Here is a 72089-nt window from a genome sequence, read left to right as displayed (position 1 = left end):
TTACAGCCTAATCTTATCAGACCCTCCATCAGCACATGCATATATACAGAGGGACATGAGGACTTGAATTGGCTGAGTCACCTAAAGAACTTTGGACCTTGGCCACAGTTACATTTCCTCCACTCTTTCCAGGCATGGTCCATACTTAAAAGCTCAGTGCCCAAGCAATTCCACCCCCCGCGTGCAAAAACCCGCTCTTTAAAGTTCAGTTGTAGCAAACATCAATCCGCGGAAAAACTGCATTGATGTTTGCTGCAGATGAGCTTTAAAGAGTAGGTTTTTGCAGGGAACGCTCAGGGCAAGAACGATGCTTGGAAACTGAGCTTTTGAGCATTGACTGGTGCCTGGAAAGAGCAAGGCAAAAGGTCAGTGTGCCTAAGCCCTTACACTGCCATTGGCTCCGCTCTACAATATATCAATTAATAATAATAATAATAATAATAATAATAATAATAATAATAATAATAATAATTTTTATTTATATCCCGCCCTCCCCAGCCAAAGCCAGGCTCAGGGCGGCTAACAACAATAAAACAGTACAACATTCTAAAATCATTTCACTATAAAATTAATTCAAATCAAATTGATGGCAACCATTAGGCTAAAGTTCTGTGAAGATTGCCAAAGCAGGGAGTCAGGCTGTGCCCTGGCCAAAGGCCTGGTGGAACAGCTCTGTCTTGCAGGCCCTGTGGAAAGATGTCAAGTCCCGCAGGGCCCTAGTTTCTTGTGACAGAGCGTTCCACCAGATTGGAGCCACAGCCGAAAAAACCCTGGCTCTGGTTGAGGCCAGCCTAACCTCTCTGTGGCCCGGGACCTCCAAGGTGTTTTTGTTTGAAGACCGTAAGTCCTCTGTGGGACATACCAGGAGAGGCGGTCCCATAGGTACGAGGGTCCTAGGCCGTATAGGGCTTTAAAGGTTAAAACCAGCACCTTAAACCTGATCCTGTACTCCACCGGGAGCCAGTGCAGCTGGTATAGCACTGGGTGAATGTGATCTCGCAGCGAAGACCCCATAAGGAGTCTTGCCACGGCATTCTGCACCCGCTGGAGTTTCTGGGTCAGTCTCAAGGGCAGCCCCACATAGAGCGAGTTACAATAATCCAGTCTGGAGGTGACCGTCGCGTGGATCACAGTGGCTAGGTCAGGGCGAGAGAGGTAAGGAGCCAACTGCTTAGCCAATTGTTGAGATGTGCTGGATTTCCTTTATCTTCCTCTGTGCAATCCTGCTGCATTTTTCAGAGCAATGCATCAGGCTTGCAGTGCTTCTGAAGTGGAGCTGCTCAATGTCAGATGTAGCCCACGGGCCATGTATTGTGTTCTATACTGTCCCTCCCCCTTTGTCAGTCTCAAGCAGGAGATCTAGCGCCCAGAAGGCCATCACACAGAGATGGCAAGATGTGTTTGGTTTGGTGGGTTGCAAGATGTGCAGAGTTCATTTAGTGACTTTCCCTCTGGTGGTTGCTCTAGCTGGAGGGTGAGAAATTCATCATAGTGATGCTAATAATCTTGTCAAATATAGCATCTAGACTGGCTGTAACCTTTTGGTAAACCTGCTTAGCTACCAGCTGTTTCTGCACTTTTAAATCCATCCATTTTAAGACAATCACCATCAGCCACACAGGGCTTATTTTTTCCAGCCACGGGCATCAGCGGGAAAGACAGTGCTGTGCCATAGCTCAGACGGGCCATAGGCAGCTAAGTATATTGGAGTTTTGAGGTCTGGCGCTTTTACATTTATTCAGATTTGTCTTAAGAGACAGATTAAAAATGGCTCCAAGCGCCTCTCCTTTAGAGGATAATCTAGGGACAGTCACTAGCCAGTCTTGTACTATGAACCTATCTGAGAAGGTGGTTTTGGGTTGCCTTGATACAGGTTTGAAGAGTCATAGACACTTACAGTGGGAAGGACCTTGGAGATTACCTTGTCTAAACGCTTCACTCAGTATCAGACTTGTACTTCTGGACGCAGATGCAGAATTCTTGTCTACAGCTGGGATTTTCTGGAAATCTTGATGTTGAGTTTATCCACATGGATTTTGACAAGATTTCTCCTTGATTTCAATAAGAAGCCTGCTGTTGTTTTACCACAAACACTAAAAATATTAACAATTTCCACACATTGTATTCACTGTTATATGTATGCTATTTTATACAGTGCTCTATTGTTCTGGTAAAAAATTCAGTGCCAGCACTCATATCTTGATAAAAGTGCAATGGGCAGCAAAAAAAGAGGCGCTTAAGCATTATACCTGTAGGTACTGTCACACACCAAAAAGCCCGGATTATATGTCTATTGTATGCATATGGTCTCCAGGTTTCCTAAAATAAACAGCAACAATCGTACAACTGAATAAAAATGTGTATGTACTTAGAGTTACAAAACTGTATTGCAGAAGTATAGTACTGCGTAGGGTGTGACTATTTCATACACATTCAAGTACTACCAACTTTACTGTATGCTTGTGAAACATGGACCACTTATAAATACCATCTCCAACTCCTTGAAAGATCCATTAACAGTGTCTCCGAAATTTTTTACACATCACTTGGGAAGACAAGCGAACTATTACCAGTACAGTGGTACCTCAGGTTACATACGCTTCAGGTTACATATGCTTCAGGTTACAGAGTCTGCTAACCCAGAAATAGTACCTCGGAACAAATTAAGTACGTAACCAGAGCTACCACTGTATATTGGAAGAAGCAAAGATTACCAGTGTTGAAGCAATGATTCTTCAACATCAACTTCGTTGGACTGGTCATGTTGTGTGGATGCCTGATTATCATCTTTCAAAGCAACTACTCTTTTCCGAACTTTAAAATGGAAAGCATAATTCTGGTGGTCAACAAAAGAGGTTTAAAGATTCTCTCAAGACAAATCTTTTAAAAACGTAGAGTAAACACCAACAATTGGGAAACACTTGCCTGCGAGCACTCCAATTGGAGAACAGCCTTTACCAAAGGTGTCATGGGCTTTGAAGACACTCAAACTCAGGACGCAAGGGAGAAACGTGTGAAGAGGAAGGCACGCTTGGCAAATTCACACTGTGACCAGCTCCTGTCCGGAAACCAATGTTCCCACTGTTGAAGGACGTGTGGATCCAGAATTGGCCTCCACAGTCACTTACGGACTCATTGTTAAAACCGTGTTTATGGAAGACAATCATACTCAGCTACGAGTGATCACCAAAGAAGAATATACCCTCATATAATATTGTGTATAATTTTGCATATACTGCAGTAAGTTGGGCTTTATTTAAAAACAACAGCAACTGACCATGCTTAAGTGGCTTAAACAAGAGATACAAGACATGGTCCAATGTAGGCAAGCAGTGAGAATAAAGCAGAGAGAAGGAAGAGCATGCATGCCATCTTGAGCTCTTTGAAGGAAAGGTGGAATCCAAGTGTAATAGTAAAATACTACTACTACTAATAATAATAATAATAATAATAATAATAATAATAATAATGAAACAAAATATTTGGTCTGAACCATCATAGATATTTCTTATAACCTGGGAAGGAAGGAGTCCATTAGTGGTGGCTGGTTTCTTACAAGCCTTTTATATGGCCTGGTCATTCCTCTTAAAAGGAAACACTTGCAGTTAATGCTGGAGAAATGTGAGTGGCAGCAGATCAATGAGGAATTCTGAAATTGTGAAAATCAACAGAGAGGAAAGGGACTCTAGGAACAACTCCTGAGTTTCCGAGTAACATCATGTCCAGTGGCTCACTTGTGTTAATGTAGGACTTGCTAATGTGCCTACAGGTGTGCTAAGAGGATATGTCAGAATAAAAGCAGCTCTTTGCTTGAGCCCAGAAAGGAAATTGGTGTTTACTCTTGTCTGGGGGGTTTTAGGCTATAAATCTGATGAGAAAGCTCTAATGTCCTGCAGAATATCTAGCATCTGCAGAATATCTGTCCTGCAGATGCCTATCCAGTTCATCAGTGCACAGACAAAAAAACCATGGCATCTTTAAAAGAAATTGGGTGCAGAGCAGCAATGAGAGTGATTCATACACATTCTGGTGCAGCCAGTGTCCAGATTTGCACAGAAGGAGAATTTCACTGTCTGCATCTCTAGTTGGATGAGGAGCCACACACGCAAATAGACACAGCTACCACCATGGTCTGCCCCACTGTTGGTCCCTTCAGATGAACATCTGAATTCCATGGGGTTTATCATTGCCATTACCTGTGCTATGTGAGGCATTCACTCATTCTTATCTCTGTGGTAAGACCCTGCATCAGTTTTTGCTACCCTATTCCAACCATCAAATGTGTCAGAATAAAAAGGCCTTGGATTTCTTTCATATACTCTAAAAATAGGACCATTAACCCACTTCTTCAAGGAAATCAATCAAGATCTTGCGACTATCGCCAAGAAGGCCATGCTCATCTGAGCAACCATCCCAGAACCTTTGATGGATGGGATGTTGAGCAGAGCCTTATTTGAAGAGTTGAATGTGAAAGTGCACGCAGGAACAGACCCTCTCTGAGACCTGGAGCCCCAGTCTATTTAGCAAGCCATTCCTTGCCTATAGGAGTATCTGGGTCTTTGTAATTTAAAAGGTAGTCATACATTGGGTTACGAACGCTGAGGATTGTGCATTTTCGGGTTGCGGACCACGCCGAACCCGGAAGTACCAGAATGGGTTACTTCCAGGTTTTGGCGCTTGTGCATATGCAGAAGCACCAAATGACATCACACGCATGTGCAGAAGCGCCAAATTGCATCACGCGCATGCACAGACACAGCGCTTCAGGCTGCGAATGCTGCGGGTTGCCAATGTGCCTCTCGCATGGATCACGTTCGCAACCTGAGGTAAGAGACATAGGTAAAGGTAAAGGGACCCCTGACCATTAGGTCCAGTTGCGGCCTACTCTGGGGTTGTGGCACTCATCTCGCTTTATTGGCCGAGGGAGCCGGCGTACAGCTTCTGGGTCATGTGGCCACCATGACTAAGCTTTCTTCTGGCGAACCAGAGCAGCGCACAGAAACGCCGTTTACCTTCCCGCCGGAGCGGTACCTATTTATCTACTTGTGCTTTGATGTGCTTTCAAACTGCTAGGTTAGCATGAGCAGGGACCGAGCAACGGGAGCTCACCCCGTTTCAGGGATTCAAACCACTTACCTTCTGATTGGCAAGTCCTAGGCTCTGTGGTTTAACCCGCAGCGCCACCCGATAGGGGTAAGCTTATTGCAGCCAAACTGTCCAGAAGGTGAGACACCCTGCTCACTAAGGATATTGTGAATCTGTGGTTTCCCACCTTGTCCCAAAATCAGATCTTTGTTGTAACAGATAAGGGTAACAGGTTTGATATGTCACAATGATAACTGCACATACGATGATCAGGCCCGCCTAGAGATGTCTGTGCTTTTGAATGGGGAACAAGATGTGCGATGAGGTCTATTGTTGCAGACAACAGGTGTGTCGTGTGCAGCAGTGATTCAGATCTGTACTGCAAAACAGCATCTCCTCTTTTGTGGGTGAGTGCCCTAAAAACACAATGCCAGCATTCAGGAAGGCAAAAATATATCTGTGGAAATAATAAAGGGAGGGCTTTTGCTAATCCCTGATATTTATTCCCTTAGCAGTGAATAAACTGAACCATCAGACCTGCACACCTCACATTTATGCTGCTGTCAGGGAGCCCCTGGGGGCATAGCTGGGCTGCGCAGGATCAGGCCACCAGACTGTGAATTTAATGGGAGGTTGCTAAATGAGGCTTTTTCTAAAAACAAAAACAAAATAAATGGCATTCTTTTCTTCCTCGGGGAGATCTAGAGGCAGTGGTTTTTGCCTTTGAACATCCTCAAGTCAACCATCAAGAAAAGGTGATGAAGGTTAGGGTGGCTCCCCTGACATTTGGAGCCCTGGCATCAGCCTTTGCAATTATGGGCCACCTTTCTAGCAGATGGTAATTGAAAAGTGCGACCCACATGGGCTCCAGTCAATAATGGCGTCAGCATACAAATGACACTTAGCTTCCCTCACTCACCATCCTCTGTTCTCCCTCTTCACCTTTTATCCTTCTCAGCTTCGCGACTTAATCCACTCTAATGAGGTGAGCTTTATTGCCAAAAGGACAGCAGCTACCATAGCTCTCTATCCCGGCACCACAGGGTTTGCGAGGAAGTCAAAATAAAAGAAGTGACTTTGTAAGTCTTCCAGGAAGGAGGACAATGTAGGCTTTGAAAAGTTACTGCGCAGCCTTTTCAACTGTGGGCTGCTGTTTCTTCCTCCCTCCATCCCTGCCCAGGAATACTTTCAGGCTCGCTAAGATGCAGCCATCATTAAGGCAACATCAAGCCAAGGTGGTCAAGGTATTGACTTCATTGTTGCGCAGGCTTCACCTGGCTTGAAGGCCATTACTGCCAGCCACATGTCACTCTTTACGAACAGTAGGCAACAGCCGATATCAGGAACTGTGTGAATTTCATTTACTCCCCCCACCCAGGTTTCTCTGGTCCCAGTAGACTGCTTAAAGGTAGCCAAATGGCACGATTTCACACACAAACACACAGAGAAAGTATTGCATAAAGTTGAATGCTTTCAAGTAAACAATCAAAAAGGGGAGTGATGGGTATTTTAATCTTTTATTTATTTATTTTGCTTTATTGAGGGTTCCCCCACCCAACCTTTTGGCAGTCACTCTCAGTCAATATAGAAAACCCAATCTATTCACATGTATGGCAGAGTATAGCATGGTAAAGAGAGTCCACTTCACTGCTGTGCTTTTGTCATTATATTTCATTGTTGTTGTTGTTGTTGTTTCTTAAAGTTACTTATGCTTTTCAGGTTTATACCTTTCACTAATTTTACAGTGATTTTAACATTTCAAAACTTGACTTCTTTCCCCCTCTTTCTGTGGTTCCTTATATTCATTTTTAATATCTTCTGTATATCCAAATCAACTTAATTTGCTCATTTATTCATCTACTTTAAATATATACTCTTATAAAACTGCAGGTTATTACAATAATCCTGCCAATGTTCTTATCTGTTTACAATTTATCTGTAAATATTCAATAAACTATTTCCATTCTTTTATAAAAAGTTTGTTATGTTGATTTCTTATTCTTCTGGTAAGTTTTGCCATTTCTGCATATTCCATTAGTTTTTGTATCCATTCTTCCTTTGCTGGGACTTCTTCTCCTTTCCATTTTGCAGCGAGTAGCATTATTGATGCTGTAATAGCATATATGAATAAGTTTCTATACAGTTCAGGTAGTTCTGTACAGTGGACCCTCGAGTTACATACTGCTCTGGATGCGTAACCTTCGGTTTGCGAATGCGGCAAACCCGGAAGTGTATACTTCCAGGCTGTGCTGCATGCGCACGCACAGAAGCACTCTATCGCTCTGTGCACATGTGTTTGCAGAAGCAGCGCCTCCAGTTACGGACTTTTCAGGTTAAATACAGACCCCTGGAACAAATTTAATTCATATCTGGAGGGTCCACAAAAGAAAAGCTTCTGGATTTTTTTTACAAACTTTTTTTTAAACATCCTTTTCAATTCATTATATATCATTTCCCAGTAAGCTTTAACCTTACTACAAGACCACCACACATGATAAAAAGAACCTTTCTTCTATTTACATTTCCAGCACTTATTTGATTTAGATTTATACATCCCCCCCTCCCCGATTTACTCGGTGTTAGATATCATCGATATATCCTTTTCATATCATTTTCTCTTAGACCATAACATGCTGTAAATTTTATATCCATATTCCACTATCATTAGTTTGTCAATATATTTCAAGGCAGGTCTGTGCACAGATTGCAAGTTTGCGTACTCAGCTGCACACAATGTGTGCCACCCTCCCACCCCACCACTGCAATCTTTAGGGTTAAAGATTGCACATTAAAAGACAACAAATGGTGCAATGGGCACATGCAAGCTGCACTTAAATCAGTAGTTGGCAACCTTTTCAGAACCAGGACCTGCTTTCACTCTGGCCTGAAACATGGTTGCTATTTGACCCTCTGCCTTGTTTATTTGCATCATTTATGTTTTTCTCCTCTTCGCCACCTTGCCTATATTTCCTCCTCTCTCCTTCTGCCTTTTCCCTAAACCTCTAGGGCAACCCACCTTAAGTGGAAGCACTACACAGTGGGCTTTTGCAGAGCAATGATTTAGATCTTATGGCAAAGGTGCATCCATGAAGGGAAGGGCTGCAGTTTAGTGGTGGCATGTGTGCAGACGGTTCCAAGTTTAATCCCTGGCATCTCCAGTTGAAAGGGTCAGGGAGCAGGCAGAGAATAAGACCTGCATCAGAGCTGCAGTGTTGCCAATTAATGTGGACCAAATTGGACTCCATGGATAAATAGTCCAACCCAGTGCTTTTTGGGGGTGGATATAAAAATATGCTGCAGATGCCAGCACAAAATGGCTGCCAGCAAACAAAAATACAGTCGTACCTCGGGTTACAGACGCTTTAGCTTACAGATGCTTCAGGTTACAGACTCCACTGACTCAGAAATAGTACCTCGGGTTAAGAACTTTGCTTCAGGATGAGAACAGGATGAGAACAGAAATTGTGTGGCAGTGGTGCAACAGCAGCAGGAGGCCCCATTAGCTAAAGTGGTACCTCGGGTTAAGAATAGCTTCAGGTTAAGAACGGACCTCCAGAACGAATTAAGTTCTTAACCCGAGGTACCACTGTAGGTGGTGGTACTTTGCTGTTTTGGCTATTTTCAAAGCTCAAACAACAACAACAACTTTGCCCCCCCCCCAAAAAAAAGGACAATAAAATGGCAACTATGGGGTTGCGGTGCTCATCTCACTTTCAGGCCGAGGGAGCTGGTGTTTGTCCACAGACAGCTTTCCGGGTCATGTGGCCAGAAGGACTAAACCACTTCTGGCACAATGGGACACCATGACAGAAACCAGAGCACACAGAAACACCGTTTACCTTCCTACCACAGCAGTACCTTTTATCTACTTGCACTGGTGTGCTTTCAAACTGCTAGGTTGGCAGGAGCTGGGACAGAGCAATGGGAGCTCACCCCGTCGTGGGGATTTGAACCACCAAGCTTCTGCTTGGCAAGCCCAAGAGGCTCAGTGGTTTAGACAACAGTGCCACCCGCATCCCATGGCAACTCTATTATGGACACAAAGCACCTGTGCTATATATAGTCTAGGCAAAGGTAAAGGTAAAGGTAAAGGAACCCCAAACTGTTAGGTCCAGTCATGGACAACTCTGGGGTTGCAACGCTCATCTCGCTTTAGTGGCCGAGGGAGCCGGCATACAGCTTCCAGGTCATGTGGCCATCATGACTAAGCCACTTCTGGCGAACCAGAGCAGTGCACGGAAATGCCGTTTACCTTCCCACTGGAGAGGTACCTATTTATCTACTTGCACTTTTTGGTGTGCTTTCAAACTGCTAGGTTGGCAGGAGTTGGGAACGAGCATCAGGAGCTCACCCCGTCGCAGGGATTCAAACCGCTAACCTTTTGATCGGTAAGCCCTAGGCGCTGTGGTTTAGAACACAGCGCCACCCCTGTCCCATCTAGATAAGCACTCTCAAACCTAGTGCTCTCCAGACATTTTGATACTACAACTCCCATCAACTCCAGCCATCATGGAGAGGTCCAGGTTGTTGAAGGCTGGCCTGGATAAAGCTACACAGGCAAGCCCTGGAAAATCCACCCTTTAAAACTTTATTCAGATCTGTGCAGCACTTATTGGAAAGAAAGAAATATTTATTTCAGTGCATCTTCCCAGTGGATCATGCCTGGTAATTCTACTTAGTAGGGTTATGCTGAAACTACTCATTTTAAAAAAATATAAACATTTTTGGCAGTGCCAAAAAATGGCCTCTCCTTTTCAATAATTTATCAGCACTCTTTGAAAAATGTTCGCATGCAGTATAATCCCATGCACGTTTACTAAGAAATAAGTCTCACTATGTTCAGCAGGGCTTTTTCCCAGGAAAATCATGGGCATATTTGATTGCAGCCATATTTGTTTCAATGACTATATCATTTGCTATCTGTGATGTTGTCACAGAGCCATACCTGACTGGCTATGAGGCATTATTACATCATCCTGTTAACTGAGCAGTGATTGGTGGGATGATTCAGGTAGCTAATCCGGGGAGAAGGAATTAGCAACAGCCAGAGGAAATAAGAGTGCTAAATGAGATAAAACGTGAATATTCACTGGACATGTTTTAGGGAGAACCGTCCATCTCACCATCATATATCTAGTTTTGATCTAAAAAAACACACCAAAAAACACTAAAGTAGGAAATACTTGGTACAATTTGTTAGTGTTAGCATTTGTTAGTTGATAATAAATACAGAATTAACCACTTCCATTTTCAAAGTGAAAAGAGCAAGATAAAAGTGAAAGACAATGAGAAGGCTTTCTGGGGGATTACAGAGAGTGATCTTAAGACACTGTATACACAACCAAGAAAAACAGAGAGAATCCTAGCTCTTATACTCCTTGGACCTCCCTTCCTTTTCTTCAGCTCTAATCTGATTTTTGCCAGATCCTTTTGATCTCCCAGAGGCAAGCAAGCAAGGTCCACCACTACAGATGGAGTAAATATGGAGATTAGCCTCTTCTCGTACTGCATTAGCTCCTAATACCTGATTAAGTCCCCCGAATCAGGCAATTGTCTCAGCTTTGGCTATCAGAGAGGCAGAGCACAGAAGGGGGCAGGATGAAGGCCGATTTTGTAATGGATCCTTATTTTATCCCAGTGCTCTAAGAAGATTAGGCCTGGGGGTGTCACATTAGCCATGATCTCTGGGCCTCTGGTTGTCTCTTCAAGTTTTCAAACGCCTCGGCTTCAGCCTTAGAACAAACAGCCCGCTTGGACTCTGCGGCCCCATGTTGTGGCATGAATAATTGCACACAGCAAAGTGTCTCTGAAGCTCACCAAACACTACGCAAATTCACCAGTTTCTGCCGTTGACAAAAAGAGTGACTTGCGGCAAAAAAACACCCAAATCTTTGTGCAATTTAGGATGAAATTGCATTTGTCCGTAGCACTGGACTTGGAACTGTGCACAGATTACACTACCACTACTAACAACTTGTATTGTTCTTGTTATTATTATGCCTGTTTTCACCCCCGCTTTCTTACTCGTATTGTGAGCTACCTTAGGTTGAGAGTAAATGGCCAGCCTTGGCCACCTGATAAACTTTTTCTTTAATGCTTTATTAATATTAAAACAAAGAAACATACAGAAGAATTGACCATAAAGGCAAAAAAGAAAAAAGAAAACTTACTACATTACATCACGATACATTCTTCCTCTTAAGTTTCTATAGACTTCCCATTGCCCCATCAACTTCCCTATCTACCACTTGTTCTGTCTAACGCACTGTATATTTCTGTTTTCTTTTGTTAAATTTCATCAAAATTATGAAATCTCCTAATACTCCATCATACCGCAAAAGTCATTCAAAGGCTGCCACAGGCGGCATGCTATTACAATAATCCTTTAAATATTGTTGATACATATCCCATTTCTTAATAAACCTTTGATTGGTGTGACCTCTCAGTTTTTCTGTTAATTTTGCCATCTCTGCGTATTCTAACATTTTTATTTTGCCACTCCAGCTTTGTTGGTGTTTTCTCTCCTTTAGTTCATATCTATTAATACTCTTGCCACTACGGCCACCTGATAAACTTCATGGCTAAGGAAAGCTTAGGACCCAGATCTTAGTGGATCCACAGCACTACACTGGCCCCTAACCAAAAAAAAAAAGTGCTAATCTTCTATGAAAAACTCGGAAAAATTGCACAGTCCCTGTGATTTTTTTTTTTTTATCCCTCTGCCCTGTCACTGCCCAGAACATATTGAGAGGTTATTTGTGCACAATTCTAGTCAACCTTGCTCAAACTTACCAAAGTCTGGCTTTCACAGCTCCAGGCACTAAACCATCAGTGCCCAGGAATCACCAGGATGGATCATGCAACGAATATAAGTGATAGCTCTCCATACTGAATGTAAGAGAAACCATACCAAATCAGCGGTTTCCTTATAAACCTTATAAACTCACCAAATATTTTTGAGTTTTCACAAAATATTTACCAGATATTTAGTATTGTTATTTGCCATCCAAGGATACTTGCCCACCCAATGAAGTTTTATTTTAGTATTTAATATCTAGTGTTTGGGTGAGCAATGTAATTAATAGGCGGAAATCTGCCATGGGGAGTGACTGGGTGAACTGGCATCAAAACCGCCTATAAAATACAGTGGTACCCCTGGTTACGAACTTAATTTGTTCTGGAGGTCTGTTCTTAACCTAAAACCGTTCTTAACCTGAGGTACCACTTTAGCTAATGAGGCCTCCCGCTGCCGCCAGCGCACGATTTCCGTTCTCATCCTGGAGCAAAGTTCTTAACCCGAGGTACTATTTCTGGGTTAGCGGAGACAGTAACCCGAAGTGTTTGTAACCCGAGGTACCACTGTACAACACTTCAGCTAGACTCCTGTTATAGGAAAAAGGATAGAACTAATGCACAATTATGTGCCCTTAATATAATATAAACCTAGCTATGATGTTTTGCCAGATTTCTTATAATCTGCATACTCATATGTGAATATTTGATCTATTTCTGTTGCTGGTTGGGGAGATGTACCTCTGCCTAACTATCACATCAATCTTTGCGATACTGACATTACAAGTCATTACTTAATTATTTCCAGAACCTGATTGTTCCCCAATGCAGTATGAAATGTTTCGTTATCACATTATAAAGGTAGGGGTGTGTGAGAGAGCGAGAGCGAGAGCGAGCGCGCGATCAAATGTCACCGCTTTTCAGTAACCTAATCCAGTCATTTCTAAAGCTTTTAAAATTAAAAACCCATCATAATACCAATTCATATCTAACTGATCTCCAAGGACCAATTTCTGTGCGGAGCGTCTTGCCAAGAGGCTGAGTACGCCAGTCTAAGGAATTGGCTTGAGCAGTGTGCTATGTGCATCGGTGTAGCAGAAGGCAACATCTTCTTGCTTGCCTACTTCCCAAGAAGCCCTCCCATTCCTTCCCATTGGCTGTGGCTTTGTGTTGGCCCCTGTGCCTACTATGAGGCAAGGGAGCCACAGGAGACTGGAGCAGCCCCTTTCACAAACTGAAGCCTCCATTTGTGTTATAATTCACCCCTTGTGTAACTCTTGCTCTCGCTGGCCTCCCCTTCTCTCAGCTGATTCCCCGCTGAGATTCTAAGTTCTTTGGGACAGAGACTTACATTTTATTCCACTTATGTTCCTCTGAAAAACCCCATATACATTGAAGACACGCTGGTGCCATCCCCATGTCACTGATTAATGCTATCAAGGAGCAAACAACATTCATTTTTGGACTATTTTGCAAAATAAGCAATGTATTTAAAATTAACTGTTTGGTCCTAGAGAAACAAAAAAAGAAAGATCTTTGGATATGCTTCAAAGTAATGTGGCGTAAGCTAGTCAAGCAAGCTAGCATAGGGAAGGGAAAGAAAGAAAAAGAAGAGATAAGATGAATATAAAGATTTTCATTTGTATTTTTACATGATTGATTATAATCAACAAAGCAATCTCATCAGATCAAAGTCTGTTTTAATTCTTACCGTAAACTGGCATTTGTTTAGTGGGTTTCCCCTAGAATACATATAATGACAAAGCAGAAATCTATTTTTCTTCTATAAAAGCCAAGCTGCTTGAATGAATTAATAAGTACTGATAAAACGAAAGCAAACAAACCATCCTCAGCTGACACCCTTTAAGGAATGGGTGTGCTTTGTTTTAAAATAATAAGATATTCTCAGACAGGTGGGGGGGGGAGGGGGACAAATCTCCAAATCATTGATTGAGGCAAAGTGGAATGTTGTCTAGTGCACATCACTTCCTACAGGATTTAGAACAAGTGTGCACTAAAGCATAAACAAACAATGTGAAAAAAGAAGAAGAAGCAAAGCCAAAACAAATAGCAATATCCATCTGCAGTGCAGATAATCTGGTGCCCAAATTCAGCAGGCATCTGCATAGTTATAACCTCCTAAATTGGAAACCGTGAGTTTTATCTGAGTACATCATGCTCCGAGGATACTCACTGAAATTAGTGAAGTTAGTCTTAAGTCCATTGATTTCAATGGATCTCCTCTGAATATGATTTAGTAAGATACAACCCTGTGTGTATAAAAGGGTGCCACATCATCTGTTTCTGATATGGGATCTCTGTATCCAGAGGTGCAGGGCTACATGTACTGTTCATGTCACAGGGATGGGTCAAAATGAAATGTGTAGGACTGCATCTATACCTCCTTCTCTCTTCCTCTCCCTTCAGAAGGGAAACTTGAATTCACATCTCTCAGTGCACCACGAAAGGTAAACCAAAGTAGTAACTATACATTGCAAGTGATCTGTTGTCTCCCATCAAGCTCTTCCCAGTTGTTATCTGGACACTATGACATGATCCTTGTGGAAGTGGATTCTATAAAGTGCGGACTCTTTGCATCGTTCCTTCAACAAGCATTATTCCAATTTTGGAATCATAAAGGATTCAGCAGGATCAAATCATTTTGCCAAAAATTCAACCCTGCTGGATCTTTTGATGGAACTGTGCGGTGTTGAAATGAACAGGACTATCCTAAAAGATAAGTGGTTTGAAGATTAATAATTGACCTATAGTATTCTGTGACCTAAATACAGGGAATTGGGGGTAAGGGATGAGGATAATGCTTTCTTTTGGATTACTGTGAATGCATATGGGGTATGTGTGTGTATATCTACATATATACATGCACATCTTCATGTCTTTTATGTACTAACATTGCCTTGACTTAAATGTTATTTGCACATAAATTAACAAAACAGAGTGAGCAGGACTGACATTATGTTAATAGATCAATATTAGTTATACCAGGGAAGAAATAGCAAAGTTTGAGAGTTGTACAAATGCACAGTAAATCTTTCTTAACACCATTATTATTTGTAAATTGCTTAAATGGATATTAGAATTTAGCAGCTGCCAAGTTAAAGATTAATATTTCCAATAAAACCCTGGTTCTACAAGAGATATTAGAGTATCTTCCACTGGTTCCCCCCCTTCTTTTCTTCATGTGAGAAATAGAACATACATTACTCAACGGAGCAACTAAAACTTGTTTAAAGGAGAGATAAGGTAATTTCAGGGAATAATCTTGTTCACATTTTGACAGCTGCTGCAATTATTTGTCCTGCTATCATCACACTGACATTTTTATGAACTATTCTGTCCAAATTTGTTTTAATGTATGATTTAGTTCATTTGTTCAATGGAGTTGTTTAGAAGATAGAGAGAGAGCCCGAAAGAGAAATTCCTATGCAGAAGCAGACTAATACTAATGGGTATTGAAGTGCCATTAGGCAAAACTGCTCCCATAAGCAGTCCTTGATCTCTGTGAATATTGATTCTTTTAATTAAAAGAGATCACCGGGGTGGGGGGAGTCTAGTGGGTAAAAAATACTTGACAAGGCACCTTATGTAGATCTTTATGGACTGTCAATGAGCAAACGGTTTGAGATGTCAATGATTTCGGGCTGGAGCAATTCCAAATACGTTTCATTTATGGAGTCTTCCAATTGGACCCTTCAGATTTAGAATGTGAAATGTTGCTCTGTTTTTCTTTCCCATTAAATCTGCGTGTGAAATTCAACAAGTTGAGTTGTTTTAGCTGTTGCCCTGTGCACATTTGCTTCAGAGCAAGCCTTTCTGGGTACCTAAATGGGATCTCTGGTTTCCGTATCACTCCTTCTAGTGGTAAAGGTAAAGGTAAAGGGACCCCTGACCATTAGGTCCAGTCGTGGCCGACTCTGGGGTTGCGGCGCTCATCTCGCAGATGAGCCAGCGTACAGCTTCCGGGTCATGTGGCCAGCATGACTAAGCCACTTCTGGCGAACCAGAGCAACACACGGAAACGACGTTTACCTTCCCACCAGAGCGGTACCCATTTATCTACTTGCACTTTGACGTGCTTTCGAACTGCTAGGTTGGCAGGAGCAGGGATCGAGGAACAGGAGCTCACCCCGTTGTGGGGATTCGAACCACCGACCTTATGATCGGCAAGTCCTAGGCTCTGTGGTTTAACCCACAGCGCCACCCGCGTCCCCAAATTTGGTACCCAAATGGTACCAAAAATAAGGGCCGGTAGAAAACAAGAGGGAGATGATGGTATCAGCCCAATGAGGACTGAGCGTCCTCATTGCCCACAGAAGCCGCAGACTGTTGAGTGTTAATTGGAAAAGGAAAATGGAAGGGGTAGGACGAATTGGCTTGCGTGACCCCTAAAGAGCTGGTAGTATTTTTGAAGAAGGTGTGGCTGTCTGGACCATTCCTGTTTAGGGACTTGGGGGGGGGGATATACCGTACTACAACTTTTATATACTGCCACATTTCCCACCGTTCTTGTTGACTTTCCTTGCCCTGACCATTAGAGCTGATCCATTATATGTCCTGAATTCTTTCTCTGGGTAAACATACATAGAATTGGGATGTTTGGTTTGTTGGCATTTCTTGATTATTTTGGCAGACATCAAATATGAGCTTGTAAGCTGTCAGCTGTCAAACAGTATTATATACTAACTTCTATTGAATATCACCACTCCAATACTGCCAGGTACTGAATACAGTTGCACACCAATAATCAAATATGACATAAATGCCAGTTATCAAATATTGCCAAGTATCCCTTGTCATATCTCAAATATTGGAATAAAAGATGATAGGATATCAAACATCCTGTCAGATACTATGTGTCATTGCATGTCAGCTATACAGTGCTGCCACCCTCTAAAACCTTTGCTTGTTAGCTGTTAAATTTTGTCAAATACTGTTACATGTCAATTATCAATTAAACATGTCATATATTGAAATAAAATTTGGTGAGATGTCAAGCACATATCTTGAATATTCAGTGTATATTAAAGTAATATTCATCACCAGAATTTTAGAGAGAGTTTTAAGGATAAATTTGGGGAGCAAATGAATTTCAGCTTAAATTTGGGCTTGTGAGTAGTTTTGTGGCGGGGAGGGGTAATGCCAGAGATTGTAGAATTAAATGCTTAGTGGATGTTATGGCTCCAGCTTTAACAATAAAGCACGGTGATGACTTTTCGTGTAAAGGATAATGTTCAAAGCTGACAATTTAATGCTAAAAAGCAATTTACACTCTTGAATCTGTTTAAATTTTGCCATAAAAGGAAAAATACAACATGATGCATGATTTTCTCTCTCTTTCTTGAGAAACATGGTTGTCTTTCCCCAGAAAATTTTCTGTTTTTTTGGTTTTTTTAAGTCAATTAGTCAATAGATCCCAATAGCACATTCAATATTAGGGATACTTGGCAGGTTCAGAGTCTTTAGCTTTGTGTGCTAAATACCAGCAAATTAAAGGTACCCCTGCCCGTACGGGCCAGTCGTGTCCGACTGGGGTTGTGCGCTCATCTCGCTCTAGAGGCCGTGAGCCGGCGCAGTCCGAAGACACTTCCAGGTCACGTGGCCAGCATGACGAAGCTGCAACTGGCGAGCCAGCACCAGCGCAGCACACGGAAACGCCGTTTACCTTCCCGCTATAAAGCGGTACCTATTTATCTACTTGCACCCGGGGGTGCTTTCGAACTGCTAGGTGGGCAGGAGCTGGGACCGAATGACGGGAGCTCACCCCGCCGCGGGGATTCAAACCGCCAACCATACGATCAGCAAGTCCTAGGCACTGAGGTTTTACCCACAGCGCCACCCACGTCCCAGCAAATTAGCCACCCCTAAATTAGATCACTCACTAAAGCATCCGAAAAGTTTCCAAGGGCACAAAATGAAAAAATTCCAGTGCAAATTGCCCTGTGCAAATGTACTAATGCAAACAGCAGTAAGTGTGTTTTCTTGTATTCCCGCCCCCATGATCCCCCACCCTGAAAACCCACATCACTTGTCAGTTCATATATAGATCACTCCCATTTATCTTATTCTGAATGTCCATTTATAAAAGGTGAGTAGTCACTGCATGGACCTCGCCACTGTCTCAGTCCTGACACTCTACTACAACCACTTAAGCAGCACTGCTGCCACGTGACCTGCTACTGCTCTGAATTCTACTTAGGAGTGCATTCTGTGAAGGTTCAGCAACATAACTGGGTCACTTCAAACTGCTCCTTGCCAAGGACTCTGTGGAATCTAAGGGAGTTCTGTGACTGGTTATGAGATACATGAGCATTCTAGCATGTATTGTGCAACCTTCAGGGGCTCCTGTGGTTTTAATGGCATGATGCTGTTATTGCCTCACCCCAAGACAAGCACAGCACCATCTAAAATGAGAAACTGAGAGAAGACAAAATTTGCAGCATTGTCCGTCCTGGTGTAGTGGTTAAGAGTGGTGGACTCATAATCTGGTGAACCGGGTTCGCGTCCCCGCTCCTCCACATGCAGCTTCTAGGTGACCTTGGGCTAGTCACACTTCTCTGAAGTCTCTCAGCCCCACTCACCTCACAGAGTGTTTGTTGTGGGGGGAGGAAGGGAAAAGGAGAATGTTAGCCACTTTGAGACTCCTTCGGGTAGTGATAAAGAGGGATATCAAATCCAAACTACTACTACTACTACTACTATTCTTCTTCTTCTTCTTCTTCTTCTTCTTCTTCTTCTTCTTCTTCTTCTTCTTCTTCTTCCTCCTCCTCTTCTTCTTCTTCTTCCTCTTCTTCTTCTTCTTCTTCTGGTTGTGGAGCTTGTCAGAAGTTGTTTCAGGATTAGAGCCTATATAGGGTGAGGAAGGTACTGGCAGAGTACAAAATATTTAAGCATTTGGGGTTGTGAAGGATATAGCTGCTCCACCACTAATTGAACATAATTAATGGGGGACACCTGGCTTGAGAGCAGTACATGTGAAAATGATCTAGGAGTCTTGGTTGACCACAAACTTGACATGAACCAACAGTGTGACGCGGCAGCTAAAAAAGCCAATGCAATTCTGGGCTGCATCAATAGGAGTATAGCATCTAGATCAAGGGAAGTAATAGTGCCACAGTATTCTGCTCTGGTTAGACCTCACCTGGAGTACTGTGTCCAGTTCTGGGCACCACAATTCAAGAAGGACACTGAAAAACTGGAACGTGTCCAGAGGAGGGCAACCAAAATGGTCAAAGGCCTGGAAACGATGCTTTATGAGGAACGGCTAAGGGAGCTGGGCATGTTTAGCCTGGAGAAGAGGAGGTTAAGGGGTGATATGATAGCCATGTTCAAATATATAAAAGGATGTCACATAGAGGAGGGAGAAAGGTTGTTTTCTGCTGCTCCAGAGAAGCAGACACGGAACAATGGATCCAAACTACAAGAAAGAAGATTCCACCTAAACATTAGGAAGAACTTCCTGACAGTAAGAGCTGTTCGACAGTGGAATTTGCTGCCAAGGAGTGTGGTGGAGTCTCCTACTTTGGAGGTCTTTAAGCAGAGGCTTGACAACCATATGTCAGGAGTGCTCTGATGGTGTTTCCTGCTTGGCAGGGGGTTGGACTCGATGGCCCTTGTGGTCTCTTCCAACTCTATGATTCTATGATTCTATGATTCTATGATCCTTTCAATTGCATAACTGCTCTGGGGCCAGTTCCCAGTGCCAGGATGCCCTCAGTTAAGAAAAGAGATTACAAGGCTAGAAATTTTGGGAGCGTTCAGTTCCCCTTACCCACACAGGCTTTTGTTTAGAGAGCAGACCAGTTCACCACCCACTTCATAAATTAGGCAGATAAATGTGGGTGCTTCAGTCAGCTTCAGACCATACCACTTTTGCATAAGTTCATCCGTAGATGCATTTCATACATGTATCTTTTTTATTTAAAAACCCATACGAAACTTGCATTTGAATATGAATTTGTGAATGCATTTTCTCTCAAAACTCCTATTTTAAAAGGCATTTCATCTATTAAAAATATGTATTTTTATACTTGTTTTTAATCTAAGAACCACAATGCAGCACTTGAGAAAATGTAAGATCCAAAGGATGACTGTTCTAATCCACACATTAGTCCAGGTGGTGGTGAGGTGAGCTTGTATCAGAATTGCCAAAGAACGAATTCCTCAGTCATCGTCAGAATAAGCAATTATGGCTACCCCCTGAGAACATGTGACTTGCCAGAATGCACCCACTGAGCTTCACAGCTAATTAAAAATTTGCATTGAGGATCCTCCAGTCTGCTGCCAAAAAATGAAAAAAAATTAGGGCTCATGGAAGTGAAAAGTGAAGCCAACTGTATTCAGTGGGGTTTACTTCCAAGTAAGTATTCAACTTTACTTCAAGAGATCTTCTTAAAAGAAGGCTGTGATGCAATGCCATCCAGTGAAGTCAATGGTCATTTGACTACTGAGTAAGAGAGAATATAAATTTCATCTATTGTTTCCACAATGCTATTGAGGCTTTGTCCTCCAGGCTTGGGAGATCGGTTTCAAAGATCAAGCCCTAATCTCCAGTAGGGCACTGCACTGCATTGCTTGATTACACCAAGGAATCACTCTCCTACTTAACTTATCACAGCTTTGGTAAGCCCCATTGTTTGGGAAATCCAGTACTTTTGAAGCCTCGACTTAGGTGGCAAGCGATCAGCTAATATTTGTTGGTGTTTGGGAAGCGCTGGGGATACAGCTCAGTAGAGAAGCAGCGTCGGGACATTAGCATATTGATTAACGAGCCTGAAATGAAAAGCATGGAAAGAATGTGAAAGGAGCCAATTGGATAGGTGAGAGCAAACACTAGGCGCTGCCGCCCCGTGGGGGGAAGAAAGCATCCCATAGGAATTTTTTATTTCCAAATCGTTGTATGTGTGGCAGGGAAATCCTTCCTGGTCCTATCCCTCCATTCATAATTATAACCTATAAAAAGGTGTGTGGAGCAAGCACGTCCGTGTTCGGCCTTTAGGCACCATTAAAAACAAAAAAAGAGGCTTCAATATTAATTAATTGCAATACATATAACATTTCAACAGGCAGGAATCGTGACCATTTATCCATGTCGTACAGCCAAACTATTGAAAACCAATACAATATGGTGAGAATAATGAACATATATTTACAGCAATTTGCTCCCCTAAACTACTTGTTTTGGTCTATGTGTGGCTGAATACATATGAATACAGCCTTAGACTAGATCAGATTCTGCTCCAATATTATCTACTACTATGCTCAGTGGTAGCTTTCCAAGGTATCAGGGAGGAATCTTTCCCAGAAACCATTACCTGAGATTGCAGACACCAGGGACTGAAATTGAGTAGATCCCAGAGGGGGCGCTACCACCCCCTGGAGAGCGATGTTATTGCCTAGGGAGGTGCTATGGGGCAAGGGGGTAGCAGGGAGCTGCTGCAGGTGTAAATGACTGCCAGACTTTGAAAAGCTGACCTTGCTGGTTCAAGTTCACAAGTTTTACTGAATTAATTAACTAAATAGTTTTAACTGGATTTTGTTTACATGTAACTATTATTATTATTAGAGGGACGCGGGTGGCGCTGTGGGTTAAATCACAGAGCCTAGGACAGGGGTCTGCAACCTGCGGCTCCGGAGCCACATGTGGCTCTTTTACACCTTTGCTGCGGCTCCGGGGCGGATACTAGCAAGGGGAGGAGGCGCATTGTGCGCCCCGACACTCCCCACTGTGGCGGGCGCTGTACTGGCTGTGATGTCGCTTGGGGGCGGTGCGTGCATTAGTCACGCACCGTCCCAACGTCACCTTCCCGCCCGCTGTCAGATCAGAGGGCAGCGGCGCGCATGCTTTAAATGTCACAATGGTTTTGCGGCTCCCAGGTTTTTTTTTCCGTTCGGAAACGGGTCCAAGTGGCTCTTTTTGTCTTAAAGGTTGCAGACCCCTGGCCTAGGACTTGCCAATCAGAAGGTCGGCGGTTTGAACCCCCGCGTCGGGGTGAGCTCCCGTTGCTCGGTCCCTGCTCCTGCCAACCTAACAGTTTGAAAGCTCCTCAAAGTGCAAGTAGATAAATAGGTATCGCTCCGGCGGGAAGGTAAACAGTGTTTCCATGCGCTACTCTAGTTCGCCAGAAGCGGCTTAGTCATGCTGGCCACATGACCCGGAAACTGTACGCCGGCTCCCTCAGCCAATAAAGCGAGATGAACACCGCAACCCCAGAGTCATCTGCGACTGGACCTAACGGTCAGGGGTACCTTTACCTTCATAACTTTTGTAAATTTTGAATTTTATTGTGCTTATCATGTTCCTCGGTGGGTTGTGAAAACTGCGGCTCTGAACAGTCCTTTTTAGAGGATAGGGGGCAATAGGGAGGAGTTTTTGGAACCAAGCAGGGGGCAGCCCAAAAAGATTTGGGAACCGCTGAGGCAAAGCATGTGCTTTTATCACTGGGTATGACTTCTTTAATTTGAATGAATGAATGAAATTTGTATACTGTCCTTCATCTGAAGATATCAGGATGGTTCACAGCATAAAATACAGAATATAACCACAAACTACATAATAAAAACAAGAACAAAACAAAACAATAACCCCTCCCACACATTTAAAAGAACATGAATTGATAATCAGCCAATGGCCTGGTTTTACCTGCTGCCTAAATATGTATAATGAAGGCACCAAATAACCTTCCTGGGGACAGCATTCCACAAATGAGGAGCCACAGCAGAAGAGGTCTGTTCTTGTGTTGCCACCCTCTGGTGGAGGAGGCAGCCAAGCAAGGGCTTCAGGTGATGATCTCAGGTCTGAGTAGGTTCATTTGGGAATGAGTGATCCTTGAGATATTGGAGCCCTGAGCCATTCAAGGCTTTATAGGTCAAAACTAGCACTTTGAGTTGGGCCTAGAAACTGATTGCAGAACACCCAAGTCTCCCTGATTCCCAGAGACTGTGCCCTTACATAAGCCATTCCGGTTTCCGATATGATCCTGGAATGTCCCGCTTTTCCTCAGGACGTCCCTATTTTCATCAGAGAAATGTTGGAGGGTATGGAGTTATGTGACCCCTGAGCCAAGGAGATAAGTAACTATACAACCTTTGAAAGACATCTGAAGGTAGCCATGTATAGGGAGGTTTTTAATGTTTTATTATGTTTTTATATACTGTGGTACCTCAGGTTACATACGCTTCAGGTTACATACGCTTCAGGTTACAGACTCCGCTAACCCAGAAATAGTGCTTCAGGTTAAGAACTTTGCTTCAGGATGAGAACAGAAATTGTGCTCCGGTGGCGCGGCAGCAGCGGGAGGCCCCATTAGCTAAAGTGGTGCTTCAGGTTAAGAACAGTTTCAGGTTAAGAACAGACCTCCAGAACGAATTAAGTACTTAACCCGAGGTACCACTGTATGTTGGAAGCCATCCACAGTTGCTGGGCGACCCAGTCAGATGGGCAGAATATAAATAATAAAATCATTATTATTATGGAATAGGACATCCTTATTGTCATCAGAGAAATGTTAGAGGGTATGCTCTTCAGCATTCTCCAAAAGCTGTATAATGAGGTTTCCAGACGCACCTCTGTGGGGAGGCCGTTCTTTGCCTGCACAAGGGCACTTTGAATACACCTTGTGGAGGAACACTTCACAAAGAGCGGGGACAGATTATGGCTGGAATCCCAAATGTACCTAAAACGGAAGAAAGTCCCCATTTATGTTGATGGGACTCGTATCTGAGAAATGTGTTTGGGCTGTAGGCATTTGAGTCTCTGAAGGCTACACTGCAAACACCAATAATTATGACAAAGACAATCCTTCGCCGTAATGAGCTCTCATTACTACCCTGACTGGAACCCATCACAGAAGGAGAGGGAAGGAAAACAGAGCTGCTCTTTGAATCCAGGTGTACCCTTCAGGGCAGGATTGAGACATGATGGCAAAGGCATGGAGGGGGGATAAGGCAGAGGGGGCCAGGCAGAGCTTTCCCTGATGTTTGCTTGGGCTATGCTTAGGTATGTCATTCCAGTATTACTTAAGCGTGTTAGGTATATATCAAATATTAGCAGCAAGGGAGGAGGGAATCCTCATAACGCCTTGACAGTGTCCTTTTAAGTTTCTCCAGGAAAAAAAGAAAACCACCTTCAAGAACTGCAAACCTGTCAAGGAATGGCTGACTGACTGCCTAAAAAGTTTTATGCACTGTCCATTTGCCGTTGCTAATCTCACCCTAGGCTGGATTAATTAAACGTATCTCAAAGAGAAGGGATCTAACTAGGGGAATCGAATGGCAGAAGTATCTGTGTCTAAGCCTGAGCGTGAAGTGGGTGGAAGCAAATGATAAAGGACGCAAGGTTGCTGTGAGGAAGAGAAACTCGGGTTCCGCCTCCTCTCCTCTGTAATGTGAAGTGATGGAGACTTCTCTAAGGTGGCCACGTGTCCTACTTTATAGAGAACAGTTCCCTGTTTGAAGGTGTTCACTAGTGGAGGGCTGACAGCATCTTAAAAAGCAGAGACATCACTTTGCCAACAAAGGTCCGTATAGTTAAAGCTGTGGTTTTCCCAGTAGTGATGTATGGAAGTGAGAGCTGGACCATAAAGAAGGCTGATCGCCGAGGAATTGATGCTTTTGAATTATGGTGCTGGAGGAGACTCTTGAGAGTCCCATGGACTGCAAGAAGATCAAACCTCTCCATTTTGAAGGAAATCAGCCCTGAGTGCTCACTGGAAGGGCAGATCCTGAAGCTGAGACTCCAATACTTTGGCCACCTAATGGGAAGAGAATTCTCACTGGAAAAGACCCAGATGTTGGGAAACATGGAGCTCGATCCATAGGATCGATAGATGGATAGCTCGATCCATGGACTGCAAGAAGATCAAACCTATTCATTCTTAAGGAAATCAACCCTGAGTGCTCACTGGAAGGACTAATTCTGAAGCTGAGGCTCCAGTGCTTTGGCCACCTCATGAGAAGAGAATTCTCCCTGGAAAAGACCCTGATGTTGGGAAAGATGTTGGAAAAGACCCTGATGTTGGCACAAGGAGAAGGGGACGGCAGAGGACGAGATGGTTGGACAGTGTTCTCAAAGCTACCAGCATGAGTTTGACCAATCTGCGGGAGGCAGTGGAAGACAGGAGTGCCTGGCGTGCTCTGGTCCATGGGGTCATGAAGAGTCGGACACGACTAAATAACTAAACAACAACAACACGATCCAGATAGAGATGCGGGTGGCGCTGTGGTCTAAACCACTGAGCCTTTCGGGCTTGCTGATCAGAAGGTCAGCAATTTGAATCTGTATGACGGGGGTGAGCTCCCATTTCTCTGTCCCAGCTCCTGTCAACCTAGCAGTTCGAAAGCACGCCAGTGCAAGTAGATAAATAGGTACTGCTGCAATGGGAAAGTAAATGGTGTTTCCGTGTGCTCTGGTTTCCATCACAGTGTTCCATTGCACCAGAAGCGGTTTAGTCATGCTGGCCACATGACCCGGGAAAGCTGTCTGTGGACAAACGCCTGCTCCCTCAGCCTGAAAGCAAGATGAGCTCCACAACCCCATGGTCGCCTTTGACTGGACTTAACCATCCAGTCAGTACTGTCAACTGTGTGCTCTTTCACGTCACTTGCTACCTGAATCTTTTTAGTGCAGATCCTGCACATTGATTCTGGGACCTTTTGCATCATGCACCATTGTTCTATAAAGACTAAGCTCTCTAAGGAAATCAGCCCTGATCTGATTCCCTTTTCCTCCTGTTTGCTTTTCTTCGCTACTCCTTTATTTTTTTTATCCCTCTGTGGAATTTAGACATCTCCTGCAAGGTTGCTTCCTTACCTCTACTTGGTTAAGATTGTCTCTGGTTCCCCTGAGCATTGCTCAAGTAAAAGGCTCTAAATAAATGTGAACACAAGAATGCCTGTCCTTACAGGCGATCTTTCTGCATATGGCGTCATCATGCATGTATTTCATTGCTGGACAAATTAGTTCTCCCTGACAAATTAATACCCCCAAACATCATAAAGCTTTATGACTAGTTCATTGTTTAGTTAATTCTGTCACTTGCTAGCCATACGGTGCATTTTAAAAGGGAGAAAAAAACACCCTTATACAAACTGTCATCTTTCTGAAGCATGGGAAATTATACAACCCTAATTTCCGCACATTACTTGGCAATTACACTAAGTAATAATAATAATCTTACGAACCAAAGGATTATCAAAAGCTATAACAGCCCCATATGCTCACCTGAGTGTATGTTAGAACTTAGCAAAAAATGGTGGTAGGGTCAGATATTGCCCTTGCATTAAGCGCAGGCTATGGCCTCAAGCAGCCAATACTGGGTATTGTGAAAGGGCAGAAAATTATTGGTTGTTTAATTTACTATTGTTTTTATGCTGCTGAGGTAGAGTTGGGGGAGAAGTGCTTGTGTGATGTGTACCATCATAATTTGAGTGGTCTTGCATGGGGTGAATTGCAGAAAGCATGGTTTCACCATATGACATTTGGCCAACACGAATAATGCATGCAATGTATGGAAATACCTGGGGAACCACGGGTACAGATGACCATTCTACCACACTTCAGTATGGGGAAGTTCTCCTTACTCCTTGGCCGATAGATACAAACAACCAAGCTATTCCAGAGAATTCACTCTGAGGTATTTTAGTCATCTGTATGGTTTTTGGCATTCCTGTTTAAACAAGCCTACCGAGATCCTTAGAAAGTTGAGGTGATTTTAATCTGTTTTAGTATGTTAACTTTTACGTTTTAAAGTAGGGTTGTGATTTTTATCTTGATTTCTATCTTTTGTAAACTGCTTTGCGGTTTGTTTGCTTTTCGCAATCAAGTGGTGTATAACTTTTATGAAATAAATAATACATAAAATACTACATCTGGGTTGTCGTGTCCTGCTGCCTTGAATGCCTGATCAGAGCCAACCTTCTCTGTGTCACTTATTGTGTTGTGTTGTGTTGTTGTGTTGTTGTATTATTCTACTATTCTCCCATCATTCCTCCCAAGGGTCTTATGGTGCCATACATAGTTCTCTCCTCCTGACTCCAGTTTTTCTCCTCACATCAACCCTGTGAAGTAGTTTAAACTGGGAGTAAGTAGTGACTGGCCCAAGATGAGCTCAAATGCATTGGTGGAGATTTGATGCTGGGTTACTCTAGACAGAATCTGACAATCTAGCAGGACAGTACAGATAAACAGCTAAGCAAAATGGATGAATTGTGTCAGGGATATATGCCATGAAGAAATCAAGGGGATGGGGGGAGAATCCCATTGGTAACTCTATGAAGGGTACGTTGTATCATATGTGGTGGGAATGTAAGGTTATTAAAAGGCTTCTGGGAAATGATTTATAATGAACTGAAGAAAATGTTTAAAATAACTTATGTTAAAAAAACTCAGAAGCTTTCTTACTAGGATTGATAGGCACTGAATTCCCCAAAGAACAGAAGAAAATATTTATTTATGCTACAACAGCCACCCGAAAATTGTTAGCCCAAAGATGGAAGGAAGAAAAGACACTGAGGAAAGAAGAATGGCAAATCAAACTAATGGACTTTGCAGAGATGGCAAAATTAACAGCAAAGCTCAGAGACTATGACAACGAGAAATTTAAAAAAGAGTGGGAATCGTTTATTGTTTATTCGCCAAAATACTTGTAAACAAGTTGATACATTGGCAGGATTTTAAGTAAACACTTGCAACTAGCAGAAAATTAGATAAAATGAAGGGAAATAATAACTGGAAATGTATAAGTATGGAAATGCAGCAGAACTTTGTTTATATAAGGAACCAGAAGAGGGTATGGAGGAAAGTCTAGAGATTCAAAGAATCTCAAAGAGAAGGTTTGTGAAAATCTAGATCTGGTAGAACGGTGAGTTAACTTTTGTTTTTAATTGTGAAAATGTAACTGTGGAAAATTAATAAAATTTTATTTATAAAAATAAACAGGGTGGGCAGCAAAAGATGTACACACAAAGGAAGACCATGTCATGCATTGTGTCATAGGCCTGAGGGGAGTGTTGAAACATATACCCACCCCACAGATATGAAGAAACTTTTCTGGGGTGCGAACCAGGTCATAGTGAATTAACTATGAAAATAATATTTGGAATAGAGCGTTGAATCCATTTCTACCATGCCTAGAAGCGTGTTGTTGTTTTTTGAATTATGGGGTGAAGAAATAGTTGCGTAGCTGTAACAATGCAGAGCAGTGCCCTAGCAATACTCTCAAGTTTGACTGGGCTTTACCAGTCTCTGTGTTTGAACCAAACAAGAACACAATACAACTCGTACAACTGGTCTCTGCATAATATATGCCCATACCCAAACCACTGGTGAGCAAGCAGAGAAAATAAGAATGGGGAGAAGGGGAAACCCAGCATAAAGGATGATAATTTCAGCATTCAAAGCACAAGAGAATTGCCTTGGCTGTGATAACCACAGAAAAGTGAAGAAACAGAATCTCAAAGCAATGTACTATATAGCCAGAGGTGTCAGCAGTAATATCATTTGACTCAAGCTTGACAATTTTAGTGAAGTGGCCAGTTTTCTCTCTAAACTTCCACCTTCCTACATTTTTTTTGATGCACTGCTTATTCTGTTTTATTACATCGACCGCCAGTGCGTCTGTATGTGTCTCCTTCTCTTTAGTTACTTTTATGGTTATGATCGGAGTGTAATGCATTTTTTCCTCAATGTTCTCCACGTAATGATCCCTGTCTCCCACTGAGTCCCACAGTGTAAATGAGATGTGACAATGCTGCAGTGCGGTAGTGTTTAAATTGAAACGTCCTAAGGAAAAGCCACACGCTCCAGGCCATTGATGTTACAATGCAGTGGCTCAGAGAGTTATGTGAACGACTTACATTGTTTACTACTCAGAGATAAAGCTAATCTTCAAGTGAGTGAAAAAGTAGGAGTGAATGACTGGCTTTAAAAAGAAAATTAACCACAATAGGAAGGAAATTTCAGGTTTTACACACTGGAAGGCAATCAGTGTGTTTGTGTGCGTGCATGCACATATACACAAACACACACAGGGCGAAAATGGTCTTATAAGAGTTGTGACTCATTACATAGTTTGGGAAAGCGAAAGATTATCTGCAGAACTTGCTATTCTAAAAGAAAAAATATCTATCTATCCATCTGTCTATCACAGGGGTAGGCAAACTAAGGCCCGGGGGCTGGATGCGGCCCAATCACCTTCTAAATCCTGCCCGCGGACGGTCTGGGAATCAGCATGTTTTTACATGAGTAGAATGTATCCTTTTATTTAAAATGCATCTCTGGGTTATTTGTGGGGCCTGCCTGGTGTTTTTATATGAGTAGAATGTGTGCTTTTATTTAAAATGCATCTCTGGGTTATTTGTGGGGCATAGGAATTCGTTCTTCTTCTTTTTTCAAAATATAGTCCAGCCCACCACATGGTCTGAGAGATGGTGGACTGACCCATGGCTGACAAAGGTTGCTGACCCCTGGTCTATCATCTATCTATCATCTATCATCTATCTGTCTATCTATCTATCATCTATCATCTATCTATCATCTATCATCTATCTATCTATCTATCATCTATCATCTATCATCTATCATCTATCATCTATCATCTATCATCTATCTATATCTATATCTATATCTATATCTATATCTATATCTATATCTATCTATCATCTATCATCTATCTATCTATCTATCTATCTATCATCTATCTCTATCTATCTATCTATCTATCTATCTATCTATCTATAATCTATCATCTATATCTATCTATTTATCATCTCTCTCTCTCTCTCTCTCTCTCTCTCTCTATCTCTATCTCCATCTCTATCTCTCTATCATCTATCAGCCTCTCTGTATATCACTCCATCTAATAGAGAACTCAGGTATTGATGCCATGATTGTTGTCAGAATGGCACCACTGGAAATAAGATGAAAGTATCAGTATTAACACCAAAATTTGCAAAAAGCGTGTTAAAAAAACAATCATCACTATAATGGACACACCTTCCCAAAAAAGCAATAATGATTCTAGTCCACTGCAACTAAGCAATGTAGAGGCGTGGAATATAGAGCGACAGTAGGCAGGAAAAGAAAAAAAATAAAGGGGGAATTGTAATGGAGTGGCCTTCTTAGAAGGATAGCTGGCAGGAACCCTGAATAGAATTACTCAGTGTGCTTTTTTCTAGGGGGATGCAGGGATATGCATACCCCAAAACATTTTGTGAATCTAAGTTTGGCCTCACTGAGGGGCAGTATTTCAATATGAGTAGGAAAAAATAAAAAAATGTTTAGGGGTACAGTGGTACCTCGGGTTAAGAACTTCATTCATTCTGGAGGTCTGTTCTTAACCTGAGATACCACTTTAGCTAATGGGGCCTCATGTTGCTGGCCGTGCCGCCGCTGTGCAATTTCTGTTCTCATCCTGAAGCAAAGTTCTTAACCCGAGGTACTATTTTTGGGTTAGCAGAGTTTGTAACCTGAAGCGTCTGTAACCCGAGGTATCACTGTACCCCTAAACATTTTTTAAAGAAAAAAAGCACTAGAATTACTCATTTTAGGAAAGAGGATGGGCTGGAACATTTTTTCGCAGGTCCCACTTATCATTACATTTTAGCAACAAGCTTGCCATTTTGAGTGGCTCAGGCAGAGGGAAGGGCCACCCCAGCAGTTGTTTTTTAGCACTGACACATCGCAGATTGAAAACGATTTACTTAATAAATCACTGAGAGAATGAAGATCCAAGTTGCCCACTATTCACATTGTCCCATAAGGAAACTGCAATTTGAAATATATATGTTATCCACATTACGGGCCAAGACTATTTCATTTATTCATTAAATTGCGTGGGTAGATTGAGGGGGGAAGGGTTGTGTTTTATTCCCTGTCTCTATCTCTAATGTACTTTTTATTTGAGGGGCTATTTTAATGCAGGATTTGTGTGTGTGTGTTTGTTCATCCTTTGAAATTCACAATTGCCCAATTTTTGCATTACAATATTCACAAGAAGGCATGCCTTGGGAGAAAGTGTGCATTGAAAATGAACATGCTTGTGAAAATATTCACAAATTCTTGCAGAAATGTGGAAATTGGAAAGATTTAAGATTGGAAAAATGAAAATAAGCTGAGAGAACTGGAGCCAACAAATTCTTCCATCCATAGTATAGACAATACTGAGCTGGATTAGTTAGTCGGTTGCAAAATATTTCTATTCCACCATTTCTATGTATAAGGCAGTGCCAGATTTAGGTATGATGAGGCCCTAAGCTACTGAAGGTAATGGGGCCCTTTATATGTCCAGCTGTCCTTCGTCAACAACAAATTGTCACTGTTTTTGTGTTGAATATATGCTATATGGTAATTTATGGACCTAATAGGTCCATACACAACACAAAACACTGTTGCTGTATGTAGACTTTATTTTATTTGTTTTTTATCTTATATTTTGGAAATGTACATCCAGGTTTTTTCCTTTACATTTTTTTGGAGGGCCCCCAAGAGAGTGGGGCCCTAAGCTAAAGCTTGTTTAGCCTACTGTATATGTAAATCCAGTACTGTTATCAGGGACAGTGTGCAACTGTGAAACATGGTTCAAAACAGTACAGAACGATCATTAAGATGTCCAGGCAGCTTCCTGTGTTTCTGTGGGAACAGGACATCCTATGACTAAAGGTAAAGGCAAAGGGACCCCTGACCATTAGATCAAGTTGTGGCCGACTCTGGGGTTGCGGCGCTCATCTCGCTTTACTGGCCGAGGGAGCCGGCATATAGTTTCCGGGTCATGTGGCCAGCATGACTAAGCTGCTTCTGGTGAACCAGAGCAGCGCCGACCTTCTGATTGGCAACCCCTAGGCTCTGTGGTTTAGAGCACAGCGCCACCCGCGTCCCTATCCTATGACTAGCTTCCAATATATCCCCTAAAAAGCTACTTCAGAAGGTTGGGGAGATGGCCTGGAATTGTATATAATGTGATGGCCGTGGGGGCTGCGGCCAGAGAAAATGAAAACGGGAGCCCACCCACCTCATGAGCAAGTGTTCATATAAGGTAACAGGTAAAGGGGACCCCTGACCATTAGGTTCAGTCGTGGCCGACTCTGGGATTGCAGCGGTCATCTAGCTTTATTGGCTGAGGGAGCTTCCGGATCATGTGGCCAGCATGACTAAGCTGCTTCTGGTGAACCAGAGCAGCACACGGAAATGCTGTTTACCTTCCCACCAGAGTGGTACCTATTTATCTACTTGCACTTTGACGTGCTTTCGAACTGCTAGGTTGGCAAGAGCAGGGACCCAGCAACGGGCGCTCACCCTGTCATGGGGATTTGAACCGCCGACCTTCTGGTCAGCAAGTCCTAGGCTCTGTGGTTTAACCCACAGCTCCACCCGCGTCCCTAAGTGTTCATATAAGTGCATACATATCCATTCCAGATTTTCTGCACCATTGCGGATTTTGCCTTCCTCTTCATACGGTTCTGTATAGTTTTGTTGTTGTTTTTGCTCCGACACAAAGAGTTATAAACGCTGCATTAATAAATAAATAAAAACCCTGTTGGGCAGGCGAAAGTTTTCTATTAAAAGTTAACATGTTTTAAAAGAACGAATCTCTCCGTTGCGTCGGGCCATCAGTCATTTTGCCCCTTTTATCCAGCAAACCCTTGTGGGATTGGCTTTGGTGGTAGTTCATAATGATGCACTTCATAGGAGAACAGCTGGCGGTGCTCACCTGTTTTCTCGCCCAACCAGCGACTGGGAGAAATTCTTCAATTTAGCAAACAAACTTAAGCCGTTATTAGAAATGACAGGGGAACCTGATGAAATTGTACTTTCAATTGGAAAACAAAATTGCAATCAGGCCGACATGATTTCCTCGTGGCCGGACCACGCTAATGCCGAGCGGCGAAACACGGGCAAATGTATTTAAAAGTCATAATGGAGTATTACCCATGCAGCCTTCTCCTTTTACTGGCCCTTATTAATATAAAAAAACTTCAATTTGCATGTAAATGTGGTCAACTTTCATATCATCAAAATACATGAGGCCCGGGAAAGTAATGAATTGAAGTTTGATGCAGCAATTACTGACGTTTATAAAGAATTTTAAAGAGGTCATTCTAGCCTGGGCTGAGAAAATGAGGAAATCAACAGGGAATAGCGTCGATATAGCAACAGTGGGGGTGGAAGTCAGTCCCAGGTGTTGCAAGGCCAGAGGATGATTAATAGAGAAGGAGTAAGAAGGCACTCACCCAGAAGAACTGGGCTGGACCTGAGGCTCAATAACAGAGCTTTCATGAAAAGGTTCTTGCTGGGTTCCCTCTCAAAATGCCTCGGAAATGTGATCCGGGGGGAATAAAAGGAGCAAGTGTTTATGAGCGAGAGCTGCGCTGAAGGTTTAATTGGGCTCCACATCCTTTCAGCTCCCTTCAGTACTTGATATGCAGTTTAACCTTTCTCCCCCTCCCCAATCCTCTCTCTCCACTGCAGCCCCCCCCCAACCTCTCAAAGTCAGTACCCGAGTGCGGCTGGGATTTTAATAAGGCACAGTGTCCTGATGGCAGCTTGTTGGCAAAACATTGACTTGGTTGCTAAATTGAGTTAAGCCGCTGCATCGGGGCGCCGTAATGGTAATTTGTAACTACTATCCGCCCTCTTCCATGCCACGCACACACAAAACCAGTCACAGGGCTTATATCTATATAATACTCGTACGGTTAAGCATCAGACGCCCGCAAAGCTAGGTGGTCACTTGGTGATGCAAAGTCTCCGTCGCCTCCTCATTCCAGCCAATTTTCTCTAGATAGATAGGCAAGATATAGATTGACAGATATATAGATATGTAGTCATAGCAACTGTTGAGCTTTAGAATGTTCAAAGTGCTTCACATAAACGTTCTTGCAAATCTGTGCAACAATTCTGTAAGGTAGGGCACCGTTACTAACTCCATATTATGGGCAAAGAGGGGCACTGAGTTCAGGAGATACTCAAATCCTGAGTTCATGACAGAATCAAGATTTAAACAATAGATTATCCAATTGAGAAAGTCAGCATGTGGCATCCTTGAGCACTTTATAGAGATCATTTTAATTTTCTGCCAAAGTGTTGCTCCAGATGGGGGTGTAGGAGAAATTTCCAAAGCAAAGGAGAACTGCTTGCAAAACTATGTATATTTGTCAAAATTGCATACAAAAATGCAAATATTGGGGATTAAATTGCTAGCAAATCTTCATAATAATTTATTTTATTTTAAAAAATAAGTAAAATGATAAATAAATCTGGAGAACTGAACTTTAGCTTCAAAAAAAAAAGAGAGAGAGAGAAATTAAGAGAAACCAAAACCAACTTCGGGGAAAAAGGTGTGAGGGCTCTGACAGGGTGCTAGAGTCCCATCCCACCCCCCAAAGTTGGCCAAGCACTTGCCAGGGTTTAGAAAGGAAGTAGGAGGGCTCTAGGACCCTGCCAGAGCCCTCACAATTTCTTCCCAAAGCCCAGCACCTCTGATCTGGCTTTGGAAAGAGGGTGTCAAACTTTGGCCTCACATAGGAGTAAAAAATAAAGATCAGTAGGTAAAGCATAAGTCTGGTACTGAATAACATCTGCCATTTAAACTTATATTGAGTGTGTATGCTTTTGCTTGGTTGCAAGATCTGAGGAGTGGGGGACAGCATGGAGAAAGAGAAAGAGAAAAAGAAAGAAATGCAGAAACAAGTGTTAGTGCTTTTTTCAGGACATGAAAAAATGTCTGCACATGCATGAGCCACAAAGGCAGCTGGCTTTGAGCAGCTGGTCTGCTAAGGGCTTTCTGCACATGTGCAGAACCTCATTTAACATTCTGTGCTGGAGAACATCTGCAGAAATGACCGCTCCCCACATCCAATGGGGGGCACCCTTTGTGTGATCGCACACGGCCCCCTGCATCCCAGTGCGGCTCCTGGTAGTTCAGGTTGGCTTCATCCTCCCCAGGCTGGATACCTGAAGGTCTCTGCCTACCTCAGCCAATCGCCCAATCCCGCCTGGGGAGGCATTGCCAGGGGATTGGCCAGGTAAGGGGAGGGACCACCCTGCCCACACAACAGAAGGTGAATCTTACCTGTGAAGCATCAGTTGGCTCCAGAGCTTCTCCCACCCTGCCCTCCGTCAGTTAAGTCTTCTTTTGGAGGTTAACTTCTTTTCCACAGGTACGCAGGTGCTGCTACGTAAGGGTCACTGTTGAAGGACCAGAAAGGAATTTTCCTGCATTGACAGGTTTTGCCTTCCCCATAGCAAAACGTCACAACATTGGCAGTTTCAGGCCTTGGGCGGAATTCTTTAGTCTATCTTCCTAAAGGGGGTGACCCATGCCCCCCTTGTGGCGGTGATCTCAGGGTTCCCCATTAAAGGGGTCTTGAGGGGAGGCATCGGTCATACTCCGAGAGGTTGTCATTGCTTTCCCCACCAACAGCTGGCTCTCTGCTTGAACATATATTCTCCAGAGCCAGCCCAATCCCCACATATTATGGATAACCCTGATGTCTCCTAGATCCCCAGCTGGGGACTAGGAAGGATAAATGCCCAATGCCTGAGCCAAGATCTCCCTACATTAATAAAGTTGTGGCCAATTTTAATCCCATAGCACGTTGTCCTGAGTCATTATTCCGCTCAGGGGTCGCCTGGGGTTGGGGGGACTCCGCCTGTCCACGCAAATGGTACTTGCTTCATAGCACAACCAAGCCTTACAAGGTGGGCAAGCTCACATGAATACTCCCTTAGAGTGTCCTTCTTGACTCCTATTCAGAATATGCTGAACAACATTAAAGCTGTATCATTTCCCAATCCATGACTCGTTTTCCAGGGGCAAATACTTGACTTCCCTCTTCCAAGCCCAGGGAATGACTTAATTCCAATATGAGATTGTTAACATCTTAAAATAATAAGTAACAAGGATCTGTTTCAAAGATTCATTTTCCTTTTTTCATTAAGAGCGCAAACCTTAAAGAGCTAGATTCCTTAAAACTGCTCATTCTACTCAATGATCACTGAGGTCAATCAATGTGAAAGATCAAAATTGGAGTAAATAACGGAACAGAAATCAATTCATCTGAAGAGCTAGCTAGATTAATTTGGGAGGTGATTGGGTATCCTTAATTCTTTCTGCTCCTGTTTCTTGCTTTGTTGCGGTGGGTGGTTTCTAAAACTAATTTTCTATTACTCCATTTCAAGTAAGTCTCTAGCTTAGTTAAATATTTTCAGTTACCTTAATTAAAACAAACGGATAAGCAATTGCACAGATAATTCAGCAAATTAAATCAGAAGCACGTAGAACAGTTTGGCTCAGTGGTAGCAAGTGAACAACTAGTTAGCATTCGAAAATGTTGACAGAATGTTGTTGTTGTCAGATTCCTTTATCATGGGTGTGTTTTTATGATTCAGAAAATTGTGTACCCCCTCACAGCAAGATCATGGGCAAATTGAAAGCTGAGCATCTCTGCATCTTCTGTTTCATTTCTAGCCCTACAGTTTATTTCTTCCCCTCAAGGGATGGCAAGCTAAATCAATGCTTATATTTCTCCAGCCTGTGAGACCCAGTCTAAGCATTTGCAACTTTCACTAATCGGAATGGTAAGTGATAAAAGGGCAGCTTTTCTTATGAGAGAAAAGTCTGAGTAGGGTAAGTCAAGGTTCTTTCTGTGATTCTGATATTTGGCTGTGGCAGGAATTTTTCCCATGTCTGAAGAATTTTTTCCTGTGTCTGATGAACAAAACATAATTTTCACAAATCCATAAAGAAGCACCCATCGAAATAAGAAGTGGGAATAAAGGGGATTCCACATCATTTTTTCTGGTATGATGCTGAAATTTTATTCATTTTTATTTCTTTAACAAAATTTAGATACCGCTTGATTGAAAAGAAAAATGCCTCTAAGTGGTTTACAAGAAAATGCAGCAACCCTGTACACGTAAATAGTGCAAGCCTATAAATGGGGCAATCCTGAATATGTCTACTCCTTGAGTTAAAGGTAAAGAGACCCCTGACCATTAGGTCCAGTCGTGACCGAGTCTGGGGTTGCGACGCTCATCTCGCTTTATTGGCCAAGGGAGCTTCCGGGTCATGTGGCCAGCATGACTAAGCTGCTTCTGGCGAACCAGAGCAGTGCATGGAAATGCCGTTTACCTTCTCGCCGGAGTGGTACCTATTTATCTACTTGCACTTTGACGTGCTTTTGAACTGCTAGGTTGGCAGGAGCAGGGACCGAGCCACAGGAGCTCACCCCGTTGCAGGGATTCAAACTGCTGACCTTCTGATCGGCAAGTCCTAGGCTCTGTGGTTTAACCCACAGCACCACCTGCATCCCTCCTTGAGTTAAAAGTATACTATTATAATTATTTTATATTTATTGGGTCATATCCAAATGGTGTTCCGCCATCTGACCCAGCAGAGACTTCATAAACAGAAAGGAGATTGAGGCAATCTTCCACAATTCCTCCTTCCCCTGTAAGCCCCTGCTTCCCCAATCTCCTTTGGAGGGATGAGGAAGCCTTTGGAACTGTCTAATAAGTACTGGGAGGGGGCTGCAAGGAGGAGGCATCATCAAACATCACCCTGATCCCTCCTCTGCCAGTGGAAGGATCCACATGACCAGAAAGCCTTCCAGCAGTGGACAGACAGCAGTTGCATACAATGCATCCCTTATGTCAGCCTAAGACTTTGAAGGTGGCTAACAGCATTGTAAAACAGTAAACACAAAAACATTGCAAAGCAGGAAGCTAAATAATAAAATATTGAAGCTGTCTTACAAGTAAGGGGAAGAGTCACAGCTGAGCGATGCTTCATCTGCATTGCATGCAGGATGTCCTAAATTCAATCCCTGGATCTCCAGATGGAACTAGGAGAAGCTCCTGTCTGGATCCCTGGAGAGAGGCTGCTGATATGTGTTTCTTTCAGGAGCTGGAGCTGGAGCTGGAATCAGGCGTTGGTCAGCAATAAAACAAGACAGCACCTGATGTCAGTGAACTTGGCGGTTTATTCAAAGCACCAAAACAGCTCAGTCCTAGTGGTCACAGCAGTCTTTCCCAGTAGAACTTGCCCCAGTGAGGCAACTGTGGAGGCTGAAGGTCCTCATCTTTCCACCACTCTTCTAAGTCTCCTCCCCATGGTCATTCCCCAGCAGCCTAAGGCTCTGTTGTCTTGTCTCTCTTTGCTCCATCCTCTTCATTTCTCTGCATGTTCTGGGAGACCAGTGGGGAAGGAAGCTGCTCGCAGCAGGAGGGGCAGACTCCCGGGATTCTTCAGCAGTTTGCTTCATCTTTGTCTCCTGGTCCTCCTCCTCTCCTGCCTCTGAGTCTGCTCTGCCCTCTGACATCTTCTTCTTGCTCACTAAACCCTGTTACCTCTTCAGCTTCTGACACCTCCTCCTCCCAGCCTTCTCCTTCTCCCTCTGACCACTCACCATCGTCCCACCACCAGCCCCCTGGCTCTGAGCCTTCTTCCCCTGCGGGTTTCCTTGGGAGTTCTCCAACTAATGCCTCCCACCACTTCTCCTCATCCAGCTAGTCCATGACACTGAGCAATACTGAGTGAGATAGACAAATGGGCTGGCTTAATATTTAGTCCCCATCCAGCGGGAAAAGAACAGCATCAACTACATTAAAATCTAGAAAATATATATATATGTATTTAGCGGTCATCTAAATGAAGCAGGTGATGAATCCCAGGGACAAGAAGTTCCAAAGACTCACAACTGAGAAGAACAGTAATTTAACCAAAATATAGGGGGAGTTCAATATATACCTTGGCACCTGCAGTGTGTGGAATACTTCGCCATGCATTACTAGTCATGTGCATGCAGGTAAAGACAAACTACATCCACAGTACATACCGAGAGAGAAGGGTGGGGTGGAGAGGGGAGGTGATGTAGCTTCTAGAGATCTTGAGGAGGGAGCAGAACCCTGGAGAATCAGAGACAACTTTAGGGACCCCATGCTAACATCATTCTAAAAAGGCTCTCCCCAAACATCAACAGGGTCATAGGCAGTGGACCTTTGGCCTGATCCAGCAGGGCTATTCTTTCAGTGCCTTTGGTAGTCCTGACATTCATAATGCGTTTTTGCTGGCTTTGGGGCCACTTATGGGATTATATGATGCATTAGCATAAGTATGTTCAACAGGTGTAAATTTTAAACTTTTAAAACTGGCCGAACTTGACTGCTAATAAATCCAGGGAGAGCTAATATATTTCACTCAACAGAGGCAAAATGGTTTATTTTGGCTTTCTCTGTGAGAGCAACACCTGGCTAAGAGTTTTCAATAAGATTTATACTTGGCACTAGACCCGGTTCAGACAGTCCGAAGGCTCCATGCAATCATCTGCGAGAATGTCCTGGGTCACTGGCAGGCTCACAAACCAGCAGGGATTTTCTGCTTCAGGCACCAAAATATCTAAAGCTGGTCCTGCGCTTAAGTATGGGTGAAAATGTGCATCTTGAATTGTGTGCAGGAGATGAAAAAAAATCAAACCACTCTGAGTAGGATCATAATGCAGTGAACTTTGAACAGGCAGAATAAGGTAGACAGGTAGCTAAAGCCTTGTCTGCCATTTTTCTTCTTTTAGGATTAAACATTTGGCTTTTTCCACACAAGTGAAGAATTATGGATGAACTGTAATTATGAATAAGACTCATTCTTGGGGGAATTAAAAATAACCGAACACAAAACTACACAAAGGACAGATTACCTTTCTAGTTTCCAAGGCATTTTGCTTTCTTAAAAAGATGATTGCAGCATGTTTTAACATATCTGTTCACAGTCATCAAACGTACGCCAAAAGCTTCTGTATACCAAATTTTCAGCTCCCCAACACATAATTAAAGGGTTTCCCCCATTAATTACTTGCTTTGTATTTCAAACTAGGTGCATGCGTATAAACAAATGTTCCAAAGCCTGTGAAGCAATATATTAGCGGGGCACACCTCAAATAATAAATTCTTTCATGCTCCGAATACCTGTTTCCAAAATTATCTGCTGTGTTTAGTTGTATAACTCCCAAACATTTCAGTGAGTGTGTACAGGAAAACTTACTAGAACTCAGGGTTACCCATTGGAATTTATTGGCAGTAGCCAGGACCAACCAGTGTGTCACAAACTGCATTTTAACATATCCAATTAACCACCTTGAGATGTGATGACCACTGGCTTAGGATAGACCTGTTGACTGATACCTTGGTTTAAGAACAGTCCAGTTTAAGAACGATTTAGTTTACAAACTCCGCAAAACTGGAAATAGTGTCTTGGTTTGAGAACTTTGCCTCGGTCTAAGAATGAAATCTGAACGGTGGAAGGGCAGCGGCGGCAGGAGGCCTCATTAGGGAAAGCACACCTCAGTTTAGGAATGGTTTTGGTTTAAGAACTGACTTCCAGAATGGATTAGGTTTGTAAACTGAGGTACCACTGTACATGCCTCTCAATGTTGTTGTTGTTTAGTTGTGTCCGACTCTTCATGACCCCATGGACCAGAGCACTCCAGGCACTCCTGTCTTCCACTGCCTCCCCCAGCTTGGTCACACTCATGTTAGTAGCTTCAAGAACACTGTCCAACCATCTTGTCCTACATCGTCCCCTTGTCCTTGTGCCCTCCAACTTTCACAACATCAGGGTATTTTCCAGGGAGTCTTCTCTTCTCAGGAGGTGGCTAAAGTATTGGAGCCTCAGCTTCACGATCTGTCCTTCCAGTGAGCACTCAGGGCTGATTTCCTTAAGAATGGATGCGTTTGATCTTCTTGCAGTCCATGGGACTCTCAAGAGTTTCCTCCAGCACCACAATTCAAAAGCATCAATTCTTCGGCGATTAGCCTTCTTTATGGTCCAGCTCTCACTTCCATGCATCACTACTGGGAAAACCATAGCTTTAATTATACGGACCTTTGTCGGCAAGGTGATGCCTCTGCTTCTTAAGATGCTGTCTAGGTTTGTCATTGCTTTTCTCCCAATATGCCTCTCAATAGCTGACAACAAAGATAATGTCACGGAATATCCATGTCTAGAGCCAGGGCAGTGCACTGGTTAGAGTGCCAGACTAGGAGCCAGGAGACCAGGGTTAAATCCCAATCTAGCCATGAAGCTTTGACCTTGGGTCACTCACTGCTCCTCTGCCTAATCTACCTCACAGCATTGTTTGGGGGATTAAATGAGGAAGGGGAGAACAAATGTACACCACCTTGAGTTTCTTGGAGAAAAGGTAGGGTATCAATGCAACAAAGAAATGATAAATGATCGAGGCAGTGTGCTTCTGAATACCCTTGCTAAGATGTGGTTGGTACACAGAGCATCTTTTGCCTTCATGCCCTGCTTGTGGACTTCCTGAAGGCATCAGACTGAGAACTTCTGATGCTGGTAGAGGCAACACAGAGACAGCAGAGCAAAGGGATATCCAATCTGTCATGAAGCTACACAGATTTAAGTACATACAGTGGTACCTCAGGTTTCATACGCTTCAGGTTACATACGCTTCAGGTTACAGACTCCGCTAACCCAGAAATAATGCTTCAGGTCAAGAACTTTGCTTCAGGATGAGAACAGAAATCGGGCTCTGGTGGCGCGGCAGCAGCGGGAAACCCCATTAGCTAAAGTAGTGCTTCAGGTTAAGAACAGTTTCAGGTTAAGTATGGACCTCCAGAACGAATTAAGTACTTAACCCGAGGTACCACTGTATAACTATGTTGCTGAGGGCACTGGAAATGTGCAAATTAATGTTTTCACAAAGGGCTACCAAATATCGTTCCTAAGCACGATCACAAAGAGTTGTTTCAGATCAGTTGCAGAATAAATGTATCTGGGATTCCATCCTCAGACATACACAATAAGTAGCTGAACAGGTCAATTTCAAGGGCTGCTGTGCTCAGGCTATCCTATTGCACTCCCAACCATTTGCCACTCTGCTCACAGCATCAAAACAAAGGCAAAATTGGTGTCCCTGGACTAGGGTCTGACCGGCAGCTCCGCTGGCCACCCACGATTCACCCGTCTTTGAATAGGCCCGTGCTGCCTCTTCAGCGGCGCACTTCATTGCTGCAAAAGATGATCCATGGGATCAGGTTGCCAGACATATTAATGACAAATGTTGGACATGGCTAACTTAAAAGAAGAGAGTCTCCTCTCAGAGCTTAACCTTAACCAGTCTTGACATCAGTCAATTCTTTTTCTTCCCCCTTTTTGAAAAAAGCAAGATGTAGCTGACCTTGCAGGTCTGTATCAGTTCATCGCTGTTGGCATCTACATTTTACAGCTCTTGACAACTTGCAGGTCTCACAAGGCCACTTTTTAACATTTCGTCCACCTTCTAGAAACTGACTAGTGCTACCCGGTCACACAGGTACTGAAAGACATTGCTAGGCATGCATGCCAGCCACACCACGTGGTGCTCTTTGGCATCCAGCTTTCACATTTGCTCCAAATATGCGTTTGATTCTTTGCGCAGGCAGCTGGGAGTCCAAAAGACCATTCCAAAAGTGATAAAGGATTGGTACGGCTTCGTAAGAGGCATTATCATGCTGGCTATGTTCTATGTCCCATGGAATTGGGGTTTTTTTGTTTTTTGACAATAATATTTATTACTTTTCAATAGACATAACAAAAAAGAAAATATGCAACAACACAATAGAGAAGTGAAAAAGAAGAAAAAAGAATAACAAACTTAAAATACCTAGACAGAAGAAAGGAAACTCAATTAATTAAATAAAATCTATTTTCATAAACATTTTAGTTGACTTCCTCCAATCTCCTCCACCTGAATTTCCTCTTAATTTGAATGTAGCAGTTTCCAATATCATTATTTCATAAAACAATATTACAGTCGTATTCCAATTTCTTTACCTTTCTTATAGTACATTTTCTTATTTATATATTTAAGTCTAATTTAATCCTAGGCCTGATTGGTTCTTTCAAGTGGTTACATATCTTTAATATTAGAATATTTGTTCAAATAGTCTTTAAATTTCTTCCAGTCTTCTTGGTAATCCTCTTCTTTCTGGCCGCGGATTCTCCCGGTGAGGTCCGCCAGCTCCATAAATTCCATCATCTTCATCTGCCATTCTTCTACCGTTGGTAATTCTTGTGTTTTCCATTTTCCGGCTAGTAAAATCCTAGCAGCTGTTGTGGCATACAAAAATACTTTCACGTCTTTTTGGGGGCAGTTCAGTACCTACTATCCCAAGGAGAAAGGCCTCTGGTTTCTTAATAAATGTATATTTCATCATTTTTTTAATTCATTATAATTTTCCCCCCAGAAGTCCTTCACGTTGGAACAATAGAATTGTAGAGTTGGAAGAGTAGTTCAACCATCTCAACTAAAGCAGATGGGCATCCAACCTCTGCTTAAAAATCTCCAAGGAAGGAGAGTCTTCCACCTTCCAAGCAAGTCCATTCCACTGTCAAACAGCTCTTACCATCAGAATGTTCCTCCTGATGCTTAATAATAATAATAATAATAATAATAACAATAATAAATTTTATTCATACCCCGCCCTCCCCAGCCAAGACCGGGCTCAGGGTGGCTAACACCAAAATAAAAACAATTGATTGAAATACAACTTAAAAAAACAAGATTAAAATACAACATTAAAACATTAAAATGCAGCCTCATTTCAGTGGAAACTTAACACCAACGCTAACTATCCAGACTGGTCCTATATGGGCCAGATAAAAGCCAGGGAAGTCCCCAAATAGGAGTTGGGTATGTTTACTGGGAACCTCTTTTCTTATAACTTGAAGCCATTGCTTTGGGTCCTCCCCTCTGGGACGGGAGAATACAAGCTTGCTCCATCTTCCATGTGACAGTGCTTTGGATATTTGAAAGTGGCTGTTGTATATCCTCTCAGTCTTTTCTGTTCTGGGCTAAACATACCCAACTCCCTCAACTATTTCTTATAAGTCTTATTTGCCCGATAATAAATGCTGGAAATGTAAAGAAACTGAAGGTACTTTTTACCACCTTTGGTGGACGTGCCCGAAGATTAAGGCTTTCTGGGAAATGATATATAATGAAATGAAAAAGGTACTTAAATGTACTTTCCCCAAGAAACCAGAGGCCTTTCTCTTGGGCATTGTCGGCCAATTGGTGTTAAAGAAAGATAGAACTTTTTTATGTATGCTACTACAGCAGCAAGAATTCTCATCGCAAAGTATTGGAAGACACAAGATCTACCCACTCTGGAAGAATGGCAGACGAAGGTGATAGACTATATGGGACTGGCTGAAATGACTGGCAGAATCCGAGACCAAGGGAAAGAGACGGCGGAAGAAGATTGGAAGAAATTCAAAATTTATCTTAAGAAATATTGTAAATTCAATGAGTGCTAAAATGTTGAGGGTATAGAAAAAAGGGGATTACAGCTGTAAAAAGTTAAGTAAAAGAAAAGAACAAGGGGAAATTAGATAAACTTAAGGGGGAGGATTTGCTGAAACTAATTTGGAAATTGGGATGCAGAAAGGGGAGGTATGGGGAAGTCGGTGAAGTAAGGTTTAAGAAATAAGGATTTGAAATTATACATGTTTGTTTATGTGTTTGTCTGTTTGTATTGTGTATTGTTTGTGTTTATATAAATTGTGGAAAACCAATAAAAAAATTATTAAAAAAACCTATTTCTTATAAGTCTTGGTTCCCAGACACTTACAAACACTCATCATTGTTATTTTTAGTTATATGCATGCAACACCTGCAACACAAATTTCTCTGGGTAGCTTATAAAAAAATAAGTGGAAAGTAACTGAAGGAAAATATAAACATTACATTTTTAAAAGGGGGGGCACATAAGTACACCATCAGAACTTGCTCCACTCCCTTAATTTTTTTTTAAAAATAAACAACAGAAACCTGGGTTACTTCAGTTATTTAAACAGCCTGGGTGAACAGAAAAGTCTTTATGTAGCACTAGGAAGACCACAGAGAAGATGCTAGGTGAGGCTCCTGAGAAGACTTATCTGTAATCTGAATGCCACAAACAGGTTTTGCAGGTACTGAAGCACCATGAAAGTCTTCAAACGTCTGGGCACAGATGGTTGGCCACAACAAAACCCATATCCTAAATCACGTCACACTGACAAAATCTATCTGTGGCTCCAGTGAGTACTTTGTTAAAAAGCTAAAACAGTCAAAAGAGCATCTGAGGATCATGGGTTCAAGCACTGCAGGGAGTTGGACTAAATGACCCTCATGGTGCCTTCCAGCTCTATAATTCTATGATTCTATGAATTCTAGCCAAATGCGATGAGTTGGTGACCAACCAACAGAGTTTGAATACAAAACTGATTGAATGACCTCAGGGTTCTCCCATGCAAGTACTAACCAGGCCTGATCCTGCTTAGCTTCCGAGACCAGACGAGATCAGGCGTGTTCAAGGTAGTATGGCCGTAGACTAAGCCTACGACACCCGGTATTCCCAGGCGGTCTCCCTCAGACAGGATTGATGGAAGTCAAAAATCTGAATAAGATGTAAAAGTATGTTTAATTACTGTTGAAAATGATATGTTAAAAAAATGACCTCAGGGTTCACACCCATGGAGGTAGTGTTCTCCAATGCTTTTTTCTTGGGGGACGCATACCCCTAAACTTTTTGTGAATCTAAGTTTGGCCTCATTGAGGGGCAGTATTTCAATATGAGCAGGAAAATGAGAGTACCTCTAAACATTTTTTAAAAGAAAAAAAAGCACTGGTGTTCTCTCTTTCTTCCCTCAGCCTTTCATTCACTCTGTCCTCCTGCCCCTAGAGGCCCCTCCCTTCCATTAAACATTTTCCTAGTCCTTGGACAGCCATCCATGATTCTTTCTTCTCCATATTCCCTAATGGGTTCTTGGTTTGCCGCTATGGTTCTTCACTGTTTCAAACAAAGAAGAAGAAAATAATTACCTTTCTGGATCAGATCAAGGCTAATCAAGGTTCCCTATTACCCTCGCTCCCCATGGCGGCCAACCAGATGTCTCTTGGAGCTTCTGAACTCTTGCTGCTGTTGTGAATTGCTCACTTTCTGCTCTACATTGAGTTCTTCTCAGTGGAGGTGATGGACCGGGACACACACCTCAGAAACAAGGAGAAAAGGAGATCTCAGCAAGAGGGCAGCGAAAGAGGAGCAGTGGAAGAGTTGGAAACAATTCTCAAGCTTTCTTAAACTTGTTTGGTTCTACAGCATATGTGACTGGATGGGCAAATATCTGTCTAGACAGCAGATTAGAGTTTAATTAGGTTTCTGTTCATTTCTACAACACAAGCAGAAGAGTGTATTTAGAGGCTTTTGCCATCTTCAATGCAGGCTTATTTGTGTCTTGTTCATTTACAGCATGTGCTTCTTTTCTTACCACACCCAGAACCTGATTTCTGTATTTAGAGAAGTAATTTGCCGATGACTTTTGTTTGTGAGTTTGCTTCCCTTTATTTGCATGGCGCCTTGATTTTTAAAGGAGGGAGTGCTGAGCTGTTTCATTATGTGAGCTAAAGAGGGTCAAAGCTTCAACTTATGAAGCCCTCTGCAAAGCTAACAAGACTGAGCTAGCCATGTTGTTGGTTGAACCTGGTGGGGCCCAAGCAATTCATTTGCGAATGATCTGTCGGTGTTCTCTGTCCTTTCTTCCTGCTCTCCGTTCTTTCTAACTGCCCCCCTCCAATTCCTTTGTCAAGAAGTTGAACGTTAAACTCATCTTTTGTGGGCAAGGTAGCCACTGACATACTCCAAGCTGTTGAACATGTCCCGAGGAGCAAGATAAGACCACTTTGCAGGACATAACAGTGCTCTGAGCTGAGCAAACTATAGTAAGGAAGAACTTGTACAATGGTACCTCAGGTTACAGATGCTTCAGGTTACAGACGCTTCAGGTTACAGACTCTGCTAACCCAGAAACAGTACCTCTGGTTAAGAAGTTTGCTTCAGGATGAGAACAGAAATCGTGTGGCAGCAGTGGGAGGCCCCATTAGCTAAAGTGGTGCTTCAAGTTAAGAACAGTTTCAGGTTAAGAACAAACCTCTGGAACAAATTACAGTGGTACCTCGGGTTAAGTACTTAATTCGTTCTGGAGGTCCGTTCTTAACCTGAAACTGTTCTTAACCTAAAGCACCACTTTAGCTAATGGGGCCTCCTGCTGCCGCTGTGCCGCAGGAGCACGATTTCTGTTCTTATCCTGAAGCAAAGTTCTTAACCTGAAGCACTATTTCTGGGTTAGAGGAGTCTGTAACCTGAAGCGTATGTAACCTGAGGCACCACTGTAAGTACATAACCAGAGGTACCACTGTATATCTAGAGGCTTACACTACAGAATCAATGCTTGTTTATTCCAGTCTTCCACATACAACCATTTTGTGTCACATGACCCGGAAAAACTGTCTGCGGACAAACATCAGCTCCCTCGGCCTCTAAAGCGAGATGAGCGCCACAACCCCAGAGTCGTTCGCAACTGGACGTAACTGTCAGGGGTCCTTTACCTTTACCTTTTTCATCATGGCAAGTCTTTATATAGTCAGAAGCTAACCAACTGCTACCAATCTGCATAATTTTCCACCAGCTGTTAGCTGAGCTGCTGTGATGTCATGGAATGATGAGGGACATTTTAACCGCTGAGGACAACAATTAGAGGATCTGTGTGACCAGAAAACAAGAAAACCTCACAGCAGGCTTAGACAATGTAGTGGTAAGAGAATAAGCCGTGGACCCTAGTTTAAATCTAGTCAGTGTAGTGCAGGTCTTGGGAGACTAGGGTTCAAATTCCTGTTCTGTTGAGCACAGGCACTGAACCCAAACAAGAAAAGATCCTATCCTTACCCTGTGTATTATCATTAGAGACAGGTGGACTGTCCTGTTGGCTTGGAAATATATCTCAACAATAGAAGCTGGCAGTAACACTATGTCATTGTCTACAGTTCTTTAACAATAAGGGTCTTGACATCTTTTGCTTTTGGCTGGATACACCTGAAGAGAGAGAAAGAATGTTGCCCCAATACTCTGATTTTAAACTACCACCAGTAGTTTCCCATGTCTGCATGTCTCCCTCCACAACAGGGGTGGAGAAGCTGTAGCCATCCAGAAGTTCTGCAACCACAAGTCCCATCACTCTGTCCTGTACCATTACCAATGCTGTCTGGGACATTTAGAGGGTGACATGTTCCCCACCTCTTATTTCCACATGCATGGTCAATAAAGAACTTTCATATCTCAACGTAGCACGTTCATGTCTCCTTATAGCACTTATAGCTTTATGGAAGTGAGCCGATGGCAACTTACAAGTGTCAGGAGCAATGCCTCAACACTTTTTACATGTGCTGGATCAGAAAGATTTTGGGCATTTCATGGCAGGACAGAGTTTCAAACACAGATGTGGTCTCTCAGTCCAATCTGGGGCTGCCTGAACTTCCTTCAGCCCAATCCCAGGTTTACCCAAATCAGTCTGATTCAGTTTGGGGTCAGAGATTTGAGCAGAGCCAGTGTACAACCTTAGTATTTTTAAACTGCTTTCTGGCTGGACCTCACAAAGTGCTTTAAATTAAATTATTCCAACCATAGGCGTCATTTTTTAAAAAAATGTTTACATGTGTGAACCAGCATGTCCTGTTGGATTCAATAGATTTAGCAATTTTTTAAAAGTATGATAGAAGAATAGAGAATAAGAAAAAGCATAAAATAAATGTATGGTGGGAGAGGGGGAGCATTCACAGACAAACCTTCTTCGTTGCTCCTGTCTCTCATTCTTTGATTTAGTACCACAGAAGTTCAGCCATTGATGCGACAACTCTTCTTTTGATTAGCTGAGCCAGCAATGCACTGCACTGTCATTCTGCCTATAGAGAATTAAATTTGAGCTCACGAGAACAGGTTTGTTTTGTTCTAAATTAGTTTTTGTTTTGTCTCCTATACACATACTCACCTCGTTGCTGTGCTGATGACATCAAGTGGAATTATGGTGGAATTCAAAGGTGTTTCACTGCCTCTGACAGTAGCAGTGGTGGCGGTTGCTTAATTTTTAATCTGATGAGCTGTGCTACTAATGTAATGTGCTTGTACGTCTTCGAGTGTTTGTGTATCATTGCAAAAAAAATACTGCAGAACCCTGAAGGTGGAAAAAGAGAAATAGATCAAAAGCAGAACCAGAAATCACGATGAACACGCCTTCATCTAATGAACCTTCTTTACGAAACAATTGAACCTGTGGTTGTGTTTCTGCAACCACAACCAACTCTGACCAGTTGGAACCAAGCCAGATAATCATCAAAATGACCAGAAGAGAAGAGAAATATCAAGAAGAGTGGAAGAAACTTAAAGACTATTTGAATAAATACTGTAACATTAAAAATTAGAAATTACTTGAAAGTACTAAATAGGTCTAGGATGAAATTAAGAGTTAGTAAAATAATTGAGATTTAGAACCTTAAGAAAAGTTAAGAAATTTTATTTTAATTGGAATATTGTGTTTTAATATTGATATTAGAAAACTGCTACATTTAAATACAAGGAAATTCAGATGGGAGGGCTCAGAGGAAGTCAAAACCATGTTTATGACATTAGAAGTTTAAATAACCAATTAATTTGTATTGTCTGGGTGTTTGTTGACATGTATTTTTCTTTTCCTATTTTCTTTTTTGCTTATATTTGTGATTTTTTGTTGTTGTAGTATGTGCTATATTTCTAAGAAACTTAATTGTTGTTGTTGTTGTTGTTTAGTCGTTTAGTCATGTCTGACTCTTCGTGACTCCATGGACCAGAGCATGCCAGTCACTTCTGTCTTCCCCTGCCTCCCGCAGTTTGGTCAAACTCATGCTGGTAGCTTCGAGAACACTATCCAACCATCTTGTCCTCTGTCATCCCCTTCTCCTTGTGCCCTCCATCTTTCCCAACATCAGGGTCTTTTCCAGGGAGTCTTCTCTTCTCAGGAGGTGGCCAAAGTACTGGAGTCTCAGCTTCAGGATCTGTCCTTCCAGTGAGCACTCAGGGCTGATTTCCTTCAGAATGGAGAGGTTTGATCTTCTTGCAGTCCATGGGACTCTCAAGAGTCTCCTCCAGCACCATAATTCAAAAGCATCCATTCTTCAGCGATCAGCCTTCTTTATGGTCCAGCTCTCACTTCCATACATCACTCCTGGGAAAACCATAGCTTTAACTATACAAACCTTTGTTGGCAAGGTGATGTCTCTGCTTTTTAAGATGCTGTCTAGGTTTGTCATTGCTTTTCTCCCCAAAATAAAAACTATTAAAAAAAAGATAATCATCAAAATGATAATCTCTTCTGACAGTGAAAACCAAATTGTAATGTTATTAATCCTAGGTGACTGTGAAAGGGCATGTATATGTTGGAATTAAGTGCTAACTCACGAAATTCTAACTCATGTCTGGACAGAGGAACTTCATCATGAAGAAGATTATACATACCATATCTCTTTGCATGAAGATAATGGATTCTCTGAATTCACTTGGCTCATAGCTATTTTATGATGGACTGAGAGAAAAGGGCATCATCCCCCAGGTGAAGAAGCAGGATTGGTCTGTAGAAGATACAAGATAAAATCCTGTCCATTCACACTCCCATTTCTGTACTGACAAAAACAATAACATTGTTCACTTATACAGGTTACGGTATCAGAGACCAGTCTCCCCCAGATGGCGTACCTGAATCCATTTGTTTGGGTCCTATCCTCCAGAGCAGGAGAAAGCAATCTTGTTCCATCTTCCATGTGACAGTCCTTAAGATACAACAGGGGCTGTTGTAGTAACCGTGGGGGTAGAATTCCATGTTACAGAGCTGGTTCTTGGGAAATGAAAAGTGGGAATAAAAATTATATCTTCTATCAGATAGTCAGCAGGATTGAATGGATATACTTTTAATGATGCACATATGCATTGGCTATGATAATATCATCTGTTCTTCAGAACAGTAAAAATATGGGAGAATAATCTCAGAATGTGTTAATTAGCTTCCGTTGCGTGTTTTATTTTTCCTGTTCCCGCCAACTATTTTTGTAATTTGGAAAAATTGAATAACAATATTTTTCAGAAAAGAATTAGAATATGTTGTTTGGGTGGAGATTTATAGGGATCTAAGTTTTCCCCCTTCTATGTTGCTATCAACAATTGGACTCTTTTCTTTTTTCCCATATAATCTACTCGGTGGAGTCAACAAAATATTGTAAATCTGTCCTGTCTTGCAGCATGGGAATGGTAATGGAGCAACTTCACTCTCCTCCCCCACCCCAATTAAGTACAAATACAACTGCAATGAAAGGACTACCCTGATGCTTGTTATCTTGATCTGGCCAATAATGCAGTCATGGGTCTTCTCACACGTTGATTTTTTCAACGTTGTTACCTGCTTTTGGGGGAAGAGCAGTAGGTTATAGATCGACATCAGTAGATACAGTGGTACCTCAGGTTAAGAACTTAATTCGTTCAGGAGGTCCGTTCTTAACCTGAAACTGTTCTTAACCTGAGGTGCCACTTTAGCTAATGGGGCCTCCTGCTGCCGCCGCGCAGCCGGAGCACGATTTCTGTTCTCCTCCTGAAGCAAAGTTCTTAACCCGAGGTACTATTTCTGGGTTAGCTGAGTCTGTAACCTGAAGCGTATGTAACCTGAGGTACCACTGTAATCTGTAGAATTAAGTGAAATGGAACCAGAAGTGAGGCTCTTTGAATCCAAAGGTGTATCTACACTTCAGACACCTTTAACCAGAGTCAATATTTGCTCACGCTCCCCAGGAATCCCTGATAACTGTCATCTGTGCAACAGATCTCCAGATCTCAGTGCTCATACTAAACTACAGTTCCCAAACCCCTTTGGAAAAAGCTATATCTGAACTAGTATATTTTTGTAGTAATATTTACTCTTTGAGGCATTCCCATATGACGTCAGTTGAAGTATTACTGTCTGGAAATGTTCCCCTACTAGGTCCATCAGTCTCTGTGTTTACATTATTACTTATATCCACACTACAAACACGTTTTAGAAAGCCTGTAGAATACGAAATAGAAGCTTAAGTTTTCAAGTTGAGATTGAATTTTTAAATTTTATTTTAAGCAGCAAAATAATATATTTTCTCTCTCTTTGAGAATATAATTGCTATTCATTTCTTTAAGCAGAACTCTACCTTCAATTTATGAAACCTGGATGTTAACATTTAAGGCTACCAATGAGGTAAGCTGGCTTTTCTTGTCAAGTTCAGAGCGCACACACATCAATTTTACTCCTTTTCAAGTAAAATGTGTGCCACACTATGCAGAATGATATATTAGCACAGTATGTTTAATTGGTAAGAAATGATAAGTGGAACACTGGCCCTGTAGGGATCGTCCAAATCATACTAGAATCAAAAGGGGTGAGAGATGACTGCATCTGGAGCATTCTGGGCCCTCCTGACAAAGAACCAACTCTAATGTGCCAAGGGATTCAAAATGGGGATTTATTCTGCAGAACCCATGCGCTTTCTGCCATAAAGCACCAAAACAGCTTCCATGTACTGGAGGGGCACTGGCTTCATCTTTTCCACAACACAGCTCTACCTTTGTTGTTGTTTAGTCATTTAGTCGTGTCCGACTCTTCGTGACCCCATGGACCAGAGCATGCCAGGCACTCCTGTCTTCCACTGCCTCCCGCAGTTTGGTCAAACTCATGCTGGTAGCTTCGAGAACACTATCCAACCATCTCGTCCTCTGTCATCCCCTTCTCCTTGTGCCCTCCATCTTTCCCAACATCAGGGTCTTTTCCAGGGAGTCTTTTCTTCTCATGAGGTGGCCAAAGTATTGGAGCCTCAGCTTCAGGATCTGTCCTTCCAGTGAGCACTCAGGGCTGATTTCCTTCAGAATGGATAGGTTTGATCTGATTTAACCTGAAGCACCACTTTAGCTAATGGGACCTTCTGCTGCTGCTGCGCCGCCGGAGCACAATTTCTGTTCTCATCCTGAAGCAAAGTTCTTAACTTGAGGTACTATTTCTGGGTTAGTGGAGTCTGTAACCTGAAGCGTATGTAACCCGAGGTACCACTGTATTTGACATTTGATGTTAGCCACCCTGAGCCCGGTCTTGGCCGGGGAGGGCGGGGTATAAATAAAAATTTACTTACTTACTTACTATTTGATGTTTGTAGTTTCCAAAATATTCAGGATTCTTTGCATTCCACAAGGAAAGTGTTGTTGTTTTTTATAAACTGCATTGGAAATTTCCATATTTTGAATATGCTGCAAGAATAATTGTCCCTGTCTAGGTATGGACTAGATATGCTTCCCACAAGCATATCTCTTAGAAATGCTCATGTAAACAGGTGGGAAATGCTCCTGGTCTTGCAAACCTGAGAAAGAACAAAATCCCTGCCAGCAGGCCATGGACTTCCCACAAATCTAGCTTGCAGAAGCTCCAAGCATAGACAGGCAAGAAGAAAATTTATGTGTGATCAGCTGTTTGGGAGGGGGAGCTGAATTCTGTCCCCCTCTCTCCTCCCTTCCAAACAGCTATTTGGCATAACTGATGTTTTCTAAAAGTACTCCTCATGTGCAGTCCTGGCAGTTGCACAACTGTGTTACTGGATTAGGACTAATGTACTTTGGTATAATTACAGCATACCCACGTGTGTGTTTACCCCTTGTGTTCCATGATGCTTACTCCCAGATAAAGTCTGCATAGGAGTTCAGCTGTAGTCCATTTTTATATTTAATAAAGAACTTTATTTTTCAATTAAATCCATGTGGTTTTTGTAGCCTCCAAGGCTTTTTCTGATATGTCCCTTTCGAACCTTTGTTGCCCATATAAAAATCTCCCTACAATATTTACTGCTGTTTCTAGGAGTGCTTTGGCATCAGGTGTGCTGAACTGAAAATACTGTAATAGATTGGGCTGACATTATACGATTTAAGGTCCCAGTACTTCAGCAGAATTGCTGCCCAACTTTCCATATTCAGAAAATATATCTACATTTTACCTTCTGGGTTTATTGTATCCATTTTAGTACTTTAACCTTTGTCATTTGACTCCATTAAACTCCATGGATCCTTCAGCTGTTTCTGAGGGAAGAGATTTCTTACCTAGGACGCTGAACATTTTATAGTGTTCTGTAATTGTAGCATTTTATTTAAGGGCATTATAAGCAACACATAAGTCTGCCATAACTGAGGCTTTTTCAGCTGTTTGAATTAATGCAAATTCTGTTACCATTATATTTTATAAACAGGGCATAAAAGAGTGTTCCAAGTGAAACAGAAGCGGAGAACTCTGCGATCATGCAATTTTCCTCAGATTTATTGCCTGTGAGTCTCTGTGTAAATCCTAGCAATTTCACAAATTGGAAATGGCTCCACCACATTGTCTTCTGTATTTATAAAGGGGTTCATAATTACCAACATTCTTTTTCAGAGCCCTTTAGATATAGGCAGCTCTTATTTATTACATGCTTGCTTTTTAAAATACATTTTGCACTGAATATGTATCAGTTTGCCTTAGTCAATGTTAAGATTCATTTTGCCATGTGTCAGTGTGATTATCCAGCAGATAAACAGTATTGTGAATAAAAGCCTTTATATACTCCCCGTTCCTCTCAAATTGAGCTCATTGAAGCTGGTCTTCAGGAACAGGAAAAGAGGGGGAAATCAAAACATCACATGGTTGGATAGCCTGTTTAAGAGGTTTTGCTGAGATGGAAACTAAGGGTGCATTGAATATTTGTGCGTTTCATTATGGGGAGCAGCAGAACATTTGGGGGTATTTCCAAAGTTCCCCCTCCTTGCTCATCTTGTTCACTGTCTGGATTTCCTTCTGATCTGCAACATCTTTGCCCAATAGACTACTATGTAGTGGCATTTATATATTTTTCTTTCTAAGGAGTTGATCCCAACCAGTCAAGGATCTCATAGCAAATCTGGTGATGTCAAGATAACCCACTCTGGCCTGTCTCTCACACAAGTTCCTCTCTTCATTTATGTATCTTCATTTATCCAAAATTTATCTTCAAAACATATGTATAAAGTTAATAGAGTACTATAAAAAAATTAACAGTCATAAAGAAAGCAAAGGAGGAAGGAAATTAAAAGAAAAGACAGGTTTCCGCTTTTCTACCTGCCAACTATTTGTATATCAATTATTCAAAATATTTAACCTTTACACTCCAAAAATATCCAGCTTTCCCCCATTCTGCTAGATGGTAATCTCAGATTTTCTTCCCGGGCACCCAGAATTCACAAACACATTCTTTATCATGGTCCAAAGACCCACAAAAACAATTTCAAGAGCAAAGAACAACAGAAATATGGAAAAGTCGTTTACTAGGCAGTCACTCAGAATTCATCTTTTCTCACTCAGGAAGTCCAATTCATTTATGTATTGTTATCTTCAAGTGTCCAAAATAACCTTTTTCCAGTTCCTTGTGGCAAAACTCCTGACACATTTTGATGGAAGTAAGAAACAGTGTTTCTGCAAATTATTAAACTACCAGAGGAACTTCCCAGGGCTGATTTTCATTCACGATAAATATTTCTTATACTTAAGGTGAAATTCAGTTGATCACCAGTACAGATGGCAAAAATGTATAAAACCGGGTCAAATATATGTTGGAAATGTAAAGGAAAAGAAGGAACTTTTTATCATATGTGGTGGGAATGTAGAGAAATTTTTAAAAAATGGGAAATGATATACAATGAATTGAAAAAAATGTTTAAAATGACATTTGTAAAAAAAAACCTGAAGCATTTTTGTTAGGGATTGTAGGACAAGAGCTGCCAAGAAAAACAAAGAATGTATTTCCGTATGTTACAACAGTGGCGAGAGTCTTGATAGCACAAGGATGGAAGAATGAGGAAATCCCAACAAAAGAACAGTGGCAAGAAAAATGGATGAGTTATGCAGAGTTGGCTAAATTGGCATATAAATTGTGGGACAAGGACAACTATGGCTTTAAGGAAGAATGGGAGCTTTTTACAAATTATCTAAAAAGACAACAAAATGAACTGGACTCCTTGGCAGGGATTGAATAAACATACACAAATTTACTGGTTGATAACATGTTAGATAGATAATGTAAGGATATGTAAAATGTTATAACATGCAGAGAATAATATGTGCTGAGAAATCAGAGAGAGGAGCTGAGGGAAGTCTTTGGTGGGGGAGGGGAGGGATGGATGGAAGAGAGGGGGGAAAGGGGAAAAATAATGTATGGTTATATTGTTCGTTAATTTGTTGAAATTGCTAAAATTGCTAAAAAATTGCTAATTTTTTTAAAAAACAAAAAACTGGAAGATCTCAAAAAATAATATTCAGTTGATCAAATTCAGCATTTGTCCTGGAAATTTGTCTTCTCCCCATCTGCCACTGCTACCTTATTCTTCAGCGATCTCCCAGATTCAGCATAACATATTGGTATTCCTCAATAAGGAAGCAGGATTGAAAACATTAATCCTTATCTCTGGATCTGCTGCAGGTGTTGTGCAGGGAGAGTCCCAGAGAGGCAGGAAGAGGTTCTTAAATAGGGAGAAATAAAGACTCACTTGACTTGCAAAAATAAAAAAAGGAGTATATAGGCACCAGCCTGTCACTCAAGGAAAACTACAAGACATGGGGAACTAGGCTGGCAGGATGTGTTTTAAATAAGCAGCTAAGTTCTGTGCTTTTAGGGCATTGAAATCTCTTCAGAGTTTCCGTGAAAGTAAGAAACAGTTTGACTGACTTTAGCTGAAGTCTTGGTGTTGCTTGCTTGGAATAGCAATGAAACATGTCAAAGGCCAGTCATTCCTAGAGCTCGAGCTACTATGCTATTCTTGCACACAGATTTCCAAGCTGCACTTTGAAACCTATATGGAAGCCAGCAACCTTGATCCATTTGAGGAGCCATTGTTGTACAGACCCTGGAGGCTGAAGGGAAGATCATTACACATATTGCTCGTCTGCTGACTTAAGCAGAATGAAATTATCTGGTCTTTCAAGGCAACAAGAGCTCCATTTTGTAGTCAAGGCCTGAGGCACCGTGATCCACAAACCTCCTTTCTCTAAACCCGAGTTATTATCAATGCCAATAGTAAATGCATAGCAACGCCACCTTTTTAAAATGCTCTAATAACAATTAATAATTATAATAATAATTCTAAAAATATGGATGTCACAGGATATTAGTAGTGAGCACTTGACAAGCAGGTGGTCTATGAGGAGATAAAAAAGAGAGAGATCAGTTTAGCTAAATTTGAAGGTGGTCTCATATATAAATAGAACATTGAAGCTGGAATATAACACTCTGAACCTGCCTAGCTGGATATATTACAGCATTAAGATTTTATTATGTTTAGGAGGAGGGAGGCATGCAATGTCTACTGTTTTGCCAGGAGGAGAAACTTCATTGCTTCATGCTTGGTTTGGTACTGAGGAAAGGGTCGTCTTTGCAAACTTTTTTTTTCCTTGTTGGGAACAATAATCTCTGAGGGCCTTGGTGGTGGTAGTGGCTGCTCTTGTTATTTATTGAATTTCTTACCTGTCCTTCACCATCAGTTCCCAAGGCAGCTTACAATATAAAAATGTAAAAACATCACTATACCTTTAAAGCACATTCAAGATGCATTTTCATTCTCTAAGAATTCTGAGAATTGTAGTTTGTTAATGGTTGCTGAGAATTCTAACTCTACGAGGGGTAAACTACAGTACCCAGAATTCTTTGAGGGAAAGAATGTGCTTTAAATGTATTTTAAAGGTATTGTGTGTATGCAGCCTTAGTTAGTTAGAACGTGTGCAGAGGAGGGCTATCAAGATGATCAAGGGTCCACAAACCAAGCAGCCTTGTGAGGAACGGTTGAAGGAGCTGGGTATGTTTCGCCTGGAAAAGAGGAGACTGAGAGGAGATATGATGGATATCTTCAAATATCTCAAGGGCTGCCATGTGGAAGATGGAGCAAGGTTGTTTTCTCCTGCTATAGAAGTAGGACTCAGACCAATGGATTCAAGAAAGGAGATTCCAAATATTATTATTATTATTATTATTATTATTATTATTATTATTATTATTATTATTATTATATTTATACCCCGCCCTCCCCGGCCAGAGCTGGGCCAGTAAAATTATAAAAAAACATAATAGAAAAAAATAAACAAACCCAATTTAAAATACAGGTTAAAATACAATTTAAAATGCAGCCTCATTTTAAAAGTAGCCCATAGATCAAAACCATAAGGGGAGAGAAACATAAGGGTCAGACTGAGTCCAAACCAAAGGCCAGGCGGAACAGCTCTGTCTTGCAGGCCCTGCAGAAAGATTTCAAGTCCCGCAGGGCCCTATTCTCTTGTGACAGAGCGTTCCACCAAGTCGGGGCCAGTACTGAAAAGGCCCTGGCCCTAGTTGAGACCAATCTAACCACCTTGTGACTTGGGACCTCCAAAGTGTTGTCATTTGTGGACCTTAAGGTCTTCTGCGGGGCATACCAGTAGAGGCGGTCCCATAGAACTTTCTGACAGTAAGGCCTATTTGACAGTGGAACGCACTCCCTTGGGAGGTTGTGGGCTCTCTTTCCTTAGAGGTTTTTACGCAGAGGTTAGATGGTCATCTGCCATGGATGCTTTCATTGAGATTCATGCATTGCAAATGACACTTCATGTTGCACCAGATTTGGCTCACTGGCAGTCAATCTTGAACACAGTTTGGAATAGGAGTCATATATGTCGGCATAGCTTCATCCACATTTTTTTTTTTTTTAGATTGCTCAGTTACATGCTTATTTCTCATTTTTACAAATGAACCATTGTGGCCGATTCGTGAGAATCACCAAACTTTAAAAACTGCAGGTGACAATCTGAGAGCTGTAGGCATAATCACGCTCAACTACAGAGTTATTGAGCAGGATAGCAATGTAGGGAAGACATATTTTCTGCCAAAGCACCATGCCAAGCTATGAAAAGCTTCTGTTAAGACTTTAGTGTGCTTTGAGCTTCTACTCCAGAACACTGACTCTTCAAAATCTATTGTGAGCTAACTTCTTGGTACTGGGAACGTAATGACAGAGCAATGCTACTGAAGTGAAGCACTATGTTTACGAAGGTAATCAATAGCATGATTAACTTGGTAAAGTAGAAGGCTGATCAATCTTATTATTGATCAGTTTAACAAATGCATTAGAGTGTCTGTGTAGTATGGCTACATGTGTCAATGGCAGGCTACATGCGCATTGAACTAGTCAAATTGTCTTGCTATAGATGCACATAGTATTGAACAGAACAAGAGCCAAAGGCATCAGAAATTTGTTCGTTTACTTGTTTATTTGTTTGTTTTGTTTAAACATTTCCATTATGTCACTCACTGTCAATTTTCAAGGTGATTTCGAATACTGGAAGTAAAAGTTGGCTCAGCATTCCTTCAGTTTATCTGTTCACGCAGCAATTACCACATATGCGGGTGGCGCTGTGAGTTAAACCACAGAGCCCAGGACTTGCTGATCAGAAGGTTGGCGGTTCAAATCCCCGTGACAGGGTGAGCTCCCATTGCTCGGTCCCTGCTCCTGCCAACCTAGCAGTTCAAAAGCACATCAAAGTGCAAGTAGATAAATAGGTACCACTCCGACAGGAAGGTAAACAGCGTTTCCGTGTGCTGCTCTGGTTTGCCACATGATGCTGGCCACATGACCTGGAAGCTGTACGCCGGCTCCCTCGGCCAATAAAGCAAGATGAGCACCGCAACCCCAGAGTCGGCCAGGACTGGACCTAATGGTCAGGGGTCCCTTTACCCTTTACCTTTATTGCACAGCAAGCAAAAATTTGCAGATCAACTAGTCTCTTGAGTGGATGTTGTTGTTGTTGTTGTTGTTGTTGATGATGATGATGATGATGATATGTTATTGAACTACATCATACTCAAAGGAGAACCACTGAAATCATGGGCCTAGGATAGTCATGACCAACTTAAGTCCATGGTCCCAATGGTCTGCTCTGTTAGAGTTTTCACAAGCAAAATCCCTGATCTGGACCATGTGCAGAGTAGAAATGAATTTGCTCTCAACCACAATGAGTTTCAAAGCTGTACTGGAAACAGTCTTAAACTAGTTACAAATAAGCAGTGGCAAAAATACAAAGTAACACATTGCTCTTAAACAAACTAGCATTGTAGTCCCGTCTTCTTTTTAGGCTTTAATACAGTTCAATAAACTTTCATTTCTCTGGTCGCAGAGCAAAAGATCTTAAGCAATTTGCTTGTTCATGATCACAGAGATTGGCCACTACATTCACTACTGCTTCTGCTGGTTCCATTGCTGACGAAGACAATGAGTTCTCAGGTTTCATCTTCCTGCTATGAGAAATTTCTGCTTGGCTTTCCAGTGATGAGTCAGCAACTACCCTAAAGACTTAAGCAGAAACATCCAACATTTTCTGCTGCATTTGCTAGAGTGAAACCTCCTGCCAAATGCAAACTTTCCTACTTTGCAAATGCTAAGTTTTCCATAAGTTTTTTCAAACTTTAATCCATATAAACATGACATTTTATGTATATTAAACTAATAACTTTAACACACTCTGAGTATTACTTAATTGGATAACATTTATGATAATGATGATTCACTTCCTCTCTATTGCCAACACATTAAGTAAAAAATGGTGTGACATTATTTTCAGGGAACATGCTGTTAGGAACACAATATTAAATAATCACTGAAGATTTTAAAGGAATGTACACATCTATTTACTCTGTTTTGAATATATTCTTAAATAAGAATTCAGGGTGATCTACAAAAACTCAGTGAAACATTAAAAATACAAAGCCATTCCATTTAAAATTGCATATTATCAATCCATCACTAAGGTACAGCATTGAAAAACATCACATTGATACTGAACACCCCTATCTGTTCCAAAGGCCTGGGTAAAGAAACTGCCTTCAAAAGATGCTGAAATATCAACACTGAGGAGGACAACAACAGGGGAAGGGAACCACAGGTGTGGTGCCACCACTAAGGAGGCCCTTTTCCTCAGCAGTGTACAAAAGGTTGTGCCCATTGGCAAAATCTTAAAGCCTGGGCTAGCAGATATCAGAAAATATACTTCTTCAAATATTTGAGACCAAGTCATTCTAGTCTTTATTTCTCCATGTCAAAACATTGAGTTTTGCTCAGAAACGGTGATAATAATCATAGTAATAATAATTTTTTATTTATACCCCGCCCATCTGGGCGGCTTTCAACAAAATATTAAAATACAGTAACGCATCAAACATTGAAAGCATCCCTAGACAGGGCTGCCTTCAGATGTCTTCTAAACGTCTGGTAGTTGTTGTTCTTTTTGACATCTGGTGGGAAGGCATTCCACAGGGCGGGTGCCACTACTGAGAAGGCCCTCTGCCTGGTTCCCTGTAACTTGGCTTCTCATGGGGAGGGAACCCCAGAAGGCCCTCGGTGCTGGACATCAGTGTCCGGGCTGGATGATGGGGGTGGACACGCTCCTTCAGGTATACTGGACTGAGACTGTTTAGGACTTTAAAGATCAGCACCACACTTTGAATTGTGCTCAGAAACATACTGGAAGCCAAGTAGGTCTTTCAAGACTGGTGTTATGTGGTCTCGGCGGCCGCCCCCAGTCACCAGTCTGGATTAGTTGTAGTTTCCGAGTCACCTTCAAAGGTAGCCCCAAATAGAGCACATTTCAGTAGTCCAAGCGAGAGATAACCAGAGCGTGCACCACTCTGGTGAGGCAGTCTGCGGGCAGATAGGGTATCAGCCTGGTAAACAGCTGCCCTGAACACAGAATTCTCCCCATTTGTATCCAGAGTAGATTCTACTGGTGTCAGTAGGTACTTAGACTTATTCATTGTAGTAGAAGCTCCTGGCTTATGAGAGGTACAGCTGGACTGTGGAAGCATTAAATTATATGTTTAATGTACGTAAAATGTTGGGGAGCCTATTCCAGAACCCTGGTGTTTTTTCACTCTAGGGTAGGGCAGGCTGTGTCTTGTGACTGGCTCACAAGGTATTTTTTCCTAACTCATGTAACCTGAGCTTCTCTGCTACTATCAACAGGGAAGCTATGTGTTGTGTTGGTTCTTTGGGTGGTGTTTGTCTGTATGTGTTACAACAGCAGAGAGACACACAAGCTGTTTTTGCTTTCCAGAAGCGTGAACTTACTCTGGGATCAGAGGAAGAGATTTGCGTGGCGAGTTCCCGCCCCCCACCAGGATAAATAAAGACACGAGACACCATGGTTTAAGGTTAAATGGGCGAATTAGGCCACAACTTTATTGAATTCAGGAATGAGAGGCATTGGCTTAGGCATTGGTCCTAACGACTATCCGGCTCCAACCCATTTGCTGGAGACACGGGGAAGGGTTAACACTATATCGGGGGAGTCTCCCACCGAGGCACGTCAACTAGGAGCTCCCCCAGGTCACCGCTCGGGGGCGTGCCTTTGGCCCACACCTCCATAGGCTTCGGACAGGGCCAGGCCCCCCGGAGTCCTTTAACGGACCACCCTTCGCTCAGTGGGGGGAGGTGATGGCGTTCCTTCCCCCCCACATCCTCTTAACCCCTTCTTACCAATGCCTACCGCCAATGCCGAAGAGTTGTGACGAGTTGCTACGAGGTAGGTGAAAAACCAAATGGCTGTAAATTGCCAATTGGGAAAAATTCCTACCATGCCCCTTGCGGCGACAGACCGAAGTCCATAGCAAAGTCAGAGACCTACCTAAAGCCTACCTAAAGGGAGGGAGGGCGGGAAAACGTGGGGGCTAGCTGGCGAAAAAAGGGTGAGCCCCCTCTGCGCCGGCCCTAAATAGGGCAGACACGGCCGGGATTCCCCTGCTCTCGCGGGGGCTGAAACCAGCCCCTGCTCACGTGGGGGGTGGGCGTGAAGCCCGCAACCCCACCTCCTGGGCAGGCCGGAAGTGGCTTTCCCGGACTTAAGAAGACTGATGCCCATTACTAATATGCAATGTGGCATTTTGTTGTTTCGCAACTGTTAATGTTTGTAATGAAATTTTTAAAAAACCAAGTTCTGCAAGCTTTAGAAGTTATTTCTTGTGGTAAAGAGGATTCATTTCTACATGAGAATCAGATCAGAGACTTTCCATTGGCACTTTATATTCTAACAGGAAGTTCTGGAGGAAAGGGGGTTGGAAAACAAAAGAGAGGGAAACGGAATAAGCCATCATGAGAAAATTGCTGGAAGGAATAGAAGAGGACAAGGATGCCAGAATAAAATAAGAGCGGAGGCACAAAATGAACAAAACAAATGAGGAATTAGAAATATCGAAAGCATTTTGGAAATCTGATAGAGATGAGGCAACTCCTGATCAATAAGTGTCGGGACAACAAAATATTAACAGAAAGGTACAAAGGAAAGTGGACTGCACAATGCTTGTTTCCTTTGGTTTTCTCAAAAATTCTAAATTGTGATGTGATGGTTATTGACCCCAATATAGGCAATAAATGGGGATAAAAGTGGTAGTTATAGTCACATTATTTATCTAACCATTTGGTACATATTCAGTCCACCAAGTCTTCCTGTTTTGAGAGGTTTCTGCAATATCCATTCTGTCCTCCTCCTCCTCTCCACCTGCCTGCCTCTCTTTCTCCCAGACTGGGGTACACTTTTACAATCCAGCAACTCAAATGACAGGCAATCCAGTCAGGGCTTAGTTTAAAGTCACAGCAAGGCTTCAGTCGACTCTGCCATATGTATCAAGCAGAGTTGCTCCCCTCCACCCCACGCTCATCAAAGCATTAGCAGGAACATTTGTCAAATTCTCTCATTTTAAATTCTAAAGCATAGAAACTCATCTGTTTTCAAGCACCACCCCTCGACATAGGCGTTTGATCTATCAATCCCCTTCGAGAAAACCTTGAAGTCAGGTGGTTTTCTATCATATTAAGGAAGGGCAAATATGCTATCCACCTTCAATAAAGTAAAAGAGGGGAGTAACAGGCCCATTAGTTTACCTTTGATCACAATTAACATTACCCTTCTCCATTACCATTATCATTTATGAAGATTGTCAGGCTTCACTTTCAGTATGTCTATACTAGGAAAGGTAGCACATTTGAGTTCTGGCACAAAAAAAGTTTGGATTCCTTCATTATGGGGGTTGGACTAAATGACCCTCATGGTCCCTTCAGCCTTGCTGCATACTATGTGAGACTTACAAAAGAAGCCAGAGGACAATGATGCCATTGATCCCTCAACATCCCAGAGGCTTCATAGCATGTGGAGTGAGGCCATTGATATGTTGAGTTCTCAAAGTCAGTGGTGAAGGTGAGTTGTTTAAAATCTAGGCTTAACAGCCTTTTAATGGTGATGTGTAATGTTTCACTTACTTCAAAATGTGGTCAGCCCTACTCTCCTGCTCATTCTGCTGAGTGAGGCATGCCCTAATACCACCACTGATCAAAATACTGATCGGAAATCATATTAAACCTAGACAATTTGGGTTCCATTTCAGGCAGGACTCCACGCAAAAACAGAGCCCCAATTTCTGGCGTTAATGTGGACACTCTGAGTGACTCAGACAATGGAATTCAATTTTAAAGTAAAGGCATGGTTTAGAGCCATGGATAAGAACATTTCTGCATATACGACAAGTAGGACTTGTCTCCTCCAGCCCGTTTTTATCGAAACAATAGTTGGAACATTTGTCAGATTCTGTCGTTATGAATTTTAAAGCAGAGAAACTCATCTGTTTTCAAGCACAACTTCTTGGCCTAGACTGTTACTCAATACGACCATTTCTTTCCCGCTACAGGAATGGTAATCCTTAATCCTGCATTTTTAAAAGCTAAAACTAACAATTATGGTACAATTCAGCCTATGTTAAACACTTAATTGTTGTTGTTGTTGTTATTTCTACAATAGAGATTTGAACATTGCTTAATTCTCTCATTGAACTCAGCAGGATGGAAGAGTACTGAACTTGGATGAGACTGTGCTCCTCAATTTTATTTCCATATTTACTTTTGAAATTATTCAACTTGCTTTCCCCCCCCCTGTTAAATGAAACACGCAAAATGGCATGTATTCCTCCCCTGCCCAAGAAGGAAATGAAATGCTTGATTAGAAACAAATCTTGTATTAAAGTATAAACAAGGAAACAGATTTAACATCAAGATTTAAGGGCCGTCCTAATAAACACCTGTGCCTTCACCAGGCAGTTAAATTTCAGTGAGGGAAGTTGGACAAAGAGGTTGTTGGGCGCAATATGGCCTTGGCTCAATCTCTTAACCAAATGTAAGCCTTAAAATGGAGGCGGTGGGAAGGAGGAATCCAACACCTGACTCCTTCCAAATAAATGCAGTTTGCCTCGTTGTTTAAATCAATGCATCATCATCGTCCTGTACAACTGTACCCTAGGAATGTAATGAATTCAGTTCTCTATTGATATTATTGCGTTGGTCCATAGGCCAGGGCTCTCGCTCCCCCTCGCCCCCTTTTCAGAGAGCATGAGCAAACTTGCCCCCCTGTTGTGTTATTTTCTGCGAGGCTTTCTTGCCCTCCCTGACTTCCAATGATCAATACACTTTGTTGTGGGCTGGGAGGTGGAGGCGGACGGGGAGGAGAATGAGACGAGAGAATGGCAAACTCTGGCAAAGCCCGCTCAGCCGAAAACCTCCCATGAATAAAGCACTTAAGATGTAGACTGTATAATTAAGTGAGGAGCTGCACTCCAGTCTCCCGTTGCACAGAGGCGGGTTATTAAGATGAGCGAAACACGCTATCATTATCCAGTAAAGAGTATGATGATTGGCTGCTCTGTGTCAGGCCTCTGGTGGCTGGCTTTGTCACAAATGCGGAAAGGAGAGTTCACTTTCTGTCAAAACTGGCTTTGCCAAATGTTATCATTTTAAAGGCCGTGAAAGAGAGGGAGCTGGGCCTAGGGGTATACACAGCCCCATATGCTGGTGACAGAGATACAAGTGTAATTCTAGACTATTAGAGTGACATATAAGATCGTTTCTGCCCCAGAACATGAGACAGCTGAGGGGATTATGCAGGACAGGCTGTCATGCAATAAAATTTTCAGAAATCTGTTAACCCCAGCTCAGACCCAGTGAATATTTTATTGCTGAACACTGTGGAAAAGGGATATTTATTAACTATAGAAAGGTATAGCCAAGAGGCTGGGTGGATGGAAGGTTACAGAGAGCCAAGCTCACTTGATATTGTACGGCAGAAGGAACAGAATGACAATGGAGGGTGTGTGTGTGTGGAGAATATCTCTTCAACGTGGCAGGGAATATTTGCATCTGAGGCAGAAATCACTCATAATAAATAGGTGACATTGAATGGGAGGAAGGAGGCCTTTTGCTCTTAAGGCGAAGTGCAGTCCCTGTGGCATTCAGGAGCAGAGTCCATACGCATTCAGACATGCAATGTGTTTGACAGAAACCGCAGCAGCTTCGGGAGATGTTCTGGCAAACCCAGGATGTGCTCATTTGGTGCCGGTGACTTTATGTGAACTGAGACTGTGGCACTCTTCAATTTCAGAGAAAAAGAACTGGCATGATTGTCAATCTCACCTACTGTTCTTTTGCAGCATCTCTATATCAAAAAGGTTTTGCTGTGTGCCAAAAGGCAGGCATTAATGACTAACCTCTAACTAAACTCATACAAATCAGGGCTGCACCAAATATTATCCAGCTGTGTATTTTATGCCACACACATCTGCCCCTGGGGCAGTGGTCTACACTAGTAATTTTCTCTCCCAAAAATGACTGGTGGCATTATTACTATTACTATGTCTGCTGGCTGTTGCTGCTTTCATAACTCGCTCTCCAAGGCTGCTTCAGGTTCTTCTTTCTTCCAAGTGAGTGATCCCACATAGCCAGAGAGATGATGCCACAGTCCTTTGTAGCTTGTCAGAGCTGGCGACACGATGACATCAGTGAGGGAAAGTAAGGAGAAGTCAGAGTGAACAGCAAAGGTTTCCTAAAGCAGATTAAAATAAATAACTGAAATTTTACATCTCTCTCTCTCTCTCTTTAGGCAGTGCCAAGCATGTTCATGTTTTTCTTTTAAAGGAAGTAGTTTTGACCAAGCCCTGATAAATTAATGTAATTGAAATTCTGAACAATAAATAACTATATTATAGCTTCACTATGCATAGTATGAGCATGCAGAAAAATTAGCACAACGTTGATTCTTTTACTCTTGACTGTATTTTTTGTTTTTGTATTTCTGTTTGTGTACTTCACTACACAGGTTTATGTTTCCTGCCAAAATACATTGTGTAGCTAAAAACAAAAATGCTCTGTTCCCTATTTTTAAAAAATGCATAATTTCAATCCTTTCTCAGGCTTCAGAATAAGACAAATTAATACCCCCCTTTAAAGAAACTATCCACACGTATGTCATTAGCAGCATTTATTCTCTGATTTTCTTTTTTTAAGTCGATACATTTCCCATTGCACAGTTTTAACGCAAGTGGCTACAATTACATGTGATCGCATTCAGCCAACAATGTCACAAAGGTCAGCAGAGAAAAATAACATGATATGCTATTTCAAAACTGCCAACATCTGAACGTGGAGACAAGGGTGTAAGAGGAGCCCAGGGGGGGCACTTGGAGAACAAAAGCAGCCCTTCTGCTAATTGACTGAAAAATTAGCCAGGTTCCCTGTGGGAAGCACACAAGACTACAGCAGATGGAGGCGGCTTGGACACTGTGGTGCAGAAAACTCCTCGAAAACCTGCTGTGAATCTGCCCGCAATTATGGGTCACAACACTTTCCCTTGTTTAACAGAGCACAAGGAGCAAGACAAACAGAGGGGTAGCCAAATGGGAAAGGTGATAACCTATTAAAAATCAGGCAGTTAATCTCTTATTTTAACTGCTAAATAACTGGAATTCCTTGAAGGCCTGAGATCCATGTGTTGTTTTACAGACAATAGTAAAGCCACCTCGGAGCCATTTATTTCAATAGTCTGGGACCACTGATGCTTGCTGTTTCTGTCTTTTATTTACTGTAGGATTGACAGCCCACATTACCATAAAGACTGCATGAGGAGATACAGAAATGGCCCAGCACAGAAAGCAAGCTCCCACAGTAGCATTATCATTTTAATCAATGCCAATACACTAATAAAAAATTGTGCGTAACTTTTACGTTGGTAGGGATCATACCTAGGTTCCCACTTTGAAATTCAAATGCAGGCCACGCAGTGCAATGCTGTGCGTGTTGGATTTACTTCCAGGTAAACATGCATAGGGTTTGTTTCGTTAATCTTTGAATAAATTACCGCAGTGTGCTCAAGGAAATGCTTCCCCAGGACTACTGTTCCAAAGCTGCCTTGAAAATTTTTGAAAGCCTGGGACCGCACTGGTGTGGCCCATATTTCAGGGTCCCACGTCCACCTTGATCTAGGCAACATGGCAAAATTACTGCAGCCACAACAGAATAACTTCTGCACCACGGTCGAAAGGGGCTTTGCGTTTCAGAAGCCTGCAGTTCTTTGCTCTGTTACTGTATGTCTCAGTCCTTGACCTCTACTTCTAAGTGAAGAGAATGTACCCACAAGGAACTCCCATATCCAAACTTGTAAAAATGGGGGTGGTTAATATCTCCTTCTGTATGTGAGAAATCCACACGTCTGCCAGAACCGTTGAGGCAGATTATATTTATGTTTCTCATGAGCATGTGGCTATAAACCCACTGTATGTGGTTTATGGGAATGATTTGTGAGGACGTACTTCTGATACAAAACTGCTTGACATGCCCAGCATTGTTTCCATGAGATGCAATTCAGTAACACTGACTACGAATGCAGTTGTGGAAATGGTTGCCAGATTCTGTCAGGACTCTGCTGGCAGCGTAGTTTGTCTCCCTTGACTGCAAAGTAACTGGAAACAGGACATGAGTGCTACAAATGTAAGCTGCTGCACAGCTTAGTTCAAGGCTGGATCTCCATAACGCAGGCAGCAGGTGGCAGAAAGCTGAGATGGTAGAATAGGCAGTACCACTTCAAATTGTGGTACTTCGAATGCTCCCTGAGGCGAAAGGCTCCCTGCAAGCAGACAACCAGCCCAGCAGGGAGACATCTAGAATCTTTCTTCCTGATATCTTAATTTTCTGTTTTCATGAAGCATTTCAATGGAGAATTATGTTTCCTACTTGCAGCCTAAAGTGGTACCGTGGTACCTCGGGTTACGAACAGTCCTGCTTATGAACGCTTCATGTTATGAACTCCACAAAAAGTAGGTGTTACGGGTTGCGCACTTTGCCCTGGGATACGAACGCAATCTGCTTCCAGGGCCGCAGGAGGCCTATGTAGTGAATGTGTGCCTCGGGTTAAGAATGATTCAGGTTAAGAATGGACGGAACAAATTAAATTTGTAACCCGAGGTACCACTGTACAGCCCATTCTACCACCATGTGGCTTCATACAAGGAGATCCACACATCCCCTGAAAGCATTTGTGATGTCACAGGCAACTGTGGCCTCATCTGGCCTATACATTGAACACCCTGTTATACCACTTACACAGTGGTGGCTTCTCCGCAAGAATCCTGGACCCTGTAGTTGAAGAGTGCTGAGAGTTGTTAGAAGACCCCCGTTTCTGTCACATACCTACGGTCAATCCCTCTTCCCAGGGAACTTTGAGAATTGTTGCTCTGCAAGGGGAATAGGGGCCTTCTAACAACTCTCTGCAGGGACGCGGGTGGCGCTGTGGGTTAAACCACAGAGACTAGGACTTGCCGATCAGAAGATTGGCGGTTCGAATCCCCACGACAGGGTGAGCTCCCGTTGCTCGGTCCCTGCTCCTGCCAACCTAGCAGTTTGAAAGCACGTCAAAGTGCAAGTAGATAAATAGGTACCACTCCGGCGGGAAGGTAAACGGTGTTTCCGTGCCCTGCTCTGGTTCGCCAGAAGCGGCTTAGTCATGCTGGCCACATGACCCGGAAGCTGTACGCTGGCTCCCTCGACCAATAAGCGGCTTGCTTTGCCCACATGGGTGGCTCGCTCTGCCCCCGACTGCAGCGCGCATGAGCTGCTCCGTGCACTCGAGTGGCTATCCCACCCTGGGAGGGCACCCTCCACCCCCTGCTCCCCTTGGGAGTACGCCCCACCCCCCTCAGGAACACGCCCAACTTGGGCAGCGCAGGCACATGCTCCGCCGCTGACTATCTGCACCCTTAAGAAGTTGCACTTCCCATGAGTCTTTGGGGGAAGGCATGGGTGTTTAAAATGACATGTACCCACTTTGGAAGAATGGCAGATGAAGCTGATGGACTATATGGAACTATCAGAAATGACTGGCAGAATCCGAGACCAGGGAGAAGGGTCGGTGGAAGAAGATTGGAAGAAATTTAAAGATTACTTACAGCAATATTGTAAAATTAATGAATGTTAGAATGATGTTGGATAGAAATTAAGTGGTTTCCAGCTGTAATGCTTTAAGGGAATATGAAAAAAGGGTTATAAATAGGTAAAAAATTAATGCTATTATTTTTAAGATTAAGATTAGGATAATTAAAGGGGGTAAGGATTTGCTGAATCAACAGATGGAAGTGGAATACAAAAAAGGGAGGTATGAGGAGGTTCGGGAAAACAAGTAATGGAAAATCTGTGTGTGTTTTTTTAAAAACTATTTTTATTTTGTATTTTTGTTATTTTTTATGTTTATATCTTTTTGTTGTTGTTGTTATACTTTAAAAAATCTTAATAAACATCTTATATATATAAAAAAATAAAGTGACATGATAACTCTTTAAATGTGTAGTGCAGATTGGGCCTGAGTGGAGCAGGGGTAAGTGATCATTGAATCATAGAAGTGTTGGGAGAGACTCAGTGGTTCATTTTATCCACACGGATCCCTGCAATGCTGGAATATGCATCTGGTCAAAACCCTGACCTTGGCATTTTCAGCACCGCACTCTAACTAACTGAGCCGCCTTCATGACTTTCAGTGGCAGCCTTGTGTTCTTTGTGAAATGTAGTTGTGCTCTCCTTGCCCATTGCTGGCAAAGCTGCAATTGTTTGGAAGCTCTTTCAAACTGTCTCCAGCACACAGCCCTCCTTTTATTTGTGTTTTATGAGAAGTGTGTTGTTTTCAAAAGAGCACAGTTCTCAGAGACATCAAAATTGAATTTTCGGCAATTTCTTCAGGCAACCTAGAATGATAGGACATAAGAAGGAGGCCCTAGTGAGAATACTGCTGAGTGTCAGGAAAGATCCACAAAGCATGAACACAAGATTTATATTGTCAAAGCTCTGCAGAAAAGGAAAAAAATCGGCAAAGTATCAGCATTATATAGTGGCAGGATATTTTCTTTTTTGTTGCTGTTAATTGTCAATGGTATGTGTCACCGCAATGATGTTATGAAATGAATGTGAAATTATTCCTCAGTGTGTTTAACCGCAGGCTCCTCTTTTAAAACAACAACAAAAAATGCATTTTCCCTTTTGTTTTCTCTTTGTATAAAGGATGTGAGCTGGCTGAGTGGGATCAATGAAGCAAGTTGTAAATGAGGAAATGTATGAAAGGGAAATTGTAATTAGTGTACACACACACAAAAGACAATGCGTCCACTGTAGAGCACAATTGCTGCTGTGCTATACTGTTTTCGGGTAGTGATGTGGAATCAAGGTTATGAGTCAATATCATTGCTAAGCCAAACCAGGAGCTCACTAGTGTTCTGTGTTGTCCCGTGGAGTTCTTGCTGTATTGGTTGTTGTGGGCTGGGTAGGGCGGCCCGGCAAATAAACACCCTCTAGAGGGACGCAGGTAGCGTTGTGGTCTAAACCACAGAGCCTAAGGCTTGCCGATCAGAAGGTCAATGGTTTGAATCCCCACAATGGGGTGAGCTCCCGTTGCTCAGTCCCTGCTCCTGCCAACCTAGCAGTTCAAAAGCACATCAAGTGCAAGTAGATAAATAGGTACTGCTCTGGCGGGAAGGTAAACGGTGTTTCCATGCACTGCTCTGGTTCGCCAGAAGTGGCTTTGTCATGCTGGCCACATGACCGGGAAGCTGTCTGCGGACAAACGCCGGCTCCCTCAGCCTATAGAGCGAGATGAGCGTGCAACCCCAGAGTCGTCTGCGACTGGACCTAATGGTCAGGGGTCCCTTTACCTTTGCCTTAAGCTCTATAGAGTGTTCATGCATACATGTCTCCTGTGTGAATATGCCATCACTGGTTGAACTTCCGCGTCATTCATAGAGGGGCTAGGAGAACAGGCTGGGTACCCAGGAGGAAATCCCAGACTTGATTCTCTCTTCTGCCGCTAACTCACTAGGTGACTTTAGGAGAGCTATAGTTTTCTGTTTCCCTGTCTGTGACATGGGGATAGCAATCTTGATAT

General features: G+C 42.4%; 1 long non-coding RNA gene across 1 annotated transcript; it reads left to right on the top strand.

Moving 5' to 3' along the window:
• The first annotated feature begins 47454 nt into the window (after window positions 1–47454).
• LOC309538537 lies at window positions 47455–52002 on the top strand. Its single transcript, XR_014222283.1, has 3 exons — window positions 47455–47516; window positions 48581–48694; window positions 51947–52002. It is a non-coding gene; the product is annotated as an uncharacterized lncRNA (long non-coding RNA).
• Window positions 52003–72089: the final 20087 nt, after the last annotated feature.

This window comes from Podarcis vaucheri (genome assembly GCF_965113315.1).
Source record: "Podarcis vaucheri genome assembly, chromosome: 8".
Classification (NCBI taxonomy): domain Eukaryota; kingdom Metazoa; phylum Chordata; class Lepidosauria; order Squamata; family Lacertidae; genus Podarcis; species Podarcis vaucheri.
Note: the sequence above shows the minus strand (reverse complement) of the source record. Positions and strands in the feature narration are given on the sequence as shown.